The following is a 72,089-nucleotide window of genomic DNA, read 5'->3' as shown; positions in this document are numbered from 1 at the left end:
TGGGGGAGGTTACTAGGGATTGAACCCAGAGGTACTTAACCACTGAGCAATATATACCTTTCCCTTTTTAAAAATTTCTTTTTGTTTTAAGACAGGGTCTTGCTAAGTTGCTTAGGGCCACGCTAAATTGCTGAGGCTGGCTTTGAATTTGCAATCCTCCTATATCAGCTCCTCCAAGGCTGCTGAAATTATAGGCATGTGCCACCATGCCCCTGGCTATAGTATTAAAGAAAAGTAAAAATTATTGGTTGTGGTGTTTGGCAATTAATTTTTCAAGAAATGTCCTAGGATTAGATAAGTATGAACTTTCAGTGCATACAATCAAAAAATATTTTATAATTTCACTCTATTTTCAAATAAAAGCTTTTTGCAGTTTTATAGAAAATATTTTAAAGGTTAAATATAGTATGCATTAAATGTTTGACAAGCACACATGTGAGACATAAATATTTTGCTTTTACAAAACTTTTGGTTGGTGTCACATTTTGAAAAGAAACGAAAGATCCGGGAAATTTTCTCAAAAAGAGAATTTTTGCAATTTTCAGTGTGGAAAAATTAATGTTTTTTACACATGAGCCACTGTTGTTGCCAGTCTTTCAGGTCCCCTTTTGTCTCGTTTGCCAGATTTGGTACCTTGCTGTTTGGGTCTATAAAGAAGATGGTGCATTTATGCAAATTTTTTTTTTTTTTTCATTTTGGCTAAATGAGTTGCCTGAAGGTTGATCAGCCCGGGAAGTTATGTGTTGGAAGCCTCATGATGTTCCTGAGGACTCTGACCTCAGAATGTCACTTTCCTAGTTCTGAGGGCATGTTTCCATTAAGAGGATGAAATAATGATTTGTAGTAGAGATCTGTAGTTTCCAGTTCTGCCTTGTGCTTTGCAAGAAACTAACACCATATTTTGGTGACTTAATAAAGATGAAATGAGTACCTTTTATACATTTTAATACATTGCTTGCCCTGGACAATTAGATAGTACTTATCAAAATTTAACAGCCAAATACTATTTCCATATCTAGAAAAATATCCTAAGCGTATTGTCTTAGTCAGATTTTTTTGGCTGCTGTGACCAAAAGACCTGACAAGAACAATTTTAGAGGAGGAAATGTTTATGGGGGGCTCATGGATTCAGAAGTCTCAGTCCATAGAAGTCTGGCTCCATTCCTCAGGGCTGGACGTGAGGCAGAACAGCATGGTGAAGAGTGTGGCAGAGGGAAGTGCTCACATGACGACCTAGAAGCAGAGAGAAACTCCACGCTCCAGATACAAAATACATATCCCAAAGACACGCCTCCAATGTCCAATCCTCTAGCTACACCCTACCTGCCTTCAGTTACCATTCAGTGAATCCTCATCAGGATTAATTCCCTGATTGAGTTAAGCCTCTCATAACCCAATCATTTCACTTCTGAGTGTTCTTGCATTATCTCTTGTACATGAGCTTTCAGGGGACACCTGACATCCAAACAATAACATATTTTTACATGTGTATAGCAACTATGGTCACAGATAAGCATTATAGCAGTGTTAACAGAAGAAAGAAATTAGAATTGACCAAAAAAAACCCTAGTTTATTAATTTACAATATATATTTATCCAGTTGAGTACTATGTAATAATTGAAAATTAACTTCTCACATGTGTTAAAGGTAGGGATGGTATTCTTTGCTTCATTTATAGTTTCCATAAATAGTGAGATATCCTGCCTCCAAACAGTTGTGAGCTTTACTGATTCTTTACTCCTCTGCATTTAGTTGATGTCAACAACCTGATTGCTGAGAGATGAGAACTGATTCATACTTCTTAATTAGGTGGAACTATCTATCAGTTTGGTCTCTATTTGCCCTTTTGATGCCCTCAGCAGAAGTAATTTGCCAAGTGAGTGTCTGCTGGGGAAGAAGGAAACACCAGGCCTTTTTGATTCTCGTATTAAGATAACTCCTCTCACCTGTTTGTCAGTATCAGCGGTAGATTTTAGGTTCTCTCTCTGGCAACATGTGTCACACTTATGTTGGTTTGAAAGCCTGGGGAGAAATAGACAAGCTTTTTATTGGACTCTGTCAAAATTCCCAAAGCATTGATGTTCAGTGATCTCCAACATACAAAGTAGAAAAAGTAAGATGTACAACAATAAACAACATAATTTTTGTTTAAAATTATGTGTGTGTGTATGTATATATATATATATATATATATATATATATATATATATATATAGAGAGAGAGAGAGAGAGAGAGAGAGAGAGAGAGAGAGAGAGAAGAGAGAGAGAGAGACTTGACCAAAAAAATCAACTAGTTTAGCAATTTATGATATATATTTATATTCATAGACTATCTCTGGAAGTTTATGATTTTGGTGTCCCTGAGGAAAAGAAATTTTAGTCAATGGAGGAGGGATACTGGGTATCTTATTTTCCATCATATTCCCTATTATTTTGTATGTATTAATTTTTCAAAGGAAAGTAAATTTTAAAATGTCAAAATATAAATAATTGCATTGTAACTTATTTGAGAAAAGTCTGTTCTTAGATTGATTGAGCAGTGGTACTCTTAGAGGTTACTCCTGGAGCAATCTGCTGTGCCAGGCTCTTTGTTAATAAGCATCATGGTGGCTACCTCATTTCATGGGCCCAAAAATTCTATATAAAGTATATATAGTTTGTGCTTTGTCAAACGAAGACCTTGGGCCTTGAGAGGCAATTTACAGAAGGTCACACAGAATTTATTAGGGCCAGAGAGTAAATGCAGGATCTTGCAATTCTGAAGTCCATGCTTACTTCATTGTGTTATGCTGAGGTTCTGCCCTATAACCCATTATATAGTTATTTTTCCCAGAAAGCATTGATTTGATCCAATGAATGGCACTGGACAGGACGATTCCCATGTCATCAGGTGTCTGTGGTTTGTGTGATGTATGTGAGTGCTTCCTGTTAAGGCCTAGAAAACCTTTGTTTAACTTGCAGGTGGATTGAGTGTTGACTCTCAGAGCTGAGCTAACATTCCCTTTTCTGTTCAGGCAGCTAGTTCCTGGAGAAACCACCGTGAGATGGAGCACAGAACAGATAAATCAGTGCATCTGTCACTACTGAGCAGGTGTGTTTATGACATCACGTGGACACTGGTAGCCTTATTTGGGAAATTTTAACAGAATCATCAATATGGAGCCACCTCACTGACTGATACATTGCATTTATTTTATATTTTAAACTACATGTGTTTCTTTTGGTATATTCATGGATGCTAAGCTACCTGATGGCTTAGAATGTCTTTTTAAATAAAAATGATCAATTCTACTCTTGACTACCACTTTCTTGCTGGTGATTTCAGGCAACCTAACTTTCTATGGCTCAGTTTTTTCATCTTTTAAATAGAATAAAATCACTTACCTCGTAGCTTTCATGTGAAGATTAAATGAAAGAGTGGTCATAGAATGCTTAGAGTGCATACTAAGTGCTTAATGAGCTTTATTTATCATTCCTATCCTATCCTACAAACCAGTTTTTTATTTTCCTAAGACTTTAAATATGTAATATGCCTTCTACATAGGAAGGATAATATGAAAAGCAATAATTGGACAATTATGGCAAGGAGCTGAATATTGAGTAAAATATTTTTCATTTTCAGTTCCTTTGATGGAAATTTGATTACTGTAAACTCAAGCCAGGTTGAAATAAATTTTTCATGTACTTTTTTTCTCAATGACTCAGTTTGGTTATATCAAGAAAAAGCATAAAGCATTTACATTTTAGGTGTCTAGATTATAACTTAAGATATGTAATTTTCAAAGAATTGAGACACAGAATGAGTATTTAAATAAAAGTTTTACATTAATTTATTGTATAATTATAAGCATACACATTAGAAAGCTGAACTGCTCTCCAGATAGATTATAAGAATTTATTTTTTCTGATTCAGTAGTACACACTGCTTACATTTCTGAAGTGTGTGGGAGGGTAAATATGGCTGTTATTTTATCCTTAAAGATAGCATAATAGAAATACTTAAATATTAGGTGCCTGAAAAGTCTTCAGTTTCTCACTCTAAATATTGTTATATCTATAAACTTCATATTTACTTATTATATGCATGCATGACTCCTTTTAAAATTATTCATTGGCTATAATTTTCATGGAATCCAATGTTGTATCATTCACTTCATTTTTTAATGTTTATCATTTTGTTTTATTTTTAATTGTTATTCTGTCTGTCTACTATAATCTTAAAAAAGATATAATTTTGTTGATACTTTGTGGATATATCACTTTCATACAGTAAAGTGATAAATTTGGGGTATACAATTATTAAATTTTGTCAAATGTGTATACCTGTATAATTCTCTCCCAGATAAAATATAGAAATAGCAAGCATTTTGGAAGTCTTCCCTCTGCCCTGTGTAGGACAATGCCTCCCTGGAAAGATAAACATTATTCTAATTACTATACAGATTGCATTTATCTGTTTTAAAATTTCACATTAAATGAATCATACTATATATTATCTTTTTTGGGGGGTGGAGTGTGCCAGGGATTGATCTCAGGGGCACTCAACCACTGAGCCACATCCCCAGCTCTATTCTGTATTTTATTTAGAGACAGGGTCTCACTGAGTTGCTTAGCACCTCGATTTTGCTGAGGCTGGCTTTGAACTTGCCATCCTCCTGCCTTAGCCTTAATGTATGGTTTCTTTTGCTCAACATCAGATGTGTTAGATTTATTTAAGTTCTTGTGTCATACAGACGTATTCTTTTACAATAGTGGGCAGTTTTCCTTTTTATGAACACATAACAGTATTTACTGTTGAGGACTTTTCTCTAGTTTTTAGTTATGAACAAAGTGGCTATGCAAAAATTTTTAGTTTCTTTTAAAATGTTTTTTTGGTACAAATTTGCACTTACAAAATTACACTACCTACGTAGTGGTGTAATTACTGACTCACAGAGTGTGTTTGTTTTTGGTTTCATACACATTGCCAAGCAGTTTTTGGAAATAGTTTATATTCCTACTGAAGTGTATGAAGGTTTCATTTACTGCATGTCCTCAGAAATATTTAGTATTGTTTTGCAGAAGAATGTGTAGTGGCATCATATTTTCTTCTTCGGCTTCATCTTATTTTGCACTGTTTGCCATTATATTGAGGTTGAATTTCAATTCTGTACATTTATTCCACTGTAAGTGTATAGTTAATGGTTTTCAGTAAATCCATTCAGCCTTGCAACAATCTCAACAATTCAATTATAGAACACTTTCAGAGTTTCCAAAAAAATACCCATATGCCTGAATGTAATGTCATTTCTCTCGTCCCCAAATCAGAAAACCATGAATATGCTTTCTTCTTTATAATATGATCATTCTCAAAATCCCATGTAAAAATCACACATTATATAATCTTTTACATCTGCCTGTCACTTATCATAATACTTAGAGGTACAACCATAATGAATGTTGTTGATCACAACCTGTTTCTGTCATTACTAATAGTGTCTCAGTGTATGTTGGTACTACAATTTGCTTATACATTCCCCCAGTTGATAGGCATTTGGATTGTTTCCTACGTCTGTCAATTAAAAATAATGATGATCCAAGCTTACCCATATTACAGAATTCAGTTCCTTGTAGTTATTGCACCGGAGTGCCTATTTTCTCCTTTGAGCTGCTCTCAAGTTCTAGAGCTCACCAACAATCTTTGTCAGATATCCCTTCTATCTTCAAGCCAATAGTGGAATGACAAACTCTTTTCTTTCAGATATCTGGGAGTTTTCCACTTTCCTATCAGCTAGAGAAAACTCTGCTTTTAAAGTCTCAGGCAATTGCAATGGGCCCAAATACATAATCTTATCCCACAAAAGGGAGATTATTAACTTTAATAACATCTGTGAATCCCTTCTGATACAACCTAATAATCATAGGAACAGTATTTATTATATTCACAGTGCTGGAGATTTGGGACAAGAAATTGTGGGGCTCCAGTTTTGAATTTTCAATACTTCGTATGGCAGTGTATGTTTATATATTTTTTTAAAAACAACAAGGCTGGCCAGATGTGGTGGTGCACACCTGTAATCCCAGAAATTTGGGAGGCTGAGTTAGGAGGATTTCGAGTTCAAAGCCAGCCTCAGCAACTCAGTGAGGCCTTAAGCAACTCAGCCAGACCCTGTCTCTAAAAATGAAATACCAAAAAGGGCTGGGGATGTGGCTCAGTGGTTAAGCGTCCTAGGATTCAGTCCCCAGTACCAAAAACTAAACAAACAAACAAACACTATTTTCTATAGTAACTATAGTATTTTACTACAATTGTATCAACAATTTATGAGGTTTCCAGATTTTTCAGTTTTCACGAAACTTTACATTTTTATGTTTTTTAATTTCCATTTTATTGTTTAGTTGTATCTCATATTCTGATTTCACTTCACTAATAGCTATTGATGTTGAATTTCTTTTCATGTGCTTTATTAGCCATGGCTTCAGTGAAATGTCTATTTAAGTATTTTGCCCACTTATAAATGGATTTTCTTCTTATTTCTTTATTTGTATTTTACTTTGTAGTCATTGGTAATTGAATCCAGGACTTTGTGCATGCTAGGTAAATACTCACTGAGCTACATCTACAGGCCTTTTCCTTTAATTTTTATTTTGAGACAGAGTTTTGCTAAGTTTCCCAGGCTAGCCTTGAATTTGCAATCCTCCTGTCTCTGGTTATTTTTCTTCTTATTATTAAGTCATAAGAGTTTTATATTTTCTGGAGGGAGTTCATTATCAGAAAAGTAATTTACAGTTATATTCTGTGATTCTGTGGCTTGTATTTTTATGGCCTTGGGGCCTAGAGCCCACACATATTTCTTGCTTTTGTGGGTTTCTTCAAGCCAACAAGAGGAAGCTCTTACTCCAGTTTGCTGAGACAATATTTTTATATATATTTTTAAATTTATTCTGATTTGTTATACATTATGGCAGAATGTAATTTATTTCATATTACACATATAGAGCACAATTTTTCAAGACATTGATTACACACAAAGTATTTTCGTATCTTATACATGTACTTACTTGTAATGATGTCTAACTCATTCCACCATCATTCCTACCCCCTTGACCCCCTCCTTTCCCCTCCCTCCCCTTTGCCCTATCTAAAGTTCCTCCATTTCTCTCATGTTCCACTTCTAATCACCATTACAAGTCAACATCCTCATATCAAAGATAACATTTGGATTTGGTTTTTTGAGATTGGCTTGCTTTACTTAGCATTATATTCTCCAACTTCATCTGTGTACCTGCAAATGCCATGATTTTGTTGTCTTTTAATGCTGAGTAATGTTCCATTGTGCATATATACCAAAGTTTCCCTATTCATTCATCTACTGAAGGGCATCTAGGTTGGTTTCATAGTTTAGCTATTGTGAATTGTGCTGCTATAAACTATGGCTGTGTCCCTGTAGTATGCTGTTTTTAAGTACTTTGGGTATAAACCGAGGAATGGGATAGCTGGGTCAAATGGTGGTTCCATTCCCGGTTTTCCAAGGAATCTCCATACTGCTTTCCATATTGGCTGCACCAATTTGCAGTCCCACCAGCAATGTATGAGTATGCCTTTTTCCCCTCATCCTTGCCAACACTTATTGTTGTTTGTATTCTTAATAGCTGCCATTCTGACGGGAGTGAGATGAAATCTTAGAGTAGTTTTGATTTGCATTTCTCTGATTGCTTGAGATGTTGAACATTGTTTATTGATTGTATATTCTCTTCCAAGAAGTGTCTGTTCAGCTCCTTGGCCCATTTATTAATTGGATTATTTTATTTTATTTTAATTTTTGGTGTTAAGATTTTTGAGTGCTTTATATATTCTAGAGATCAGTGCTCTATCTGATGTGCTTGTGGTAAAGATTTGCTGCTAGGACAGATTTTATGTAATATCTTGTAGTTACAGACATGATTACCATGACTATGTTGTATAATATTACCTAAGTAAAGTAGTGACATCGGAACCTTTGACATTTTCTATTGGTTAGCCATAGGTGCTTCCACCCTTCAAAAGGAGAGTATTAAACGAAGGCATAGATATGAAGCGGCAGATATTGGGGGGTTACCCGAGGGTTTGTCTACCACATGTTCTAAGGTGATTTGGGAGGGGAGATGGTCATGTGCTTATCCACTGATTAAACACAATTTTATTAGAAAGGCTATCCTCCTTCCCCCCACCCCCCGATTTATTTATTTTACAGGCCTGAGCCATTGTGCTAGGATTACACTAGCTCTTAAATACAGATATTTTATTTTTTATTGGTTCTTTTCAGTCATACATGACAGTACTATCCATTTTGATAAAATTATACAAGCATGGAATATATCTTATTCTAATTAGGACTTCATTCTTGTGAGTATATACAATGGTAGAATTCACTTAGGGATATATATATATATATATATATATATATATAGCTTCATAGGTATATATATATATATATATATATACCTATGAAAATGATGTTAGATTTATTCAACTTCCCCCCCCCAATATTCCCTCCCTTCCTTTCATTCTCCTTTGTCTAATCTACTGAACTTTTCTCCCTCCCGTGCTTTAGCTTCCACATATCAGCAAAAACATTTGACCTTTGGGTTTGATGATTGTCTTATTTTACTTAGTATGATAGTCTCCAGATCCATCCATTTACTGGCAAAGGTCATAAAGTCATTCTTCTTTATGGCTGAATATATACACTGTGTATATACACCACAATGTCTTTATCCATTTGTTGAAGGGCACTTGGCTCCATAGCTTAGCTATTGTAAATTGTGTTGCTATAAACATTGATATGGCTGCACCACTGTAGTATGCTGATTTTAAATCCTTTGAATATATACCAAGGAGTGGAATAACTGAGTCAAATGGTGGTTCCATTCCTAATTTTTTGAGGAATCTCCATGCTGTTTTTAGGAGTGGTTGCAGCAACTTGTAGTCCCACCAATAATATAAAAGTGTACCTTTATCCCCACATCTTTTCTAACATTTATTGTTACTTATATCATTAATTGCCTTTCCAACTGGAATGAGATGAAATCTCAGTGTAGTTTAAATTTGCATTTCTCTAATTGCTAGAGATGTTGTGCTCAACATCCCCCCCGTGATTTGTCATGATAATTTTGTTCAGAACCACTTGGCCATTAATATGAGTGTTTATTTCTGGACTTTCCTGTTCTTTTGATCTTATATCTATTCTTATATCAACACCAAAGCATTAGTCTTCCAATTTTGTTATTCTTCTTTAACATATTTTTCTATTCTGAGTTCTCTTTATTTCCACATACACATTAGGATCAGTGTGCAAATTCCTTCAAGTTCTCCCCCAAAAAAGTATTCTGGGAATTTGATAGGTATTGCTTCAAATGTATAGATAAAGTTTGGGGTTAATAGCCATGTTAATATTTTAATTTTTCTATTCAGGATTATGGAATGTCTTTTCATTTCTCTAGATCTTTAATTTCTCTTAGCAATTCTTTGTACTTTTAAGTGTGTGGGTTCTGATTTTATTTTGTCAAATTTATCTCTAAGCATTTTATCTTTGATCCTATTGCAAATATATCTTTGTTTCAATTTTATTTCCATAGTTTTCATTGCTTATATATGGAAATATAGTTTTACATACTGACTTTATATTCTGTCGCCTTGCTAAGTTTGCTTATAAGTTCTAGTAGTGTTTGTGTTTCATATGCAAAATCATTTTGTTTGTGAATAAAGACAATGTTGCTTCTTTGTTTCTAATCTATATACTTTGATTTCATTTTCTTGCTTTATTACACTGGCCACAAGATCCAGTTACTCAGCTGTGATAAAAATGTACATCCTTCTTTTGTGCATGATCTTCAAGAAAAATCATTTGTTCCTCACCATTAGGTATAATCTTAAGTAAAGGTTTTTCATAAATACCCTTTATCAAGTTCCAAAGATTTCCATTTCATAGCTTTTGAGAGTTTTTCCTTGAATCTGTGCTGCATATTTTTTTTGAATACCTTTTTTATGAATTTATATATTAATATAATGATATAAATTTATTTCATATTCTGTGAATATGGAATATTACATAAATAATGTTGGGAAATCAAAAAACCTGATATTCCTGAGATAAACCCCACATTGTACCCTCTATGTATATTTCTGGATTTCTTTACTAATATTTTGTAAGTGTTTTTTTTCTTTCTTTCTTTCTTTCCTTCTTTCTCTCTCTCTCTCTCTCTCTCTCTCTCTCTCTCTCTCTCTCTCTCTTCTTTCTTTCTTTCTTTCTTTCTTTCTTTCTTTCTTCTTTCTTTTTTAATCTGGTTGGGAACAATGGTGCACAACTGTAATCCCAGTGACTCAGATGCTGAGGCAGGATGATTTCAAATTCAGGACAGTTTCAGCAATTAAGCAAGACCCGCAAAAACTTAGCAAGATCCTGTCTCAAAATAAAAAATCAAAAGGACTGTGCATATATCTCTGTGGTGAAATGCCTCTGGGCTCAAACCCTAGTACCCCCCTCATAAAAAAGACATTTCATTTCTGGGTTTATGAAAAATATTAGCTCATAGTCATTATTTTTAAACTTATAATATCCTTGTCTGAATTTGGTGACAAGGTAATACTGATCTTTAAATAATACTTGGAAAGTGTTTACTCCTGTATTCTAAAAGAATTTGTATAGAATCAGCTTTATTCTTAAATATTTGATGGAATTCACTTAGCTATAGACTTTTTCTGTGAGAAGATTCTCAATTACTAGTTATTATTATTTTACTCTATAAAGGTCAAATTTTTGTATCTTTGATGAAGATTTTTATTTGTTTATCCTTTTATTTGTTTGTCCTTAATATTCTCCCATAATCATTTTAATTGGTTTAAGGTCTATATGACTTCTATCCTGGGTTTTAGCAATTTGTGGTTCATCCTTCTCTTCTCAATCAGTTAAAAGAAAAGTTTGTCAAAATTTTTAGCTATGTTTATATAATCAACTCTTTGTTTTATTCTATTTTATTTTTTAGTTATAATTTTTTATCTTGTTAGCTTCTCATGACTTTTATTATTTCCTTCCTGATAGTTTGAAGTGATTCACTCTCTCAAGTTCCTGGAGTAGTATCTTAGATTATGGATTTTAGATCTTTCTTCATCCTTTTATGTAAGCATGAAAACATATTTAAAATATGAAAACTTTTCAATACAAACATATAGTAGAGAAATTAATAAGAATAAATATATTGAGGCTTGTTTTACATCCTAATACATGGTCTGTACTGAAGAGTCTTCTATGTACATTTATAAAACAAGTATTTTGTTCCTATTGGATCAAGCTGGTTGATAATGCTGTTCAAATATTCTATATCCTTTCTGATATTTGTCTAGCTATTTATGTATTTTAAATTTACCATTATATATTTAAATTGTATATTTCTCATTCTAATTTGGTCATGCTTTATATATTTTAGGGTTTATTTTATATGCGTGCACATTTATAGTTGTTATACATTCCATAACCTTGCATATTTATTTCAATCACCATTATATGCAATAGATCACTAAATCTTATTCTTCTCGTTTATCTGAAACTTTGCATTCTTAACCTTTATTTCTCTTTTCCCCACCTCTTCTCTGCTGAGAACTGAGCAAAGTATCTTAATTGTTAGCATTAAGGGTTTGCATTCAATATACACTTATGTGAGGTTTTTTGGAAAAGATTTGCAACAATTTATTTTAAAAACTCACAAACTGTATAGCATAGAAATGTTGAAACAATTAGTGAAAAGGTTAGGTATATCATGAATGCATGAAATATATGTAGATAATATCTATTTAATCATTTGTTACCATAAAACATATACAAATCTATTTTAAACTTTAAAATATATCAACACTTACACATACAAACTGGACATGTCACAATTTGCAGTAGAAAGAAATGCAAATAAATGTAAAGATGCAGTAATAAATCATACTGCATACAATTAATTATAATATACTTTGATTACTATAATAGTTTCCTAACCACCTACCCTTGGTATTGTCATGAGCTCAAGTGTTGTGAAGTACATAGAGATATTTAAAATGCTGTGTGCTGATCTAAGTGAACACTGCAGTAATTTAATTCCATATTTTTGGCATGTTTTCACTGTACATAAAACATAGTGTACAAAATATGTTTATTGATTGATAATGCTGTTGAAAAGTATTATTTGTCAACAGGAGGCTATTAGTAATGAAGTTTCTGAAGAGTCAAAATATTACACAGGTTTTCTTCTAAGGTAGGTGTATGGGTGCCCCTAACTCTAACATTATTCAAGGGTCAACAGAATAATACAAATTTATTAAAGCATTTAGAAAAGATCAATAATTCTTTATGCTTTAAACTTCAACTAACCAATGCCAATTTCTTTGGAATTATTAAGATAATGTGTTACTCAAAATGATAGAAAGAGACTAGGAAAAAACACACCAAGGTATGTTCCTTAGACTCTGGGGAGGAGAATCCAATGAGTTTAGAATTTTGCTTACATTAAAAGTAAATTATTAAGACACAGCATAAATTTATTTAAATATGAATAATTCATATAAAGAAGTCAATGAGATCATGCCTGTAAGCAAGGCCATTATATTCAAACATGATGCAAGAAGTTTTGTGTTTTCATTTAGACTATATCCCAGCTAACCAAAACTGTGTTTGACCATCAGTGGACTCACAATATGTATTTGTTGAATGAATGAGGTAGCCTTCAAAGGAGCCTTATAAAGAACAAACTATGGAAAGGTAACTATGAATAAATATTAGCAAGTTGTTAGGAGGATGCTTAGCCCTAGGGAACTGGTTCTTAGTAAAAATATGAGAGCTACAGAAAGATTTTCAATTTTCAGGACAAGGGAATAAAAATCACACTATATGAACCCTGTGTATTGATTACAGATTAAGCAGATATACTGGAACTATATCAGGTAAGTGTGTTCTAATTCTTGTTCATTTTTTCTTTATATTTTAGGCAAATCAATCTAATATTTCTTAGCTTATTTCCTCATTTGTCGAAATGGGGGGATTGAACATCAAGTTTATAGTTTTCCTTGCCTTTAACACTAAAATATTTTTAGGTTGTAAATTAATTCTGCCTTGTATACTGAAAATAATTCTTTTCAATGGGAATAAAGGTAGAATAAACATTTCTAAGTTCTCCAACTATCTTGTGCATGAAAGTCACTTTGGATGCAGTCTGCACATGTAGATATCTAAAACCACATCTCCATAGGATGATTTAGCAATTGATTTTCAAATGCTACCCAGAAATCTGCATTTTACCAATAGCACCAGTTATTCTGATGTAGGTATTCTGAACATTATGCTTTTACAAGTACTGACTAGTAGAAAAATTCAGCCAAGGGTTGGTGAAGAGACTATATATAAGGGCATGTATATTGCTCAGAGGATGACTTTTAATGAGGGATGGAGAAAAGGAAACCAGTAAAATATTACAACAATGTTTTTAGATAGTGATGCTGGATTTTGTACACTTAAAATTTTGAGAAGGTAGATTTTAAGTGTTCTAACCATAAACACATATACAAAGAAAAGAAAATGGTAAATATGTGAGATGATGGGGTTGCTAATTGCTTGAGTGTGGTGACTATTTCATTATATTTGTGTGTATAAACATTAAATTGTACATCTTTAATAATGTGACTTTTATTTGTCAATTATACCACCACGATAAGCCTGAGAAAAAGTGCTCAATGGAACTTTTATTATTATGGGATTTTCCTACTGTGTGTTGAACCCAGGGGTACTTTACCACTGAGCCACATCCCCAGCCCTTTTTATTTTTTATTTTGAAATGGGACTTACTGAGTTTCTTAGGGCCTTGGTAAATCCTTGAACTTGCAGTCCTTCTGCCTCAGCCTTCTGAGTCTCTGGTATTATAGGCAGGCACCACTGCACCTGGCAATTATGGGAATTTTTATTATTAATTTTATATTACCATAACATTACTTATTTTATATATTAAACATACTTTGCACAATTTTAAATTATTAATTTTATGATTAAATAATAGAAAAAGTAAGAGAGTTATCAAAGACTAGTGAACTTTTTTCAGAGCAAAATAATGACGACATAGCAAGAGAACATGGAAGAGGTGTTAAACTTCTATAACTCCATCAGTAGAATTAGGCCATTTGATCAAATTTATTAAGACAGAGATTTTTAACTTTGAAAATAGGGTCAACTGGATAATGCAAATTTATTGAAACATTTATAATATCAGAAAAGCTGAGTAATTCTTCATGCTTGAAACTTCAACTAACCAATGCCAATTTCAAACATCAAAACTTTAACTGAAAATTCAGGAATTGCTTTAACTTTAAGGAGATTTTCTGCTTTCTGGCAGTACACTCCCAAATTTTAAGTTCTGTTGTCAGCAGTATTATTTATTAGTTATAAAATGTAGGCATCATTATAATATTCTGAAATATTTATTATCTACTTTTCATCTACTAAACTTTCTTTCCTATGGACACTTTCTCCATTTGGCCAGCTAGTGCATATTATAGTCATTGCTGTCAGCAGGAACTGTAGAGCAGAGAAAACATACTGTTTCTTGTCTCTTAGGCATCAAAATTTAAATCATATAAAGCAATGAAGATTCTGGTAACAATAGTACATTGGTTCAAATACACGATGAAAGGACATAAATGCCTATATCTAAGACAAAAATTTTTTTAGGTGGAGAGGAAGGAGAACTGGATAGAACTAATGGGAAGGTTTTAGATGACAGTAGTTTGATCATAACTAGTTTCTATACCCTGAGCTTAGGTTTCACCATAATGAATGGATAGGAATTTGGCAGTAGGGAAATTGAGTTATTCAAAGCTGTTTCCTGAATAAAGTGGATGCCAATATTTAGGGTAGCTATGGCTTCCAGGTATCAGAACATTACTCACAGAGCTCATGAGTTCCACATGAGCAAGAGATCAGCAGCATGAGTGTTTGTGTCCAAAGAGTGTAGCATGGAACAGACCTGAAAGGGACTTTTGGAAAGTACAAGAACAAGAACAATAACAACAACAAAAGTTCAAGAATTACAAATAATAAGATCAAAGTCCAATGGTCATGAGAATAGCTTAGTAGATTCCAAAGTGGTCAGACATCAACCTGAGCATGTGTTCCCTTTGTTATCTACCTTGAAATTCTACCTTGAAATTCATGGGCATCATCCAAGTCTTCCTGGAATTTAAAAGAAGTTCTAGGTAAATGTCAAGTGTAAACTTAAATTTACAAAGACTAAGTATCTCCAAGTGAAGGAAAGGGGCCAGTTGAGTGAAAATTAAAGAGAATCATGTCCACCTATAGAGGCAAGTGAAGTTTAAGAAAAGAAGGAAGCAGTATGCCATGATAAATATGTGGCTGTTTTTTTCAGGATCTAAAAAATATTCGATAGTTAAAATGATGAGTCAAAGCTATCAAAGTGAAATGTGATAGGGATGAGATACGTGGGCATACTATTAAGTCTTTAAGCAAAGCTTTGGGTTTAGCTGCAGAACATATAAGCAGCTAAGGGTTTCTATAGACTTTGCAATGCTTTATTACTAATGACTGTAAGAAATATAATATTGACTGAAATAATATTTCTAATGACTGTAAGAAAAAAGGAGACAACTCTGATCAACAAGTGGTCAACAGGCTCTTGGATTGTGTATGTGTCTTTGTGTGTGTGTCTGTGTGTGTATGTTCACACGTGTATCCACATGTATGTGAGTGCAGCCATATGAGGATATGAGGTATTTTAATGTAACTTTCTATAAACTGAGTTGAGTTCAGAAAAATGTAACCATAAGGCAAAGAAATCTCTAACTGTATCCCATATTTATTCTATGAAAAATAAGACTAGATACTGTATATCTGATTGGCCCAAAGCAGTGACCAATTATCCCAGCAATATCCAAGTTGGAATCTAAGTTGTATAGTTATCATCGATATGGAGAGGACAGGGAAGGAGTGGAGGATCTGGGTGTTGTGAATATGTGTGTATTTCCTAGAAATAAGGATTAAGGAGATTGGAAGAAAGGAACTGATATGAGGTGACTTCACACCATAAGAGCTGTTATGTGGAAGAAGAACTTTAACTTCTTTATAACTTCAGTGAGTATAATGAAATCTACTTAAATAATATATACAAAGAGATAGTTTTTAACTTTTTATACATCAAAACTATTTGTAGACAGAGTAGGCTTCCCCAGATGGCAGTGACCTCCCTATGAATGGAAGAATGATTTAAGAAAAAAAATGTTTTTTTTCAGTGAGGGTATTGTAGGGAGAATTCCAGTACCAGGTGGGTAATGGGGTCAAATGAATTTTTGATCCTTCCTAAATCCTAGATTCTGTCATCTTATAATATTTAGATCTTGAACCACAAGAAGAAATGTAAAAGGCTTTGAAGGGCACAGAAAGAGTGATTGGAAGAAGTCATTTTAAATTACAAAGTGTACTTTTAGAACTGAAATATGTGAAAACCTTAAATTTTGTGTTTCTATTTGTTATTCTGCAAAATGTATTATTTAAATGTATGTTGCTTCCTTAACTAAATAATGTAAAAGTCTTTGCCAAATACATTTAGTATAAAATGAATAATCTGTAATGCAGAAATAATCTGTTGATTTGTTTGATCCAGTTGGTATCCTCTAGCAGAAACAGAGCCAACCTGTGTGATGCTGAACCTGATGGAGAGAGGGTCCCAGGTCCTGTCTGCCTGTGGATGGTGGAATGAGGACATGGACAATCTATGGCATTCTGTTGCCTTCACATCTGTATCCATTAGGATGCTTTCAAGAATAATTAACAGAAAATCCAAGTAAACAAGGACATTTACCTTGTTGCACATAAGAAGCCACAGGATTGGTGGATTAGTCAACTGGTGCTGCCAGGTATCTAGGTTGAGTCTCCCTGACTCTTCTTGATTTTTCCCTTCATTACTATAGCCTGATTGGAAAACATGAATAACCATGGGAGCTGGTGGAAGAAGCTACATGGATATTAGGTATTCTAACAGCAAATAAAAAGAGTGTTCAAAAACAAAATTGCAGGTAAACAAGATGGAATGGTCCTGAGAAATCTGTTAATCCATATTTGATCCTCTGTGTGGGGCCAGGTACACATTGGGCAAGTTAGTGTTCAACATCTGAACAAATCAGGGCTTTCCAACAGGGAAAAGAGTGATGGATTTTGGCTAGGTGGACAGCAGTGTCTGCCACAGTCTTCTTGTGCCAGGGTACAGTGTCTGGTTGAATATAAAAATACCTGCTGTGTTAGAATCCCAGAGATTCCATAACAAAACATCACAACTCATAAGGCTAAAACCAAAGGAAATTTACTATCTTATAATTCTGGAAGCTAGAATAATGAAGTCAAGTTGTTGGTAGGGCCCTGCTCCCTCTGAAATATGTAGGATAATCCTTCCTTGCCTCTTCCTAGACTGTTTTTTCTTTATTTTTTTGGCCAGAAATTTTTGACATTTCTTTGCTTATAGATGTTATCACTCCAATCTGTTTCCACCATCACATGATTGTCTGCTCTCCATGTCTCTATCTTCTCTTCTTATAAAGACATCCATCATATTGGATTAGTACCTCTTAGCTGAATTACTTCTGTAAAGCTCCTCTTTATAAATAAGCTCAAATCCACAGGTGCAGAAGATCAGGACTTTAAACATACCTTTGTGGAGATGCGCACAATTTAACGCAAAACACTTACATGATGATGTTCTTTTAGGTTTGCCAACCTTGCCTTTCAGAGTCTTCCTCTGTGAAGCAAGATCCAAGGTTTCCACCCCTACAAGGTAGGGTCAGGAAAACAACATGGTGTATTAGAAAAAGCATCAAACAGCATGGCATATTAGAAAGATCATGAAAACAAGGTTTGAAAACTTGAATATTATTTGGGTCATTCTCTGAACCTGATTCTGCACTGTTACTCTTCTAAGAATATCCCACAATAGATTCTCTGACCCAAGGGCATTAGTCTGGTTTCAGAGCTCTCTAGTCCCCTAGGGATATAACTATCTAGAAACCATGGCCCGACACCATTAAACAATCATTAAATATATTCCATTCTAATATAATGTTCATATACCCATCTGATCGCTAAGTTTATTCCATGTGAAATGCTTACAGAAGATGTGAGTTCTCTTTCCCCAGAGTGGTTTCATTTCTCAGTATAATTGGAACTCCTGGCCTTTAAATGTGGTGAACGATGAAGATCTCATTTTTTTTTCTTGCTAAATTCTCAGTTGTAGAACTTTATGATTTGTCCTCTGGTAAGGCAGGTTCTACAAGCCAATGAGACCTTACCATTTTCCTTAATATGTTATGTGTTTACTTACTTGGAAATCTGCAATTTCAGGTATTTTTAACTTACTGAGAAATTTATAATAACTGGCTGGAATTTTAAATTATGAAGAGAATAGGAGAAAATATAGAGTTAAATGAGATCAAGTTGTTAAATGTGGAGTACAGAAAAACACCTTGTCCATCCTTGTAAGACAAAATGGTTTAGAAGAGAAACAAATTTCTATAATTCTACAGTTTCCTTGAGCAGAGGCCAATGAGTCCAAATGTGCTAGTACACAAGCCCAACACAGATCTAGCTGAGCTGGAGTAGGTTTAGGGGAAGGGACCCTATCCATGAATGAGATCACTTTTTTGTCAACATTCTGGGATAGTCAGAAGGATGAAATGAGATTTAGTTCTAATTCTGGGTCAGAACGCACACTCAGGCTTTATTTAATATAGTTGTTAACATTTGTGTCTGCTTGATACCCTTTCTCTTCTTGTTCTAAGAGGAAGTAACTCCCTATCCACAGTGGGTCTATATCATAGATTGATACTGTTATGCCATTACTTTAGTATTGTGGGATATTTGTTCCTAATGTACTATTTCCTCTTCAGCAGAAAATAGGCCAATAAATTGGGATGTCCCCACAAAGGGCTCATATCACATGTACCTGCTTCAGTTTTGGCTAAGGAGCATAAGAGACTACTTCTAGAGGGTTGGGCTAAGAGTCATAGAAAACAATGAAAAGGACTTACTCCTCAGAAAGAAGAATTAGTATCTATTCAAAGTTCCATCTTTTCTGCTAGAAGATAACACATTCATAAAGTATATATACATAACTGTATTACACAAGTGATGTGATAAAAATGACAAGGCTTATGAGGAAAATCAGGTCAGAAACATGCAATGATTTGAAAGTTTCCCTCCAAAATTCAAGTGTTGCAAATATGAAGACAGAAAGAGTTGGGTTTTTTTAAGAGTGGATTAGACCCTGAGGACTCTTCTTTGTGAATAGGGTGTAGGCTTTTAAGAAAAAGGCTTTGCACAGCATCAAGCTACCTCTTGTCCTTCCATCATGTGAAGATAAAGCAAGAAGGCCTCACCAGATGCTGACACCTTGATCTTGTACTTCCAAGTCCCCAGAAATGTGGGTAATAAATTTCTACTCTTTATAAATTATCATCTTGAGTATTTGGGTATGGCAGCATGAAGTTGACTAAGAGCACAATGCTCAAAAACTTTGTCAGTGACATAAAAACATAAAAAGATAGGAACCTGCAAAAAATGGTAGCAGGGTTTTCCCTGTACTAAAAGTTTCCAAAGTATAAGAAGATACTGTAATAAATTCAGCATCTGATCTTGAAAAGACCTGAATTTACTAGTTTATATGAGTATTCAAAGACTTGTAGCTTGTGATAATCATGATGTGGTGGAGGGAAGGTTATTAGTTTGAAGTGTGTGTGTGTGTGTGTGCGCTCGTTTGTGTGTGTGTGTGTGTGTGTGTGTGTGTGTGCGCGCGCGCGTTTGTGTGTGTGTGTGTGTGTTTACACCCATCTTTATTCAGGTGGGTGCAGTTTTCTGTGTTTAACTGTTGGATAGCACTGTGCATTAGTACACACAAAATTAGTGTTATTATCCACTGGCTTTCTAATATATCACTCACACTGGGTGAAAGTTTCATTTTAAAAACACAAACTATAGCAGAAGAGACTTTATTTCTAGAATAAAACCTGGGCTAAAAGTAATTTAGCCCAAAGATGCTAAGGTATCTCTAGAATAATACCTGCTTTTTCTACATCTAACTAAAAGTGCTTCATGGAAATATATTTGAATACAACCTCTCCCATTTAATAATCTAATAATTTTAAAAAACAGATTTCTCCCTAGAATCCATAAAACTAGTGAATTAGAGAGCTATTCTGAGGTTCAATTTCATATGTTCTATGATATTGCTATGATATGCTTTTTGCTTCAGTAAAATTAGGGCTAGAAGCACTTGGTATATCATAGAGGCTAACTCAATCAAGGTTTATAATGCTTTTGCTACCTGTGTGTGCACACACAAGCTGTTTAGCATCATTGGGCTAAATTACTTTTTTTCTGAGAACAAATAAATTAATCACACAATGAAAGGGGTAAAAAAAATCAATTGTTAGCGTAGTGCAGATCAGTTCAGCATTTGCCTTACAATACTGATTTCCAATTCAATTAGAAAAGGGCTCGTTAGGGTGAACACTGCAAATACTGAAATTCAAAATGTTTTTTTATTTTACTTTTTTATTTGTTACCCTTTGTATATATCATTCTTTAAATAATTTCAAAAATGACTGGTTTTACTTTTTTATTCTGCTTTAGAAAGTATCAAATCTGAATAAAAACATGTTTAGATTAAATATATATTATTATATATATTTAGATTATATATAATATTGCATTTTGATTATACATACTTATTATATATAATTATATTTAGAATGAATATATATATATATGGCTGACCTTGGATTTGAAGAGCATAGTCCTAGTTTAGCTTATAAGGAGGAAATGTTTTTAGGCTCATGGTTTTAGCCGTTTCAGTCCATGTTTAGTAAGCCCTGCTGCTGTGGGGTCTATAGCAAGAAAGAACATCATACGGATGAGAGATGGGAGTGAGTGATGGAGGAAGCCACTCCTCATTGAAGGGACAGTCAGTGTAAACAATAAATAATTGGGTCAGATTGGGAAGATGGGGACTGATTCGAAAGGAAAGGAAATCAAATGCTGATACCCCAGAGCCCTTTCCCCTCCTCCTATACCTGTTGCCAAGGTTACTTGCCTCTAGGAAATGGTTCCTCCTAAGAAGTTGTTAATGAAGTATCTCATGGGTAGCTCCTTTCCTACCCATTTGGGAAGACATGTAAAGGCAACCCTGGAGGGCTTCCTTTCCTACATTTTGGCTCCCCATTTGATCACCAGTCACATAGACAGGATGCAGGGGAGGAGAAAACAAAGGAATTCTAAAATGTATCAAAGAGGCAGGACACCTCTACTTTCTCAGACACCCAGCTCTGGGGCCCCTTCTCTGCAAAGAAATCTATCTCTGTTCTATCCTTTTAATAAAACTTGCTTTTCTCCGGCATTCAGTCTTCACTCCTGGGGAAATGGGACCTGGCCCTGACTCATTCTCATCACTGGTATCATCATGATGGCCAGGAAGCAGAGAGAAGAGACTGGTGTCACACAATCCCTTTCAGGGGCACACCTCCAATATGCCTAGAGGTCTCCCATTGGGCCCCAATTCTTAAAGATTCTACCACTTCCCCACAGCTGGGAACAAGTCTTACGCACATGGGACTTAGGGGACATTCCAGGTCCAAGCCATACCAGTTGTTATCTGATGTTTCTCCAAGGTAGTCAACCTGGTGAATGAGAGTGTCCACTTCAGCACCTAGAAATCCATGAAAGAGCTCCCTCATTCTTGTTCTTTTTCCCAACCTGTTGTTTCTAGTCTTTGAAAAAACTCTCTGTGCAGAGAGAAGCAAATAAGGTTACTGGAAAGTTGAGAGAAAATTTAAAAGGGAATGACAACATAAAGAAAAAGAGATTAAAATTCTAATTTACTTGTACATTCTCTTAAATCTACATAAGAAAATCACCTAAAGACTTTTGTCCTTTCAAAGTAGGCTGTGTCTCATATGTAAGCACAAAATGATGGGTGCAGCCTTCAATAGATTCAGGGAAGCTGTTTATCGTGGACTCATTTTCTGGATGCAAAAATGGCCATCGGTTATAAAGAGGATTTTGGTTTCATAGGGTACAATTAGGTACATCCTTGGAACTTGTGGGTGTGCCGTTTGGCAATTAGGGGCAAGTTATGTAGGTTAAAACTTTTAACTCAGGAGGGCAGCTGTGAAAGGTTGAAACGCATTGTTACTTGGAGAGATAGGAGTCCAGATTGTGAGGGATGGGCATTTCTTTTTCTGGAATTGATTGTCTCCCAGAGTTTCAGTACATCAGGGCCCAATGTCACCATGAATAGATTTACTGGAAGGTTAATGCTTGGCTAGTTTCCCCTCCCTCCTCCTGAGCTATTTTCTTTGTGGCTGTTTTGTAGGATTATTATTTTCCATAACTCTTCATCATGACCTTCTTTCTTACTCTTGTCCTGACACCTCTGCCCTAAAGTCATGTTCTTTTCCCATGAACTCCATTCTGTTCTTATCTCAAGCTCTTTTACTATAAAATTCTAACTTTTCTCACAAGAGTGGATCGGTGCCACTTGCTCCAGTACAATCAAGAGCAACACAGCCTTTAATTACTCAGTCTTTAGACTTTGCAGGAAACTAAAGTTTAGTAGGGATAGTCATTGGGGGACAATTGTGAGAAGAGGATTTTTTCAGTCCCATGAGCAAAGACACACTTTATCTTCAAATCTAAATTTCCTTTTCAATAGTCTTGAGGAACTGGAGACTTCAAGGGCTCCATCTCTGTGCCCTGGAAGGGGTTCAGCTTTATATATATTTTAGAATTCAGTTTACTGTGATGGAAAGCAAGCACTTCAAATGTGCCACTTCTAGCTACTTAAGTTTTGCGTTACTTTTAGTTAATCCTAAAGCTATTCAGTGTTTCATGGTCAGCAAATTCTATTTTAGATTTTCAAGTGAGTATAGATATCTTTTTTTTATATCATTCAGATATTATCCTTCTCATAAATTTAGTGGGAGTTATTGCATTTCATGATAGAATATATTTAAATATGAAGTAAAAGGGGATAAAGTTAAAAGTCTATTCAATGCAAAAATGTAAATGTCTTGGGAGAAAATTAATAATATCCAAAGTTTTTTAAAAAAATTGTATCCTTTGTAAATTTCCAAGTGGAAAATATAAATTCTAATGATAAGAAAGATATGAGGGCTGGGGTTGTAGCTCAGTGGTAAAAAGCTTGACTCGCACAGGTGAGGCCCTGGGTTTGATCCTCAGCACCACATAAAAATAAATAAATTAAAATAAAGATATTGTATCCATCTACAACTAAAAAATAGTAAAAAAAAAAGAGATATGAGAGGCATTTCTTAATGAAAGGTCTTAATCCATTAGGTATTTATAACTTCTAATTTGTATACAACTAATAATTTGACCTTAAACTATAAGGCAAACTTTGACAAAACTAAGGGGGGAAATTGCATGTGAAAATTTGAATCTCAATGGAGATTTTAGCATATTTATCCCAGTTCCTTGTGGAATAAGGGGGGAGAAAAAGCAAGTCAGACAGAGAAGAGGTTTGTTTTTTGTTTGTTTGTTTCCCTAAAGTGAAAAATTATTACTAATCAGAAAAATAGCTAAATTTGGGGGTACAAAGGGAATTTGGGGTATTCTAGCAAATGTTGTCCGTATAACATGGATGGTGGCTGCATGAACATATTCACTCAGTGATAATTCATTGAATTGTATCCTTATAATAGGAAATGTATTTTGAATAGATGTTTAACTTTAATTAAAAATTGTCTTTGGAGAGTGTGGATGTAGCTCAGTGGTAAAGTACTTGCTTGTTATGCACAAGGCTCTGAGTTTGATCCCCAGAACTGCAAAAAAAAATTTTAAGAGAGTTTTTTTTACCTCCCAGATTCTCCTTTTCCTGCCTAAATATTCTTATGCAAATACATATTTTTCCTCCTTTCATATTCTGAAATAAATATTCATTGACTGTATACTGTACACCTGGATACATGTTATGGGTATTGTTTTTCTCTAATCAAGAGTATTTAGATTGCAAACATAAAATATGAAAGGGAAGAAAAATCCTTACTTGCAACTATTTCCTCCCCATTTGAGTTGTGAAAATAATTTTGAGGGAAAAAAAGTAGATGATAAATAGCACATCTGTTCAATAGAAACAAATGAAAAATTTAGAATGGAGAAACCACAACTGCAAAAGAATTGGTCAGAATAAGAAACACCATCTTCATTTGTCCACCAAATGTTCAAAATTAATTATTGTTAATTAAGTTTTCAACAATTTGCAATGATAGTCATAATAGTGACCATAATAGCTAATATATTTGAGCACTGACTCTATGTCGTATACAGTATTAATTCAGTAACTGCATAAAAACTTTACCACAGACAGAAACTTGTAAGAGCAAACTTGTATTATGTCAGTTTTAAAAGTCAAAGTCTGGGCCCAGCTTAATTTGAATTTTAGCATCAGGGTCTCTGAAAGCTTCAATCAAGATCATCAACAGGGTTGTGGTCTCATCTGAGCAGCAACTGGGAAAGTATTGCTTTGTAGCTCACAGGTTGTTGGCCTTACTCCATTCCTTATAGGCTGCAAAACCAAATTCTCAAATTCTTGCTGGCTGTTTTCCAAGGCCACCTTCTGTTCCTTGATGTGTAGGACTCCCCCAAACCTCTTCTCTTACCCTTCAAACCCAAGGGGGGTGAGGGTGGACAGAAAGCTGGGGGATGGGGAGAAGGAGGGGGAGGATATGAATATGTTCTCTGGAAGAATGTTCCACTCTTAGGTAATGCACTTATAGTAATACACACATCTCATTGCATTTGCTATACTCTGTTGGCCAGAAGCAGCTTAAAGGCCTTACATAACACTAAAAGGGAGTGTTCCTTCCACACGAGCCAGGAGTTTCACTGGTGGATTATGGAGGTTCCTTAAGAATTCATCCTTCAAGTGGCCAATATGTATTTACAGGTGTTATGGTTTGGATATGAGGCATCCCCCAAAAGCCTCCTGAGTTAATGCAGGAATATTCAAAGGCGAAATAATCTGATCATATTATTAGAGCTCTAAACTAGTCCATCCCTGTTTGAGTAGACTACCTGGTTGGTAACTCTAAGTAGGTGGGGTACTGCTGCAGGAGGTGGGTCACTGATGGTGTGCCCTGGAAGGGTTCATCATCTCTATAGTCCCTTGACCCTCCCTCTCTCTTTCCTGGCTACTATGAGCAGAGCAGCACACCTCTGCCAGGATGATCTGCCTTATGTTGGCCCTAAACAATGGAGTCAGCAGTTGTGGAATGAACCTCTGAAACTGTGAGCCCAAATAAACGTTTCCTCCTCTCATTTGTTCTTATCAGGTATAGCGTCAGTCAGCAGCACAAGGCTGACTAACACAATGTGTCTTTGAAGTAGATACCTTAAATTCTTCTCTTTTACAGATGAAGGGACTCTGGCTTTAGACAGTTTAAATTACTTATCAATCTCTACAGGTTTCAGGTGTGATTCAACCTCATCTATCTAGGAATTGAGGCTATTTACTTTAATTGGGTTAAGGTTTACTTTTCATAATTACTATAAATTTCATGATAGACTTTAAAAGGGGGAAATCTTTTTAAGTATTATAGGAAAAATATATTTAATATGTTATTCCATATTATTCCTATCTATTTAAACAGACAGTAAATCCTCTCAAGATTAAAAATAAAGTCAAGACTGAAATGATTTTTATTGAAGTATATTAATAAAAAATACAGATTTCCAGTATTTTACTCATATATTACTGTTGGTTATAAGGCTGAATATTTTAGTGGTATAATTCTACTTATCAAAGACATTTCTAAGCTCAGAGATGGAACTTAATTAAAATTTTAATTAACATGCTTCAACACATGATTTTGAATTAGTTTTACATTTTGAAAAGAAATTGAGAGGAAGAGAAAAAAATGAAATGACTTGATCCTAAATATTTTGATATGAAGTAGTGAGTTGTAGGTCAGCTGTTAAGCAATGTGGTGACACATTGGTCACTACAGTCATGAAGAGTGAATTCTTACCATGTATGGCATCGAAAAAAATATGATGAGGCTACAGAAATAAGTTCAGATAGGCAGTTCCAGAAATCTCTATAACTCATCAATTAAGCAGCTAGAACATGCCTGTTTGTTTTAAAGCACCATTATTGTTAAACCTGAACAGAATAACAGCTCTTCTCTATTACAGAGATCAGCCAGTAGAACAGGTATTTTCAACATATTTACCAAGCCATATTCTGTAGAGCACTGCCTTCTCAGAATTTTAACAGAGGTTACACAAAATCAAGGGTTTTAGAGTCAAATATGTTTGAGAGATATAAGAATCACTATAATTTGCACATTTTTACATGGGTTGCTCTGAGCTTCAATGCTGTTGTATACTGTAATATCAAGAATCTACTATGACAGCTTCTCACTGTTGTTTGATCATAGAATGTGGCCCATGTGTTTCAGAAAACACAGTAGGGGGAATTACTCTTGCAGTTAGAACTTCTTTATTATTGTTAATAAATATTTCATATTAGTTTTTCACATTCATTTGAACATTTTCTGTGTGTGTCTCTAGAGGAGAGATTTCAGAGAGGCGTGGTGTTGACTCAGCATTGGCAACTGTGCTGCATTGCCTAAGTGGCAAAGAGAATTATAATTAAAAAGAACATATTTATAGCTATCATGTACTGAGCACTTATGACAGATACTGTTTTAAGAAATTTACTTAGATTATCCCGTGTGACCATCATTTTGCATATAGGATACCAATGTGAAGAGACTTGTTCATATCACCTAATGATCAAACAGCATGTCCACCTTCAAGCCCACACTGTTTTCAAGCAGCAGCGCCACATCAATCCAACCCACCAGGTATATGTGGCTATTTAGCACCTAAAAAGTGCTTAGTTGGAGTTGAGATCTTTTGTAAGATTTCAATGGCTTTATATGAAAAAGAGAATCTCAATATCTCATTAATAATATTTCGTGTTTGTTACATATTTTGTGCACTTTTTATACTCTTACTAGTTTTGTTATCCATTATGAGTTCAATGAAATATAAAGTAAGTGGCAGAAAGTGAGGCCTCAACGGAGTAAAACTAAACAGTTACAAAAAAACTTAGTTTACCAAACACAGTACTCACTTTTCACAAATAACCAATAACAAAGATGATGACCACTGTCTCTAATGCTTGCTTTCCTGAGTGAACATATCTCATCATATTCAGAGCATGGAGATTATATACACATATGTATTTGTATGGTCCCTCCCATATACACATATGTCTTTATTTATATACACAGACACTCTCACACACACAAACACATACATATATGGACAGGGCATGGTGAAGAATCATGTATTTAAATATTTTAGGGAATATTTTATAAAACAATATTACAAAGCATCAACCTTATGCCGGGCAGTGAGTAATAAATGATGTCACAAAGCAACTTAATCTTGGCTTAATTAGATAACTTGCTCAAGTTCACACAGAAAGTGAAAAACAGAACCTGAATTCAAACCCGAGTATTGGGCCCACTGAAACATTCATCCAGTGCTTGTCAACACAGATGCACATTAGGATAATCTGGAGAGCTTCAAAAAGATATAAATATTTTAAAAATTCATTTAGCCACATAAATGACAATTTCAGGGGTTGGACCATAGATAGGCATGTACATATTTTTAAAACACTGCAGAAGATTCAAAAGTGCAACCAGGGTTGAGAAACATGGCTTTAATGCTATATATTGTCTCATACTGTGAAACTTTGATACAACACCAAATTCTCTTACCTATAGTCACTTTTCTCTTATTATCTTAGTTTTGGTTTAAGAGGACATAAAATGTTATATTTGGGAACCATCCATATTCATTTAGATTAAGCTACAAATACAAATTCCCATAGAAACCTATCAAGTGTAAACAGGCAATGGAAGATGCTTTTTCCCTCGAATTGTTATAATTTAGCTTTGATTTCCTTTCTCTTTAGGTCTAAATTTATGTCAGTAAACATGAATATTTTCCTAATGTCAGTGTGCATGTACTTTTCTAAATGTTTTAATGCTTCAATAAGTAGGTATTTAAACTGTCTTCATCATTCTGGGATTAAATTCAGGTTAATAATTTTCTTGAAGTCAGCACAAGTTTTAATACTTAGACAGCTCTAGGTGGCTCATTTATGTTACCTCTGAGCATTAGATAAGAGAATTTTCCTGACCTTTGGTAGGAGTCACATTCATCTTTATCCAAAATTGTTTCTATTTTATGGGTGAGAAAACAGAGTTCCCCTAGCTAGTGAGTGTGACATAGCTCATATTTCTGAACTGGGAGATTTGCAATATTATATATACACACACACACACACACACACACACATATATATATATATATATATATATATAATATTATATAGGTAGATAGATGTATTACACACACACACACACACACACACACACACACACACACACACACATATGTATTTTAAATCCCCACGTTTTAATCTGTTTTAAGGCTTTGAATCAATACATATTACTTTAAGTACACAATTTGAGAAGAATAATTATACCATATAAAGCACAAAGGAAGATGCATGTGTGTACACACACACACACACACACACACAAACACATATGCAAATCCCTATATATATTTTTGGGTACTGATGCTATACTGACCTGATGTATAAAGAGTCCCTTCGTTCCTAATAACTCTGAGACATAGCCATAATGGAGAAAGATCTTAAGAACAAGTGCAGGAAGTCTAAGAGGCTGTTTAAGGAAATATAATTTAGAAAGTTCAAGAGAACTTTCTGATATTCAGATGATTTAACTTTCAGATATTCTCTGATGATTCAAATAATTACTTATGATAACGTGGAAATTATCCCACAATACTAAATTTGGACATGACTGATTTTATTCATTATGACTATTTTATTACAAGGACGTGAAATTGCACATAATAAAACTGAATTATTCTGAAACTATTCTGTAATAGAAAAATTTTTAAATCTTTAAAAAAGGATTTGGATCTTAATCTTCTACATGAAAGGGAAGAGATAATTCATTTTGAAGCATCAGGCCCTGCCTTGCTCATCTATTATAATTTTTCATAGTTAGCTTGAGAGAGTCTTGTGCAAAATATAACTGAAATGTGAAACAGCAATTTTAGCATTTCATTAAGGCATATTTGGTAAACTAAGTATGATTTGCAGAAAAACAAAGTTTGTTTTTCACATTATGATCCCAAGGAGTATGAAGAAAAAAAAAACGATGCTAAGTTAGGTATAACTTCCCCCAAGTATTTGCTAATACTATACAGAGGAAATGCAATAAGTGAAAACTGAATGCATTTACATTTTTAAAAGCAGAAGATAAAATAAGGTTGACCTGTATGAATACCAACAAAATCCAATGAAGAAAAAAGCTTTAACTGTACTATCTGCATACAAACCATCCTTACTTCTACTATCCAGTCTTGCCTTTCAATCTTCAAATGCTTTTTTAAATTAATTTTTGAAAATTTTAACTGACACTTAAAAAATGTACATGTTTGGGTAGTACAATATGATATTACCATAAAAGTTTATATTATTTCATATTCAGAGTCTTCCTGTCTACAGAGTTAGAACCACATGGATGCCACCAAGCTTTACAGACTGTACCTTTTGGAACAGCGACTTTAGCTGTATCTGAGTTTGCTTGACCAACAGCTGGGTTGCCAAGGAGTATTGCACTAGAATTCTGGGAGGAGAGACTTGAGGCAGCCTTGGGAGGGAGAGTGTTCTGAGGTTCTGCAGGTGTCCTGGGCCCCAGTTTTGAAACCATTCTGCCTTGAAAGTCTTCATAACTCTGGGCCTATGTTGGAAGTTGCAGCTTGAAAGATCTCTGAAATGCTTTCATGGTCATTCTTCCATCATTTCTATGAATAGAAATATATTCTTCTATATATACTAATCAAAAGGTCACCTGGCAACACCCTTGGTTTTCCTTCCAAAACATAAATTTTTTCTATTTGGCCAGGCTGAGAATTTTCTGGATTTTCATGTTCAGTTTTCCTTTTGATGATAATTTCCTTCTTCAACTCATTTCTCTCTTGCATTTTACTCTGAGCATTTAAGGGGAACTATGCAGAACACTGAATATTTTCTTTAGAGAATTTTCCCACCAAATATCCCTAGTTCATTGTTCCTATCTTCTGCCTTCTATAAAAGTTCTAGGGCAAGTTCTTCACCAGCTCATAGTGAGTATGACCTTTCATCTAGTTTCCAATAAGATACTCATTATTTCCATCTGAGATGTCATCAGAGTGTCCTTTCTTGCTCATATTTCTACCAACATTCTGTTCATTACCTCTTAGATAACCTCTTCTTGTTCTAAGCCTACACCACAATCACCTTTAATGTTCCATTCATGGAAATCTAACCTTTTCCCAGCATCCGCTTCCAAATTTTTCAACATTTATTTCCAAGTTCTAAAACTGCTTCCACATTTTTAGGTATTTGTTGTATCCATGTCTCATTTTCTTTGGAACCAAATTCTGTCATACTCTATTCAGGCTGTTATAACAAAAGATTTTAGATTGGTTAGTTTCTAAACAACAAAAATTTATTTCTTACGATTCTGGAGGCTGGGAAATCCAAGATCAAGGTGCCAGCAGGTCTGGTGTCTCATCAAGAGCCTGATCTCTCATTTCAAGATGGCATCTTGTTGATATATCATTATATAACTCATATATTATAGAAATGAGTTATTATATCGCTGTGTCAGAATTCCTGATAGTAGAAACTCTGTGTCTTCACAAGGGAGAAGGCATTGGAATAAAATAATAATAATAATAAAGCTGAAGCCTGTGTGAGGCTTTTTCTGTAAGGCAGTAATCCATTCATGTCCTCATGACTTGGTCATTTTTCTCAAATCCCCACCTCTTATTACCACCACAGTGCCGATCAAGTCTCAACTGGAAATTTAGATGAGACACAAAATTCCAACCACAACACCTTGCGTGTAAATTAAATCCCTGAAGCTTTCCTGCTCACTCTGAAGTTGGAAGCCATTCTACTTTGTGTAGAATATTTAGTTCCAAGAATGTGTCTATTCTGAGTTATTTGCATTCATCTTTTATATATATATATATTCTATTGTGTTGTTTGCTTTAGTCTTCTTTTATATATTCTATTTCTCCTTCACTTCCACCAAACTAAGGCTAGATGCTAATAGCTGTTTGTTTCCAAAGAAAGTAGTGATAGTGTCTGCTCTTTTTCCTCATTCACATTTTTTTCCTTGTATGTTAACTACTGTTTCAAAACCACCTTCAGATGAATGTGAGGCTATGGAAGAGAGGTAGGGAAGTGGGAAAGCTTACTATGCTGGGAATTTTCATATGTTCTGTGTATGGTAGGAAGTTAAAGCTAATTCTTTTGTTTTTGAGGTGTTTCCAAACATTATTTGGAGTAGTCCATTGCTGAGGAACACTGCAATTTATTTAACCTGATGGATGTGTTTAATTTTTAGGTAGCTGCTTATCAAATCCACTGATAACCCCTAGGGATACAATATTCACATCTCCTTTTTAGCTGCGATGCTCTCCCTTTCTAGGAAATCATGTTGGACTTAACCTAAAATAACTTTGAATGATCTTCATTATCTCTTTTGTGGTCTGTTTTGGTCTATAAGAGACTCTCGGAGATATTATGCCTCTTGGAAGTCCAGATGATCCCCATGCAACATCCTCTGTTCTTTTAGTGCAGGCTGCGTTAGCTACCTGGGTGTGACTCAGGGTCAGTCCTGAGTCTCCAGTTGTAGAAGTCCATTTCAAACTCTCTGAGAGGACCCACAGAAGTTTCCTTCCCTCCTTTACCCAGGTCTCAAGCTTTTCTCCCTTTGGACATAGAGGTTCACAGGATGGCAACAGTCTTCTCCAAAAAAATTAAATTGCAATATCTTAGTTCTCTCAATACTCCTCAAACTATAAACTTCATCTGGTGAAGGGTCAAAAGAGTTGTTTGCACTTCATATGTGGGTAATTTTCTTTGTATAATAACATAATTTGGGCTTTCACATCTCATTTGTCTTAGCATCTTAGGGGAAATTTCACTTAAACATTCAGTCACACTAGGGAGCTTGGAAAGTATGCAATCCTTTTTCTGTACATGTGCACATGGACCAATATAAAAAGATTCTGCTTGATCTTGCAAATTATATCACCAAGATGAACCCAGATAGATAGACTAATTTCATTGGTCAATCTAGGTCATGCACCTACTTTTGTGTTGGTGATATAATTTGGACCTACAATGTCCCCCAAATGTCTTGTGTTAAATGCTTGTTCCCTCATTTGGTGACATTAGGTAGCGATGGAATGTTTTAGATGTGGGGCCTAGAAGGAAAAACTAGGTCACAAAGGGGATACCCTCAAAAGTGATTATGGGACCACTGTCACTTCCACTCATTCTTTTTTTCCACTCACCAGCACCATCATATGTTGTCTTGCCACAGACCCCAAATCACTGGAGCCAACCAACCATGGACTGAAACCACCCAAACTATGAACCAAAACAAATCTTTCTTCTTTTAAGTTGATTATCTCAGGTATTTTGTTATAGTAAAGCAAGTTTACTAGCACAGTTGTGGGAGATGGATCTGTGTAAGAGTTCTCCTAAAAGAGGCAGTACACAAAAGTGTGTTTCAAGACAGCAAAAAAAAAAAAAAAAAAAAAAAAAGAGAGAAATTAGGTCTACATTTACCTGTTTTCAAATTTGATTTTTTTGAGGCTATAGGAGGAATGGAGGAACTTTGTATAAGGCAAAGGGAAGGGAAGGAAAGGGAAGGGGCATGGGGGTAGGAAATATGGTAGAATGAGATGGACAGCATTACCCTAGGTACATGTATAAAGACACGATTGGTGTGACTCTACTTTGTGTACAACCAGAGAAATGAAAAATTGTGCTCCACTGTGTACTATGAACTGAAATGCATTTTGCTGTCATGTATAACAAATTAGAACAAACAAATAAATTAATTAATTTTTAAAAATTTCATTTCATTTTTTCTAAAATTATTTTAGTTATTTTGAATAATTACTTTAAATTCTTTTATTGACCAGTGTGTATGAGAGATAACTTGATGCATATTCTATGTGCTCTTAATTATATTATATATATGTATATATATATATATATGTATGTATTTGTTTATTTGAAATTGTGGAGTAAGTTTTTCTATAAATATTAATAAGGATAAGTTAGCTGATATTACTATTTATGTCTTACATTATATTGGATTTCTGTTGAATTTTTCTATAAGTATTGAAAGACGGTTGAAATAGGCAATTATAATTCTTTCAGTTTTTGCTTCATATATGAAAACATATGAAGTATATTAAGTACACATGCAATTGGGATTGTCGTGCCATCTTGGTAAATATAACCATTTTTGTATGCTAATATTCCCTGTTATTTTGTCAATAAAGTCCATTTTGTCTGATATTCATTTTCACTGGATTTAGAAAAAGTTTAGACATGATTTCTTCAAATACTTTAATGATTTCTCCCTTTCAGTGTTCCCATTAAATGCAAGACACTAGATATTCCCTCAGGTCACTGATTCACCATGAATGTTTAGTTTTTTTCTCTATATTCTTTATTTTCACTAGTGTTTGTTGCTTTGCATTCAAACTCACTGTTGTTTTCTTTTGTTTCAGATTCCAGTTTGCTGGTAATTTCATCTGGTGAAAATTTGATTTCTTTTTCTAAAATATTTGCTTTAGTTGTAGATGGATATAATACTTTTATTTTATTGTTTATTTTATTTTATTTTTTTATGTGGTGCTAGAGATCAAACACAGTGCCTCACTTATGCTAGGCAAGAGCTCTACCACTAAGCCACAACCCTGGCCCCGAAAATTTGATTTCTAATATGATATTTTGCATATATATAAATTGCCTTTTTAATATATGCAATTACCCTTTTAATTGTGAATGTTATTAACATGTTCTTATTTACAACCATAGAAATATTCCTAATTATAGTAACTGTCTTACTATTCTTTACTGTGAACTCTATTACATCTATATTTTCTGTGTCTTATGTCTATTATCTGAGACTTTTCTGGTTATATCCCACATTTTACTCTCATTTTATGACTCTTTGTTTATGACTAGATGTCTGATATTATTGAATTTTTCATTGAATGCCAGATTTTGTTGTATTTAATTTTTTAGGCAAACATTTAAGTTACTCATAGAACAATTTGACACATTTGATGCTTTCTTTTAAGGCTTTTAAAAAGGCTCTGTCGATTACATTTGGGTTTATTAGCTTTAATTCTATGACATGAGCATTTTAAGAATTCTACTGGCTGCTCCTTATATTCAGTAAGTCCTTTCAATTCTGGTTAGTGGTAATTCAAAAAATTCAAATGATTCATAGAACTTGTTCTTTCCAAGGACTTTATTCTTTGTTGTCTCATGAGGTCTCACTCTCTGCCTGTACAGAGTGATTTTTGGTCAAAGCCTATGCAAATTTTATAGTTCTTTCACTATAGTTTCCTCCTACATGATATTTTATACTACAAATGCTAGACTCCTTGGTCTCCCCAAACTATTCTACCTTAGGAGCCACAGTGTAGTGCTTTCTGTTGTCTAATAAATGAACTTAATTTTTTCCTGTATTTTGTTCAGTTCTAGTTATTTACAGCAGAACTATGATTCTAGATACATGAGTGGTACTGTCCAATAGGCTGGGGGTCTGGATAGAAAAAAGGTAGAAGAAGGAGAAAGAAGATGCACATGCAAGCTGGATTTCTCTTCTCAAGTGGGTTTAGATACTGTTACTTCCACATGGAAGCAGAAATGCTACTGTCAGTAATTTTGAAAATAACATTGTCTTTATGAGTTGTTTTATTCCTTATAAATATAACATATGCAATTAGGGGGATTTCTTCCTCATAATATAAAGGTATTCATATCCACTTGTCATGAAAATTTGCTTGAATGCAGATGATTTTCTACAGCTTTCCTCATCTTGAAACAATATAATTGCTCAATGAAGTAGATGAAATTATTTTATTTGGATTTGCTTTCATCAGTATATTCTTAAACATCTGGCAAGATTAGTCTATATCAAATTACGTGTCTTAAAAATATACAATCCTGTTATTTTATAAGAAACAATGAATCCTATATCCTTCCTATTACATTTTTTTTAATTCCAGAGGAAAGTTGGGTTTTTTAAAGTCTTTCCTTAATCCAAACAAAATAAGCAGTTTAATAGTGTTGTGGTTAATCTGGATTGTCAACTTGGTTGGAATAAGGGATGTCTAAAAGTAAGAGATTTCTGGGTTTGTGGATGAGGGTGTTTCCAGAAGTGAATGACGTGTAAAACAGCAATCTGAGGGGGCAGATCTACCATGAACATGAGTGGCACAGTCCAAAAGCTGGGGGTCTGGATGAAAAAAGGTAGAAGAAGGAGAAAGAAGGTGCATATGCAAGCTGGATTTCTCTTCTCAAGTGGGTCTTGATTGCTCCTGTGATTGCCCAAGGACGTTAGACTCCAGCTCCTTCATTCTTTCAAAGTGGACTCTGACCAGTGATTCTCCAGGGATTTTCCAGGCATTCAGTTCAACCTGGGGTTGTATCATTGCTATTTCTTCTTCTGAGGCTATAGCTTCTTAAACTGAGCAGTTACTGGTTCCTCTGGCTCTCTAGCCTACAGATAGCCCTGTGGAACTATTCATCTTCTGGTCAATCCAATAATTTTCTTTTTTATAATTATTTAAGTGTTACCTCCAATAATATGAAATAATATTCAAAGAGGGAGTACTAAATGTTGTCATGAATTTGGAATATGCCAACCCTTCATTTAACCCCTTTAAATGTCTTCCCTAAAAGAACATTAACAACAATTTCCTTGCTAACTTGAACATTTGTATCCTCTACAAATTCGTAGGTTGAAATCATAATCGCCCAAGGTGATGGTATCAAGAAGTGAAAATTTTGAAAGATGATCAGAGAGTGAGGGCAGAGCCTCATGAATGTAACTAGTGCTCTTACAAGGGACCCCAGAGAGCTGCTTGTTTGCTCTATCTGCTATGTGAAGTCTCTCCTAGAAGGCATTGTCTGTGAACCAGGGAATGGGCCCTCACTAGACATACTTTTCTGTCACCTTGATCTTGGGCTTTGGGCCTCCAGGGCTATGAGAAATTCATTTCTCTTGTTTCCAGGCTTCCCAGTCTATGGTATTTTGTTATAGCCCCCTTACCTGACTAAGACAGTTCTCCCTAAGATTTTGAAAAATGTCCTGGTGAGAGCAGCGCAAACTTCCTCGACAAACATGGTAGAACCTTGTTGAGCAGAAATGGACATGGAGGAGTTGCCATTAAAATTGGTTTCCTGATTTCAAAAAGATCATGAAATCTCCAATGGAAGAAAAAAGAAAAAAAAAAAACAGAACTTGATAGTCAGAGGCAAGGAGGGTGTGGCTTGCACATTAGAGAATAGAGCTAGAGGGATAAGCAAAATGGTTTACTCCACAGAGAACTAATTACTGATCCAGGATAGTCACTAAGACCAAAAGAGTGAGGACCTCTTTAAGTTATTACCTAAATTAAATCACATAACTTCTTGGCTCTCACCTATTGCTTAACTTTACTCTCTTTAGCCCCTCAAAATAAGAAAAATAATAATAATACTGGGGAGTAATTAAGTCACTATGTTTTTGGAGTCCAATGGTTTTCGTTACATAGGGGAATGGCCTCTACAGAATGTAAGATAAATTATAATAATTATCCCACAAGTGATACATATCCATCATTTGGTGGGTACCTTTGGATTTTAGAGATAACGAAAAGCTGTATTTGGTCAACTCATTAACTGATAATCTAGAAAATGTTGAATTTGAATGCGGCCCATGCAAAGAGAAGGATTTCTTTTTTTGGTGTTTTATTTTATTTTATTTTTGGTTTTTCCTATCTGGATCACAGAGAAGCATAAGAGGATGTCATTTAGTTCTTTTGGTCTAATGGATATCAGTATGTTTTAAGTGTCTGTGCTAGAGAATCTCTTTCCAGACCCTGATGAGAGAATCATAATTAAGGTCATTTGTGTTTTAAAGTTTTTTTAAAAATATATCTTAGTGAAAAAATAATTTGAATTAGAACTTCTGGTTTTGAGGAGTGACCATCTGACCATGAGACACAAAAGAACATGTATCTGAAAAGTATGAGTATTGTGCACTGCTCAATTTTTATAATTCACTAAAACCACAAATCTGGATATTCCTACTAGCACTCTATTGTCAAATAATGTGCTAAAAACGATTCTGTAGTCCTACCAAATAATGAATATACAGTTACATAAACAATTAGCTCACACAATCTGTGTTCTATGCCTACTTTACTGATGTCTCTCTTTCAGCATGTATTTATGGCCTTGTGGGAGAGTTCTCTATGACCAGATGACTGAGGAGGAAAAATATGAGTTTGATTTCCAATTTATTCTGCATAGTAAACTGGTTCCATCCAGAAATGAAAGGTTCTACTTCTCACCAGTTAAGTGGGGGCTTTGAGAAACAACCAGCAGGGAAATTCTCTCAATTGAGCATATTTTCAAGTAGAATATTTGGTTTGCACCACTCTCTCTGGAAGCAAAGATGACCAGAGGCATGGATCTACAAAAATTTATGGGCAATTTCTAATGATTTTGTCAAAAGGATTAGAGAAATTGGGATAAGGAGAAATGCAGTAAGAAAGTGTCATTGTATCTAACAAAGGTCCTAAAGTGTGAAGAAATTTGTGAACCAAGCAAAAATTTGCTCAGATAGAAAACGTTCAGTAATCAAGTGGACAAAATAACCAGCTCTATAAAATGCTTACTTCCTGGCTTCATGGACAATATGTCACTAGTGTTAGGGATTATACACAAACTCAATATCATAAAGTAATTTGTATAACATTTTAAAATAGTCACCCTTTTATAAGGGGGATACCTTCAAGACCCCTAGTGGATTCCTGAAACAGTGTGTAATACCAAACCTTATATATAAGCTCTGTGATACTGCAGCAGTCAATCTGAACCAACAGAACTACTGAGAGGCTAATGGGCCAGTAGTGTATACAGCATGGTGGCCGGAGACCCTGGAGGTTTGGCACAGCCTAAATATATATGTATATGTGTATATATGTATATATATATATATATATATATATATATATATGCATATATATATATATATAGTAGCCTGTTCTCTTTCCTGGCCTTTCACAGTTAAAATTATTAAAGTACTTGTGTAAATACTATATAATTTTCTTATCTTGTAGATTGTTGGCTCCATGTCATCTGATATTGTAATCTTCCTTTATCACTGTATTGTATCCTTAGGATTTAGTGCAAAACCCAGATAACAGTAGATGCTCAGTAAATATTAATTACATGTTCAATAAATAAGTGAATTTATTTTTTTAAGAGTGTCTGTTACAGTCTTCTCCTGAAGGCTCCAAACCTGTTGTTGGCTAAAGACAAACATTCTGATCTGAGTTTATAGCAGAAGAGATAATCTGGTGTGGTTAATTTATTGCTATAACCAAGAATATTGGAATGGGAATGAGGATACTCTATTGGGTGCAGCAAACAATTTGTTGTAGCAATTTCATTAGTTTCACAAAAACTAAGGACATATTACGATTATCAAGGGCAATGAAACACCCCAAGGTCTTCCATTCCATTCTGTACTCTCTGAAAATTTATAGTAATAACATTTTTTTCCTGTACTAAATTAACCTTTGATTTAACACCATGGAGGGCTTACAATGCAGGTAATTAAATAACATGGAGATTTAATAGAAATAGAGCAACAAATAAAACAAAAACCCCACACAATTATTTCTAGATCCCTCTTTTCATAATGTGAGTAAATAAATGAAATTTTAAAAAATTTCTGGGCTTTTATGAGAATTTTCAAAGTTAGTTTTAAATATTTTTAAAAATCCCATTTTTTTCTAAATTAAAAATCTAATCTTGGAATGTCAAATGTGAAATGTCAATTTTTCTCTTTTGTCATTTGGTTAGGAGAAGATCACACATATCAGGTAAGTAGTAACTAGCTATGCAATAAGTGTGAATTACAATACTTTAAATAAGTGCAGAAGACAATAACACTGTTGATTGTAAAATTCGAGTTTTTTCAGAGGTAAAATGTGTTTGTTCTTCTTTTGTGTTTTATATAACCAATGGCACAACATAATCAATCTGAGGACCAAAAATATTTCAGTGATCTAAATAATATTGACAATATGAGCAAATTATGCCAGGTATGGTAGTGCATGCCTATAATCCCAGTGTCTAGGGAATCTGAGGCAGGAGGATCATGAGTTCAAAGCCAGTCTTAGCAACTTAGCAAGGCCCTAAACAACTCAGCGAGACCCTGTCTCTAAATAAAATATAAAAAAAGATTGAGGATATGGATCAGTGGTAAAGTGCCCCTGGGTTGGAGCCCTAGTTAAAAAAAAAAAAAAAAAAAAAAAAGCACAAATTACATGGGAGTTAAAAAACACAAGCAATTTATACCTTGTTAAGGTCAGACTAAAGGCTCTAAAACAAAATTATCTCACCACAAAGAAAACTATGTTCCAGGTACTATAATATATTAGGTAATAAAATATTTAGGACCTTTTGAAGAAAATCATCAGCGTGAATGAATTATGACAAAATTTTAACATGCTCAATAATTCTTTTATGGGCCAAGTAATGTAAATCAAGGCCAATAAATTTCATTCTCCCCAAACTTTATTCAACTTGTGGTTCAAAATCAAATTTTGCACTTTACAATGTTCCCTTATATTTTGGCATAATTTCACACTTTATTTTAGAACAACACTTCTCCCTTTGAAAACAACACAAGACCTCATTATATTTCAAACACAATTGCATTTCACACATGTATGTGCTCCTACCATAGGCTCAATTACCAATAGGTATTATATCATTCAACTGAGATGTAATCCTTTCTGTGGGCACCAAATGATTTCTCAATTGATTTGTGTGCACAAGTAGATAAATCAGCACAAAACAATAGGGAAGTGAATTTTTGATTATTTATTATGCAACAGAGAATAGATCCCCATCATCTTGGTGTAGGGGTCATCAAAAAGACATGCCATAAAACTATTTTTTCTGGTCATTGTCACCTTTATTGAAGAACTATATAGTCTATATGCAAACTGGAACCAGAATCAGAGAAAGACAAGAACCAGAAATAAAAAATAAAGAAAGAAAAAATAGAGAAAAACAGCACAGTAGAAGTGAAACGTAGAGAATCAGAGTCAAGTAAGGTAAAGTTTAATTGCCAGTTAAAATAACTTTAGGAGCAAAAGAAATAGAGAGAGAACATAGAGACAGGCCTCCTGGGCAGTGCAGTTTAATTGGTTTCATTAAATGAGTTTACTTGGACATCCTGACAGTACTTCCAAAACCTCTAAAGGATAATTTTCAAAAATGAAAATAAAATTTAAAACATGACTCATACAAATATACTCACGCATGCAATAATTTATTCAACTGATTAAATAATGAAAAGGTATGATGGCAAGCTCAGTTCAGAGATAGTGCTTAAGGATCTGGTCATTCGTAGTCAGTTTGAAGAATCCCTTGCTAATTTAGTTGAACAAATGTTTAATTTTCTAAAGCAAAAACTCCAAATTTTCAGTCATCTTTTCCACTGGAAAGAAGTTATTTGTAAATTTAGTGAACAATAGGTAATATATACTATACAGGTTAACAGGTAACTAAGTCTAAGATCTTTAATCAGTTTTATAAACAGTGAGCTGAACCAAGAACATTCTCCTAGGTAATAAAATAGACCTTAAGTGAGTCTGATAAACAATGCTACTATACAGCATTAAAAAGACACACAGTTAATTCACTTTTTCTTTTCTTTTTGCCTTATTTCAGTGTTGTAAATGCTTTATCATAACACACCTAATTCCAATAAATGTAAAATTAAATCCACCATCATTTTTTCAAAACATATTTCTCCTTTATTTCCTGTTTAGGCTAACCGCATCACTGTACACTCAATAAATAACCAAGTCCAATGCTTGATAATCATGCTTTCCTTTCCTAATCCTACCCATCCCCCATTATAAAAATCATCTACTCTCTCTATATTATTTTTTCAAAGATATTGACATCTGTCCTCTAAGCTTCCTCCTTGATGTTTTTCTGCACCCTGAAGTCTCCAAACTTACATGGGCATTAGAGCCACATGAGGTATGAGTTGGCAGACTCTAAAAAGGTCCCTAACTTTCACTGTATCCTGTATGGAGCCCTCCTGTAGTCCCCTACCTTGTGTGTGGGCACCGTAGGAATCATTCATACGTGGCAGAAGATGGCAAAATCATAGGAAGTCTTTTCCATTATGATGTTGCAAAAGAATGAACTTCCTCTTGATAGCTGTCTCCTGGCTGACTCAGATGAGGTAAACTTCCCTGTAGAGAACACGCATGATGGGACAGAGGGCAGCTTCCAGGCAACGTCTGGCAAGGAGTTGAGGTTCTCAGTCTGAACACTCACAAAGAAATAAATCCTGCGAATAGCATCTTAGCTTAGAAGCAGACCCTCCTCCAGTTGAGTCGAAGAAGAGACCCCAGCCCTGGCTAACACCTGGAATGTAGCTTTGTGAAACACTCTGGAGCAGAGGACCTGGTTAAACCAAGTCCAAATTCTTGACCTAAAGACACTCCAAAATAATAAACGCTTGTATTTCTGGCTATAAAGTTTATGGTAATGTGTTATACATCAATATATAACTAATTAAGGAACTTAAAATATGTATAGTTTCTCAGGACATGACCCCACATTGTTCTTTGAGTTTAGGGGAGGGATCAGAAATCAATGGAGTTTTTTGGGGATTTTGTTTGTTTTGTACTGAGATTTAACCCAGGGGCACTTTACCACTGAGCCATATTGCAGGCCATTTTTTATTTTTTATTTTGAGATAGGGTCTCACTAAATTGCTTGGGGACTTGCTAATTTGCTGAGGCTGACCTCAAACTTGAGATGCTCCTGCCTCAGCTTCCAGAGTCGCTGGAATTACAGGTGTGCACCACCATACCCAGCATCTATGAGGTTAAAAAACTAAAATCTTTCCAGGTAGTTCTTATATTGCAATCTGCCTGGATTGTGAATGACTATTCTTGATCATATCCTTGCTCATAAAACTTTTACATTGTTACCAGAGTGTTTTTATAGAAACTCAAAAATGATCACATTTTTGTGCTTTCAAAATCTCAATGACTACATATTGATCCATACAATAAAATGCAACTGGTTAGCATGGAATCCAATACCTTTCATTATCTGCCTACTGTGTATTTCTCCGTCTAATTTCCCATCATTCTACAGAAGGTGACCTAAGCAAATGTAGCACATCCTTTGTGTCAGAACTTATCATATCTTCATGCATTTGCTTCTGTTTCTACTTATAATTCCTCTTCTCTATTGCAGCCCCCATAAAATCGCAAACTTCTAAGCTACCAAATACAAAAGAAATGTCATCTTCTCTATGAATCGCATACCTATTATTATAGGACCATCAACTTTGTGACATAATTAATTTTTCAAATTCAACTGTTGCCAATTAGACTGTAAGATTTTGCATGGACCACATTCAATCTTATTCATCTTTGTTTAGAGCAACATTGTTAGAAGTAAGATACCTGTCATATACATAAAGCAAATTCATACCACAAACTTGTTCAATAAAATATAGAATGGATCAAAAAAATTTTGCTCAGCCACAGTTGCTTAAAGAATGTCATGCATACCATCTTGCTTTTATCTTTAATACACACATATACATAACACACACACACACGTTTCCTGCTAATTTCATTTTCTTTTTTTTTTTTTTGAGAGAGAGAGAGAGAGAGAGAGAGAGAGAGAGAGAGAGAGAGAGAGAGAGAGAGAGAGAGAGATTTTTTAAAAATATTTATTCTTTTTAGTTTTCGGCAGACACAACATCTTTGTTTGTATGTGGTGCTGAGGATCGAACCCAGGCTGCACGCATGCCAGGCGAGCGTGCTACCGCTTGAGCCACATCCCCAGCCCCTAATTTCATTTTCATTATTTAAAGGAATCTTCAGTACGTTTTTTGTAAAGCAAGGAGTCCTTTTTAGAGTACCATGTTATTTTTGCATATCCTTACTCTTTCTCACCCTTCCATTATACTGGGTTATTTGTCTTTAAAGTAGAACTCATCTATATTTATTCCAATCAAATGTTCTTGTTTTCTTTACACCAGTCTTTGAATATGCATCAGGGCTAATATTCAGATTTTTAAGTCCCTAGAATCATGCTCATATATAAATGGACACTTCCAGGTTTTTTGAAAGCAGTACAGCCTAAGCAAGAATTGTATGGCTAACATTTGAATTAAAGAAAAAAAATCTAAGTTTCAAGTTATAGGAAAAATGCACCTAGAAGGTGCTACTTACTGGTAAAAAAGTGCTAAGAAGATTAAAGAATGACTATAGTAGTTAATGGTAGGTTAGATGTAATACTTTTTTTCAGGTATTATTTCCTTAAAAGGGTCAAGAACATGGCTATTCAGTTTCTAGCTTTTATGAGCAATGTATCTAAAACCTATTTTGTAATATAAAAAAGATTGAATGAATGAGTGACCACTTCAGAACAAACAGGCAACACACACACTTCCCTTCACTTTTGCCTGTAGCCTGCCTCCACTTACCACACTGTACAGGTGCGGATGGGACAGATAGGCAAATCATATGTTGTCACACATTCCTGCCCTTTCTTGGGACCTGCCATGTGTGTGTGTGTGTTTTTTTAAGTACATATTTGAAATCATACACACAAATGTAAGTGAAACTAGAAAAATGTTTAAAAGTTCCATGCATAATGAACCCTAGAATTTATTCAATAACATAAACCAGGTTTGCAAAACATCAACGTCAATTTACTTGGAATTTACCTGCATGCTCTTTCAGAACTTTAACATATGAAGTTATATCTATATTGGTGAAGTGAAAAGGCAGGTAGATCAATATTCAAGCCTCTTACTGGTGGGGAAAGAATCAAATTGGCTGTTTCCTTTCTTATATGGACTCTCATTATTACACAAAAACATTAAAATAATTATTATTTTCAATTCACAAATTTTATTACATTTGTAGAATGTAAATTTTGTTTGTAAAAAAGAACACTTGTCTCCTAATTTTCGCAGAACTTCTTTGCTGGAAAGGAGTTTTAAAGTTATGTATTTTATTGCTTCCTAACTAGATAACTATCTGCTATGGTTTGAATAAGTGTCTCTCCCTCAAAGGCCCATGCATTGAAGGTTTGGTGACCAGTATGGTGCTATTGGAAAGTGGTAGAACCTTTAAGAGGAAGTTAGCCAATCCCCGAAAAACAAACACCAAATGTTTTCTTTGATATGAGGAGGCTCATTCATAGCAGGATAGGGAGCCAGAGCGTGGGAGGAATAAACGAACTCTAGGTAGGGCAGAGGGGTTGGAGGGGAAGGGTGGGGGCATGGGGTAATTAATGATGGTGGAATGTGATGATCATTACTATGCAAAGTACATGTATGAAGACACAAATTGGCGTGAATATACTATGTATACAACCAGAGATATGAAAAATTGTGTTCTATATATGTAATAAGAATTGTAATGCATTCTGCTGTCCTATATAAATAAATTTTTTAAAAGATATTAGTAGGTTTTATATGAATATATACATTTATAAATATTTTAATAAATCAATATATCTACCTTAAAAAAATTTTTAAAAAGAGGTGGGTCCTCATGTTAGGGTAGGTGATGGAGGGTGTGATCTTAAAGGGGACTATGGGACTCTAATCTCATTCTCTATTTCTATTTGTTTCCAAGCCTCCACGAAGAGAGCATCTTCCTCATTTCTGCCATGATATGCTGCCCTGCCAGCAGTCCAAAAGCAATGGGGCCAACCAATCATGGTTTAAAACTTCCAAAACTGGAAGCAAAAATTAACTTTTTTCTTTTAAAGTTTATTACTTCAGGTATCTTGTTACAGTAACAGAAAGATAACTAATGCACTATATATTCAACTGGGAAAGATGGAGCTTCTTTGTGTTTATGGAAACATAGCATGAGAGAACAGAGAAGAGGAAAGAAAAGAAATAAATGAAGATGTATTTCCCCAGAAAAGGTGTTGGAGGAGAGGAAAATGTCGGCTTTTAATACTTTCCAAGTAAATTTTTGTTTGTTTAATATAGATCCAGCACTGCATCTCATTTTCAGTTAAAGAAATGAAAGAGGACCATAAGATATCACATCATTTGTCCAAAAGTATAAAAATGTCTTCTGAAGAAGAGGTATGGAGGTATGAATCCCCTAGTCAAGCAAAGTTTGCAGCTTTCTACCTAAACTTAACTCCAATTACATCTTGGAAAAGTCTGCTTGGAAGACTTTTCATTCTCTTTGTACTTCTTCAAACTAACATTTCCAACATTTTTTGATAAATAAATAGAAAAATTTAAGTACCATAAATCTAGGTGAAAGATACATTTCACAATCACATTGTCTACTCTCAATTCTATATTCTGAAGAAAACAAAATTCAGTAGAGTTTTATGCCTGCATTTTATCCTCCTGTGACTAACTGGCTAACTCTTTTCAACCTCCAAATTATTGCTTGGATATCATCTCTAGTTCTCAACTTTCCTAGAGAAAATTAACCCTGCACTTCACTTCTCTGGACTATATCTGTGTGGCTTGCACATTTATTTACACTTGTAACATCACAGCTTAATTATTTTTCACATGTCTGTTCTTTAACCAGATTTTAAGTGTGGACTGTAATTCTTACTTCAATGACTGGTGAAAAATAACTTCACATAGAATATACCATAAACATTTGCTAAGAAAAAGATTGATTGGTTATTTTTAGGGCAATATTCCAGTAATTGGATATATATGATAAATTTTAAAGTCACCAGTATATACATAATTAATTTATGCAAAACATCATTCCGTGAATGTATATTCTGGTGACATTTATTAACTTTCATCTCATATTTAAGTGTACTGATATTACACCATTTTTCCTGTAAGTTAAGGACATCAGGTCTATTTTCTCTTAATTATAAAATTGTAATTTGGGATCACAAGTACTGTTTTTCAAAACAGGGTTATTATGGTATTCAAGACAGCTGCTGGAGATGAATACACTGTCTTTGCTTGGTAATTAATATGACCTGTTGATGAAAATTGTGATTCTATATTTAAGAAGCCACAGAGAGTTTGATATTTTGTATCTTTTAAAACCTTTTAAAGCTCTAAGAAGCTGGCAGTTCTAAATTATAGAAGAAAGGTATAAAACTACCATCTGTCTGATTTCAGATGAATACACAGTGATGAAGATATTGTAAAATAAATACTAGAAACTTGCTTATGGTCATTCTAATTCTCATGTAGGATGATTTGTAGTACTGATTGAATACTCTTGATCTTTGTATTTCTGATAATTTTCTGAAACAAATAATCTATTTATAGTCTGCATTGAATGTACTTTTTGTGTTATTTTCTCTTAAAAATAATAGATTTACTATCTCACATATATTAAAGAAAGAATATTAAAAAGTAGCTTTTACACTGTTTCTAAGTTTGTATTCTATCATTGTTCTAAATGCACATCTGTGAATAACCAAGAATCTAGGAAACGTAATTTGCAGTTCTATCAGGCACAAATTTTCAGACTAAAGTTAGTGTAAGCATAAATGATTTCAACTCCTAACTCCAGGCCAATGGGTATTTTCTAGATCTGAAATTGGAGAAAAGATGTAGGGTGTAGGTTAAGTAAGAAAAGTGTAGGTTAGAAAGGTGTAGTATGTGTAGCTTAGAAAAGAGAGAGGCCCAGTGTTTGTCTATAGTGGATAATAATACACTGTAGAAGTAGAAACACCTGGAATATTTTTTCAGATATTGGTGTCCACTTTCAGTAGGTAAGAGTGAATTAGAGTGAGTCATAAATAATGAATTTGATGCTTGAGAGTAAAGATGTAATGGGAAGGGACTACAAGTTCAGGTGTTACCTGAGATCTGACATGTGGAAGAAGGCAAGACATCTATTTGACAATAATAACTGATATTTGTTCTGAGCTTACTCAGAGCCAAGTATTTTTAGTCCTAGCCTCTTTCTATACATTATTTCACAAAAACTTTATAGATTTTATTAACCCTGTTCCACAGATGAGAATATAAGGCCCAGAGAACTTGCACAAGTAATTTGCTCAGAACTGAATGGCTAATGAGTGGCTTGAGAAATATTTAAATCCAGGTAGCCTAACCATAGTCTATTCACACCTAACCACTAGGCCACAGCTGCTTCTGTTAGATGTATGAGCCATTATAAAAAGATTGACTTAGCTGAGGAATAGAATCCAAGAAGGTATGAAAGAATTTGTATCCTTGAGTCATAGAGGCATCTACTTTCCTTAGCAGCTGGAACAGATGTCTTGTACTTTTAAAAGGAGGTGAAGAAAGGAAGAAAGCAAGACCTGTGTGGTATTCTAAGAGAAGTGACAACCAACTGGGTAAAGTAATAATGAAACTAAGAGTAGGAAATTGAAGAGAAATGGCTAGGAATAAAGAAAATAGTTTTTGATAGTTTGTGCATCCAGAGGTTAACCAATTGATAATAAAAATACTCTGAAGATGAACTATCTTTTCCTAAACTTTTCAGTACATACAAATGTATAAGAAACACTTCTTAAAGTTTATATGTAAGAGACATTATGCCAGATGTTAGTGCTACAGTGATGTGGGAAACAAACATTGAGCCTATCCTCGTGGTTCAAGGTCTATTTGGGGAGATAGGTGCTCAGCAAGACATAAAATAATCACATAAACATGTAACATTGAAGTGTCAAAGACAGACACAAGGGGCTAACAACTTTCTGATAGGGACATTTGACCTGCTTATCATGGTAAGTGAATATTTCATAGAGGAAATAAGACTCTGACTTGTAACTCTAAGTTAATTAAACTAAGAATTATATCCTCAGGAATTTTCATTGGATAATACAATAGTTTGAATATGTCCCCCAAAGTTAGTGTGTCAGAAATTTAATCCCCAGTTTTATATGTTCATGGTGTTCAGTAGTAGTTACTAATGAGCAATAGAATGTAATCCAATAACATGGCAGGGTCAGAGTTTTCTTTAATTACTTTTCAGGCAAATGAATAATCAAATAACTTACAGAGAGTTCCGCCCACACCGACTTGCACAGAACCCAGGCTCACAGTAGGCCCTGGTCCATCTCACCACCAGGAGACACTGGCTGGAGCTCAGGCTCCAGCACAGGATCATCTTTTCTGACTAGCAGACCACTGCAGGAGCTCAGGCCTGGCTCAGATCCACCAACACCAACATATGTGGGACCCAGGGCCAGGGTAGTTCCGAGTTTGCCACCCCCACACACACACCTAGGAGCCTGAGCCTAAACCATTTTCATCTTGGTACACTGCAGACATTACTATAGACTTCCCCACATAATAGCCCCTACCTTTTTGACAATAGATAGGGCCTAGAAGCAGCTGCATCTCAGAGCAGGCATCCCAAAGACAGTGTAAGGCCCACCCTTTCAGCCTCATCTCTGTAAGACATTGCACCCATCTTGGGGCACCTCCACTGCTATCTTGAGTTACCTCAGCTATTGCTGCCACCACCTTTAGTTGCAGTAGCATACATTGAGGGTCACCAGCAGGGTATGGAAGCCCAACATCAAGGTGAGGTACAGAAAATCTGCATAAGAATATAGGGTAGAAACTATAATATCTCAGATCCACACTGCAAGAAAGGAAAACACATAGACAACATGAAAAAAACAAGGGTGGAAAGTGCTCCAAACAAACCAGGATACTACAATAACAGAACCCATGGACAACACAGTTGATGAAATGTCAGAGAAGGAGTTCAATAGGTTCATAATTAAAACAATCTGTGAATTAAAGAATGACCTAAATGAGCAAATACAGGCAAAAACTGATCACTCCAACAAAGAGATAAGAGAACAAATACAGGTAGCAAATGATTACTTCAAGAAAGAGATAGAGACTCTAAGAAAAAAAAACAGTAAGAAATCCTTGAAATTAAGGAAACAATAAATCAAATAAAAAAACTCGTTAGAAAGCATAAACAACAGACTAGATCACTTGGAAGAAAGAACGTCAGATAATGAAGACAAAGAATACAATCTGGAAAATAAAGTTGATCACACAGTGAATATAGTAAGAAACCATGAACAGAACATCCAAGAATTATGGGACAGCATCAAAAGACCAAATATAAGAGTTATTGGGATAGAGGAAGGCACAGAGTTTCAAACCAAAGGAATGCACAATCCCTTCAATGAGATAATAGCAGAAAATTTCTCAAGCATGAAGAATGAATTGAAAACCAAATACAAGAGACTTACAAGACACCAAACGTATAAAATTACAACAGATCTACGCCAAGTCACACTATAATGAAAATGCCTAGCATACAGAATAAGGATAGAATCTTAAAAGCCGCAAGAGAGAGAAATCAGATTACAGATAGCGGGAGAGCAATTTGTATCTCAGCAGATTTTTTCAACCCAGATCCTCAAAGCCAGGAGATTGTGGAACAAAATGTACCAAGCTCTGAAAGAAAATGGATGCCAACCAAGACTCTTATATCCAGCAAAATTAAGCTTTAGATTTTATGATGAAATCAAAGCCTTCCATGATAAACAAAAGTTAAAAGAATTTGCAAATAGAAAGCATGCACTACAGAACATTCTCAACAAAACATTCCACGAAGAGGAAATGAAAAACAATGATGAAAATCAGCAGAAGGAGTTATTACACTAAAGGAAAAACTAATCAGAGGAGGAACTAAGTCAACTTAAATACCAAAAATAAACAAAAATTGTTGGGAATACAAATCATGTCTCAATAATAACCCTGAATGTTAATGACCAAAAATACCAATCAAAAGACATAGACTAACAGATTGGATTTTAAAAAAAAGATCCATATTTGCTGCCTCCAAGAGACTCATCTCATAGGAAAAGATATCCACAGATTGAAGGTGAAAGGTTGGGAAAAATTATACCACTCACTTGAACTGAAGAAACAAGCAGGGGTTTCCATATTCATATCAAATAAAGCAGACTTCAAGCTAAAGTTAATCAAAAGAGAAAAGAAGAACACTACATTCCACTCAAAGGAACCATACACCAACTAGACTTAACAATTTTAAATATATATGCCCCAAACAATGGAGCATCTACATTCATCAAACAAACTCATCTCAAGTTCAAGAGTCAAATAGATCCACAACACAATAATTCTGGGTGACTTTAACACACCTTTTTCACCACTGGATAGATTGTCCAAACAAAATCAGAACAAAGAAACTAAACAACTCAGTAATACAATCAAAAACTTAGACTTAACTGACATATATAGAATATTTTATCCTTCGAAGAACAAAGACACTTTCTTCTCAGCAGCACATGGATCCTTATCCAAAATAGACCATATATTATGCCATAAAGAAACTCTTAGCAAATATAAAAAAGTAGAGATACTACCAACCAAGAATCTTATATTCAGCAAAATTAAGCTGGATATAATCATATCATAATGGAATGAAATTTTAAATCAATAATAAAATACAAAATAAAAACTACTCCAACAACTGGAGACTAAATACTATGCAATTGATGAATAATGGGTTGCAGAAGACATCAAGGAGAAGATTTAAAAAATTTTAGAGATGAATGAGAACACAAATAACAACATATCACAATCTCTGAGACACTGTGAAGGCAGTTCTAGGAGGAATGTTCATTGCATGGAGTTCATTCCTTAAATGAGGGAAATGTCAACAAATAAATGACTTAACATTACATCTCAAAGCCATAGAAAAACAAAATAAATCAACATCAAAAGCAGTAGAAAACAGGAAATAATTAAATTCAGAGCTGAAGTCAATGAAATTGAAAGAAAATAAATAATTGAAAACATTGACAAAACAAGAAGTTTGTTCTTTGGAAGAATAAATAAAATTGGCAAACTCTTAGCCATACTAACAAAGAGAAGGAGAGAGAAAACTCAAATTACTAACATAAGTGATGAAAAAGGAAATATCAAGACAGACACTACAGAAATACAGGAGATAATTAGAAAGTAGTTTGAAAACTTGTACTCTAATAAAACAGAAAATATTGAGGCATCAACAAATTTCTAGAGTCATATGATTTGCCCAAACTGAATCAGGATGATATACACAATTTAAACAGACCAATTTCAAGCAACAAAATAGAAGACACCATCAGAAGTCTACCAACCAAGAAAGGCCCAGGACTTGATGGATACACAGCTGAGTTCTACAAGACATTTTAAAAAAGAACTAATACCAATACTCATCAATTTATTTCAGGAAATAGAGAAAGAGGGAGCATTTACGAACTCAGTTTATGAGGCCAATATCACCCTGATTCCAAAACCAGGCAAAGACACATCAAAAAAAGAAAACTTCAGACCAATATCTCTAATGAACATGGATGCAAACATTCTCAATAAAATTCTGGCAAATTGAATATAAAAACATATCAAAAGATAGTGCACCACAATCAAGTGGAGCTCATCCCAGGGATGCAAGTTTTGTTCAGTATATGGAAATCAATAACTGTAATTCATCACATCAATAGACTTAAAGATAAGAACCATATGGTCATCTCAATAGATGCCAGAAAAGCATTCGATGAAATGCAGCACTGCTGAATGTTCAAAACACTAGAAAAACTAGGGATAACAGGAATATATCTCAACATCATAAAAGCTATCTATGCTAAGCCCCAGGCCAATATCATTCTAAATGGAGACAAATTGAAAGCATTCCTTCTAAAAACAGGAACCAGACAGGGATGCCCTCTTTCACTACTTCTATTTAACATAGTTCTTGAAACACTGGCCAGAGCAATTATACAGACAAAAGAAATTAAGGGATATGGATAGGTAAAAAAGAGCTCAACTTAGCACTATTTGCCAATGGTATGATTCTATAATTAGAAGACACAAAAAATTCCACCAGAAAAATTCTAGAACTAATAAAATGAATTCAGGAAAACAGTAGGATACATAGTCAACACCCATAAATCAAAGGCATTTCTATCTATATATCAGTGACAAATCCTCTGAAAGGGAAATGAGGAAAACTACTCAATTTACAATAACATCAAAAAAAATATAAAACACTTGGGAATCAGCTTAATGAAAGAGGTGAAATACTCTATAATGAAAACTAAAGAATACTAAAGAAAGAAATTAAAGAAGACCTTAGAAGATAGAAAAATCTACCTTGTTCTTGGTAGGCAGAATTAATATTGTCAAAATGACCATTCTACCAAAAGCATGATACAGATTTAATACAATTCCAATCAAAATCCCAATGACATTCTTTATAGAAATAGAAAAAGCAATCATGAAATTCATCTGGAAAACTAAGAGACCCAGAATAGATAAACAATCCTTAGCAAAAAGAGTGAAGCAAGTGGCATCCCTATACCAGACTTTAAACTATACTACAGAGCAAGAGTAACAGAACATCATGGTACTGGCACCAAAATAGACTTGTAGACCAATGGTACAGAATAGAGGACACAAAGAATAACCCACATTATTACACTTATTTTATATTTGACAAAGGTGCCAAAAATGTATATTGGAGAAAAGATAGCCTCTTCAACAAATAGTGCTGGGAAAACTGAGAATCCATATGCAACAAAATGAAATTCAACCTATATCTCTCACACACACAAAACTCAACTCAAAGTGGATCAAGGACTTAGGAATTAAACCAGAGACACTGTGCGTATTAGAAGAAAAAGTAGGCTCAAATCTCCATCATGTTGGATTAGGCCCCAACTTCCTTAATGAGACTCCAATAGCACAAGAATTAATATCAAGAATCAATAAATGGGATGGATTCAAACTAAAAAGCTTCTTCTCAGCAAAGGAAACAATCAGTGAGGTGAATAGAGAGTCTACTAATTGGGAATAAATCCTTATCACATAGAGCACTAATCTCTAGAATATATAAAGAACTCAAAAATGTTAACACAAAACAAGTAACCCAATCAGTAAATGGGCCAAGGAACTGAACAGACACTTCTCAGAGGGAGATATACAATCAACCAAAAAATAGATGAAAAAATGTTCAACACCTTTATCAATAAGAGAAATGCAAATCAAAACTACTCTAAGATTTCATCTCACTCTAGTCAGAATGGCAACTGTTAAGAATACAAACAACAATAAGTGTTGGCAAGGATGTGGGGAAAAGGGTACATTCATACATTGCTGGTAGGACTGCAAATTGCTGCAACCAATATGGAAAGCAGTGTGGAGAATCCTTGGAAATGGGAATGGAACCACCATTTGACCCAGCTATCCTATTCCTCAGTTTATACCCAAAGTACTTAAAAACAGCATACTATAGGGACATAGCTATATCAATGTTTATAGCAGCACAATTCACAATAGCTAATTATGGAACCAACCTAGATGCCCTTCAGTAGATGAATGAATAGGGAAACTTTGGTATATATACACAATGGAACATTACTCAGCATTAAAAGAGAACTAAATCATGGCATTTGCAGGTAAATGGATGGAGCTGGAGAATATAAAGCTAGGTGAAATTAGCCAATCCCCCCCAAAACAAATGCCAAATGATTTCTCTGATTTAGGGATGCTGATTCATAATATTCTTCAGGGGTGGGGGGTGGAAGGATTAAATAAACTTTAGATAGGGCAAAGGAGAAAAGGGGAGGGAGGGGAAGGGAGGGAGAAGAGGGGTAGGAAAGACAGTGGAATGTGATGGTCATCTTTACCCTAAGTATGTGTATGAAGACATGAAGGATGTGACTCTACTTTCTGTACAACCAAAGATATGAACACTTGTACTCTCTATGTGTAATATGAATTGTAAGTTGTCATATATAACAAATTAAAATTTTAAAAAATTAAAGTAGCTTATAGAAAAATAACAGATATAATATCCTTAAGGATAAACAGGTGGAAACAAAGGGAAGCAATTAAGAAATATGTCAAGAAAGAAAGATCAATAGGATTATCTCTTGTCAGGGTCTGTTGGGGTCAATGTAAAGTTAGGCATTATGGATATAGGCTTCTCAATGTATTTTAGAAGGGAAATTTCTTTAGTAGCTCAGGTGCGTTAAGGTAAATTGTGTCTGGCCACTGACATCAATACTCACATCAACACAGGGTTATTTTGTATATGAAGTGCCCCTGTATAGGATGGCCACCATGACAGTTCCAGAGAGGACCAACTAGGATCAAAAACTCCACTACCTGTGTGAAGGAGGAGTTGAACACCTGATTGGTGAAGAGTGCAGAACATGAACCCCAGTTCTCAAGGCAAACATCAAGCAGCAATAAATTTGGAACCAGCCACTGTTTTCTTTGTTGTTCTCTGCTTGGAGATGACCCACTCTCTCAAAAGTGTTCTTTGCTTGAAGCTAACTTTACTTTCAGACATAATAAAATTCTTTTCTTTGGGTTTTCATGCCTGACTTTAAATTTTTTTCATGGGAACACAAGAACCAAGTCTTGGAGCCTCAGTTCCTCAATGTCCTGTGAAAATGGTATTTTGAGGCGAGACCTTTGGGAGATAATTATGACACTGAGGGAGGCCCTGTGATAGCATTATTGGCTTTAAAAGGAAAAAAAGACCTGATCTATCTTAATTTGAAAAATCCCCCTTTGCAATTAGAAGCAACTTTCTGATAATTGCTTTTCTCCACCTCTACTTCCTAAAACTGAGAATGGAGGTTGGGAACCTCTTTTTCCAAACAGATGTCAGGGACTGACAGCTTTCTGAATAAGGTGGCTTAGCTAAGTCTGTACTCATATATTTCCTCCTTTTCTTTTATCAAAACTTTTGGTGTTCCTAAGTTCCTGAAGATGGAGATTTGAGAAAGCAAAAGGTCTTCTTTATATTACTCAAACATAGCTTTGAATAAACCTGTTTTTTCCGGCCAACTGTCTCCTGAATTTTAGTGGAACATGACAGCTGGTAAAGTTTCTCCTCCCCAGTTTCAGTTTTGAAGAGTCATGTCAGGAGCATGAGTCCTTCCCTTGAGCAACACGGCACAAACTGGCAGTGATCTCTAAGAAAGAGGGGCCTCTGTGGGACAAGAGATGGGAGATGTGTGCATGTGGATTTATCTAGCTTTTGTTAATCCTAATCTGAGAGCTTTCTGCCTCAGCCTCCTGAATCACTGGGATTACAGGTATGCACCACCTCACCTGGCTTTAATCAGAAGCAAGTCAGTCTCAGGTTCTCTTGTGCCTCATCAGGCCAGGGGCCAGATCCTTAGCCTCCATTTTCAGTATGAGGAAGTAATGGATGCAAAAAAGCAGTTATCAGGAACCTGCTTCTAATTTCACAGGGAGTCTGTTTCAAATCCTCCCATTTTTCTCTGTCACACAATGTAGTATCCTCTGCTATAATATGGTACAGCAAGAATCCCCTCCCCAGGTGCCTAGTAGATGTCTGCAACATGTTCTTGTCCTTTTCAGTTTCCAGAATCATAAGCTAAATAGATCTCTATTCTTTATTCATAATCTAGTCCTATGTATGTGTGTGTGTGTGTGTGTGTGTGTGTATAACAGAAAATGGACTAAGACAAAATTATGAGGAACATAAAATGTCCATCTGGATAATTCTGATGAAATTTTTCTCTCATTCTTATTAATCCCTCCATTTATTGACATGTTAATAAGATATCCACCTATATAAATGCTAACTGAGTGGAGGTATATATGCAATTACTTGGGGGAGTTTTTAATTGCAGATCACATATCTTACCCTAGGAGAGTCTTTGGCCTTAGTGTTTGGGGTGAAGTCCTGAAATAAGCATTGTTATGGAGACCTCAGATGACTCAAAGGAGGGATTCCTAGTATTATGGTTTGGAAAACACAGCCCTAGATTATACAATCACATTATATTTCTATCCTTTCCACTATTATTTAACTACAGTCTTAACATTATATTTATTAATATTAGCCTATTAGTGATATGTGTAGTTTACTTAATAGAAGACAATATTTAGATTTGCTGTAGGCAGGAAAACTTTCAGGGAAACTTAATTAACTAAATAGTTGGCATCTTCACACATAACAATTTCTTTATCAGATTTGGATGTGCTAGCAAAACCAAGACCAAGATGAATGAACAAGTCAAAAGCCTTATTACAGCTATTTTTTATACTGCCACAAAATAGAGTAAATCACAAAAAGATTCTAGAGGACAGAGTTGCTAAAAGATTATAAAATTCTATGAGATTTGCTCATAGTTATTAGTGTTCAGAAAATAACTGAGTGATGGTAAAGTGTGGAATGAATCCCAGCAAATGAAATTTTTATTCAAGCATGAGCTAGATGTTAAATGATTAAATTGAAGTTTGTAGTAATTGTTTCTAAGAATTCATCAAAAAAGTCATAAATGCATTACCCATGCATGATAGTGTGGTTTTCCAAAGCTTAAGAGATTCTGCTGCTGAAATCCAAAAACAGAAACTACAACAAAAGTATGCCTCTGTAAACACTGGCTGGTGCTTGGCTTTCCATAGTTAGAACATTTTTCTCTCTACTTCACTTTTTCTGCTTCAAATTTTCTTCACTGTTGACTACTGACATCCCTCTATGAATTACCTCTGAAGCTTTCCTGAGAGTAGGTTAAAGTGAGTGCAGAGAGAGGATAAAACACAAGAGAAAATGCATATAATTTACCTTTTAAACTTTTAAAAGTCATGGATAGTAGAAAGAAAGGAAGTGAAGAGAATGGATATATGCTAACATAACTGTGTCTCTCTATCGTTTTCTAGTGCTGGGGGTATAATATGCTTTGGATGTGAGGTTTCCCCCCCCCATAAAACTCCTATATTTATGCAGAAATGTTCTGAGATGAAATAATTAGATTATGAGAGCTATAAACTAATTAGTCTATCCTAATTTGAATGAACTTTCTGGGTGGTAACAGTAGGTAAGTGGGGCATGGCTGGAGGAGGTGGGTAACTGGGGTTGTCCCTATGAAAGGTACATTTTCCCTGTGGTCCATTCGCCCTTCTCTCTGCTTCCTGACCTTGCCATCATCTGAATAACTTTCCTCCACCCGGCCCTATTTTATGATGTTTTGCCTCACCTTGAGCCCACAGCAATAGATTTGGCCACCTATGGACTGAGATTTCTGAAAGAGTTAGCCCTGGATAAGCTTTTTCTCATCTAAATTATTCTTTTGAGGTATTTAGTCTCAGTGACACAAAAGCTAAGTAAAACAATAGGGTTCTACAACTAGTCACACCCCTAACATAATGAAATGGCTTAATCATGGATTTGGTGACACCAGAATTGAGATGGTTGACTGAATTCAAGGAAATATGAAATGGCAGGAGGGACTGAAAGTAAAGAGTTAAAAAATTTTGTCTCTATTCTTTTGAGTATATGATTTGACTTTTGTGTGGAGTTGTTTTGAATAGTAGTTAGAATTAGGGAGGAGACAAAGGTAACCAAAAGTACTCCAATATTGGTAGAGAAAAGGGGTATAGACTTTGGAAAGAGAGGATCTTAGATAGACTTGATGAGAAAAAAGTACAGACTCACTTATGAGTAACTGAGTTCCATCTAGATCTACTGAAGAAGAATCGCTGGGGGCAGGGGTAATTCTATCATCTGAATATTTATAAAGCACCACATGTGATTCTAACATGAACCTTAATTGAAAAGAGCTAATTTAGGTTACAGAATTTGTGAACGGCACTGTAAAATTCCAATTTTTTTCTCTCTCTTATTTTTTAGAGATATGAATTATGTGGATAATGAATTGAGTTCCAGAATCACTCCTGCTAAAACAAATTATTTATGATACGTATTTTCATTTCTTAAAATACTAATGTTCATTTAAGAAAATTCAGGGGGGAGTCAAAAAAAAGATGTCAGAAAGGAACTAGGCAGTGAGTCCTGATCAATAAATGCTCTAAGACTCAATATTACAGAGTCTGAGACCTGGAGAGACTTGAAGATAGGTTACCAGAGTAGAAAATAAGTGCAGACTCCCCTAACCCTGAACCTGAACTAGGGTAAGAGGAGGAGGAGGGAGGTGAAACACAGAGAGAAAGAGAGAGCAGAAAAACTCCTAAGCTCACCCACTTAAAAAATATTTGGAAAGGAAGACAAAATTTAAAGCACAACAGGAACATCAGGGTCCTTAAAGAAGAAATGATACCAATCCTCCTCAAATTATTCCATGAAATAGAAAAAAGAGGGAACATTGCCAAACTCATTCTATAAAGCCAGAATCACCCTAATACTAAAGCTGGACAAAGACATACCAAGGAAAGTAAATGAGAACAATAACTTTGATGAAAACAGATGCAAAATTCTTAATAAAATATTGGAAAACCACATTAAAAAAACACATTAAAAAGATAATACATCATGACCAAGTGGCTTTTATCTCATAGATGCTAGGTTGGTTCAACATAAAGAAATCAACAATTTCTGTGTGTAATTCACCACATAAATAGACTTAAGGATAAGAATCACCCGATTATCTCAATAGACGCATAAAAAGCATTTGACAAGGTACAGTGCCCACTTATGTTTAAAGCACTAGAGAAACTAGGGAAAGGAGAAACTTATCTCAACATTTTAAAGATTATATATGACAAAGCCAAGACCAATCTCATTTTATTTTATTTTATTTTTATTTTTTTATTGGTTGGTTGTTCAAAACATTACAAATATTGCAGAATCACATTGGTTACACATCCACATTTTTACCAATCTCATTTTAAATGGGGAGAAATTGAAAGCATTTCCTCTAAAAATTGAAACAACTCTCATCACTCCTAGTCAATATAGTCCTTGAAACTCTAGCCAGAGCAATCAAGCAAGAGAATACAATTACAGGGATACAAATAGAAAAAGAAGAGTTCAAATTATCTCTATTTGCCATTATAGGTATGATTCTATATTTAGAAGACCGCCAAAAACTCCACCAGAAGACTTCTAAAGCTCACAAATAAATTCAGCAAAACAGCCTGATACAAGATGAACATTCATAAATCAAACATGTTCCTCTACTCCAGTGATGAATCTGCTGAAGAAGAAATTAAGAAAACTATCACATTCACAATAGCCTCAAAAATAAATAAATAAATAAATGAAACAAGCAAAACATGGGAGTCAATCTAACAAAAGAAGAACCTCTACAACAAAACACTGCAGAACACTGAAGAAAGAAATGGAAGATGACCTTAGAAGATGGAAAGGCCTCCCATGTTCTTGGGTAGGCAGAATTAATATTGTCAAATGGTTATATTGCCAAAAGTGATATACAGATTTGATGCAATTCTTATTAAAATTATAATTACATTCTTCACAAAACTAGAAAAATTCATTAAATTTGTTTGAAAAAATAAGACACCCAGAATTTCCAAAGCAATCATTAGTAGGAAAAGCAAAGCGAGAGACATCACAATACTGGACCTCAATTGTACTGCAGAGCTACAGTAATAAAAACAGTATTGTACTGGCATTAAAACCCAGGCATGAAAATCAATGAAAGAGAATATAAAACAGAGACAAACCCACATAAATATAGGTTATCTGATACTAGAGAAAGGTGCCAAAAACATATGTTAGATAGTCTTTTTTAATATTTATATTTTTAGTTGTAGTTGGAAATAATACCTTTATTTTATTGATTGATTGATAGATGGATGGATGGATGTGGTGCTGAGGATAGAACCCAGGGCCTTGAACATGGTAGGCAGGTGCTCTACTGCTGAGCCACAACCCCACCCCCTAGATAGCCTTTTTAACATATAGTGTTGGGAAACCTGGAAACCCATAGGTAGAAGAATGAAATTTAACATTTTCTCTCACTCTGAACAAAATTCAACTCAAAGTGGATCAAAGACCTATAGAAATTAGACCAGAAACCCTGCAACAGCTAGAAGAAAATGTAGGCCCAACACTCCAACATGGTGGCACAGAACTGACTTTCTTAACAATACTGCTAAAGCACAAGAAATAAAATAAAAAATTAATAAGTAGGATGGCATCAAATTAAAAATCTTCTTCACGGCAAAGGAAACAATTAAAAGCATGAAGAAAGAGCCTACAGAATGAGAGGAAAATCTGCCACATGCTCCTGTATTAATATCCAGAATATGCTAAGAATATCCAGATAAGAATAATCCAGGTTATTGATATCCAGAATATGCTAAGAAATCAAAAAATTAACACCAAAACCCAAGTAACTCAATCAATAAATGGGCAAAAAAAAAAATAGCACACCAAATATACTTTTCAAGAAAAAAAAGAAAGAAATACAAATGGTCAACAAATGTATGAAAAAATGTTCAACATCTCTAGCAATTAGAGAAATGCACATTAAAACCACATTGAGATTTTATCGCACTCCAGTCAGAATGGCAATTATGAAGGATAAAAATAACAATAACTATTGGAAAGGATGTGGGAAAAAAAGATACACTCAGTATATCTCAGTGGGACTGAAAATTAGTGCAACCATTCTATAATGCAATAAAGAAATTCCTCCAAAAAAACTATGATTGGAGCTATCACACAACACAGCTATTCTACTCCTTGGTATATATTCAGAAGACTTAAAATCAGCATACTACAGTGATGCAGAAATATCAATTCACAATATCCAAGCTATGGAACAAACCTAGGTGCCATCAACAGATGAACGGGTAAAGAAAATGTGATACACACACACACACACACACACACACACACACACACACACACACTGGATTCAGCCATAAAGAAAAATAATATTGTGGCATTTTCTGGTAAATGGAGGGAACTGGAGATTATCAGGTTAAGTGAAATAAGCCAGTCCCCAGAATTCTTTGATAAGAGGACTCTAATCCAAAATAAGGAAGGGAGATAAAAAGAAAATTGAAATATCAGTGGAAAAGATGAAGGGAATAGAAAGGGAAGGAGGAGGAATGGGATAAGGAAAGAACAAGGAATGAATCTGATCTAACTTTTCTGTGTACATGTATAAATCTACTCGGTTAATCTAATCATCATGTATAGACACTATTTAAAAAAAAAAAAAGAAAAAGAAAAAAGCCTATAAGTAATAGCAGAAAGATCGGGGACGGAATGGAACATGAGGAGGAAGTAGGTGAAGAAAAGGGGAGGAGAAGGGGAAGTACTGGAAACTGAATCGGAACAAACTATATGCCCTGGTTTTATCATTTTGTCAAAATGAAACCAATGTTATGTATAACTAAAAAGACCAGTAAAAAGAAAAAAAAGAAGAAAATTCAAAGAGAAAAATGAAGGAAGAGTGTCAATATAGTTTGCCTGGCATACATACTGTTAATTTGGGGGTATACTTGCAGTCTTTTTTCATTGTCATGTATAGAAATATGTGCTTAAAATAGCTTCATATCTTGAATTTCAATGAATATTTTCCATACTAAACATTTTCTATTTTATTGTATAGTTTTTCTAATAATGATTTTACTAGTGATATTTCAATTATTATTCCATTGTTTATAGCTGTCGTATTTCCATGACCTGGGGCCTCAAACGGGGGTTTAAGTATTACATATAATTTCTGCTATTGTGTGCCTTCTTTACTTTCCTTTATGTGCCTTTCCTTCCTTTCTACCTTCCTTTCTCATTTTTTTTTCTGGCTTTGAACTCACTGTCCTTTTGTCTTGACCTCCCAATTTATTCTTAAATAAACAACTCCATGCATGCTGTATGGCTGCCTTTTGGATCTTGTGTAACTTCTTACACAAGAAGTTGCTTAGTGCCTCACTGTTGCTGAGGCTGGCTTTGAACTCACAATCCTCCTGCCTCAGCCTCCAGAGCTGCTGGGATCATAGGCATGCGCCACTGAGTCTGGCTAGCAGACAGACTTTATTAAGCCCTCTTTTTGTGAATATATAAATAGTGTCTCAGTAGTAACTTACTAGAAAAAAATCTCTTTCTGGAGTAGTCACATATTAAGAAATTAATACAAATAATTAAATCAAATGAATCTTTTCACATGAACAAAACATTATGTTCACATGGACTGAGGCTGAGAACAGAAATTTAACAATGACTTCTAGGCCAAAAGAAGCAACTGTCAGTGCCATGTATCAAGTAGCCCTAACAATGTAATAATTATTCATTTCCTAAAAGTTAAGCCACATCCCCAGCCCTGCTTTGTATTTTGTTTAGAAACAGGGTCTCACTAAGTTGCTTAGCACCTCACTTTTGCTGAGGCTGGCTTTGAACTCACCATCCTCCTGTCTTGGCTTCCCAATTCATTCTTAAATAAACAACTTCATGCATGCTTTATGGCTGCCTTTTGGATCTTGTATAACTTCTTATTTCTTGCCATCTATTTGAACACTATCACTCTTATTTCCTGTTCCTCACTAACTTTTAACATGGTGAGTGTTTTCATCATAGCAACCATTGTGAATCAAGTTTTTGAAAGGATACAATGTTATAGAAAGGCGTATAACACAATTTAATGCTGACATTGAATTAATTTAATTTCTACTTTATGTCTTATGTAACAGATGTCAGGTATTGATATACAACAGGTATTGAGCATGGCTTCAGTTTTCTTTAAAGTTTCAAATATCCCACAAACACTAGTGAATTTGTTAGGGTGCCTTGTAAAAATTTGGGAACCATGGGTTTTGCACCATCCGAAAATTTTAATTTTTGCTATACATTTTGTAGTATATACCTAATGCATTAAATAGCATGAATATGTGTAAATAACCTTTTTATAATGGGATGGTCAAATTAAACACCAAATTAATAAACTTTATTAGTGATATATACTTTTTAAAAGTAAGTAATGTCTCTACAGTATAAAGTACAATATGTAATTTTATCTTTCAGTTAAGGAAAGCTAAGTGTTTTCACTGACTTTCAGTGTCAGATGTCCTTAACAATTTTAACATGTATCTTTTATTTTATAGTTGAGGAAACAAGCTTGGAGAGATTAAATGATACTTGCAAATCACATAGTGAATGAAGCACAGATGGAAGATAATGCTGCAGTTATTCTGAGACCAACTTCTATGAATTACTCAGAAATGAATCCCTGTATAGAATGCAGGTATCCAATGTTCCTCCTGTGCAATACTGTCAATGAAAGTAGTGTTGAGAAAGTAGTAGTTATATATTGGAACTGGCTACCAGGGAAACTTATGATGTCTTCTTACCTAGGATTTTAAAGAACAACTTTAAGTACTATTCATTTAAAGTAAATTATGATATAACTTAAAACTTATGCTCTGTAAGTAGAAATTTCATCCTGGTGTGACTCTTCCTTCTTTCAAAGTTGTTCATGTATACAATCACCATGTTCACCCAAGTGAACATGTTGGAAACACTCCTTCAATTTTCACAGTGTGATTTTGCCACAGGTTTCCATTGACAGACTAGATCTTTGGTTTTTCAAAGGTACCCTCTTAGAAGAGAATACTGTAGCTCTGCTACCTGCAACCCCAGCTCTCCAGTTGATGCCATGTGGATCATAGATGAACCATCTTGCTAAGCCTTTCCTGAATTTCTGACCCACAATGAGCAACATAAAATAATTGTCACTAAATTCTGAGGTGGTTTGTTGGACAGTAAAAAGAAAGCAGAATAGAATAGTCTTATATTCTCAATATCACAGTAGAGCACAATCACAAAAGCCTAAAGATCATTTGACTTCCAGGGAAAGCAATGTATTTTATTAAACTTATTATTTACTTTGAATTACAATCTAGTCTCTATACTGCTTGATGCAAATTTATTGACAATTAAGTTTGATTTTTGTAGAACAGAAATGCAAATGATTTCTGTTTGGTAGAAAGCGTGAGTTCGTATTATGGCTTTATTCCACAAGAGGATACCTACCAGTTTTACATATGCTGGTATTATCCAGGATTCTTTGACTGACAGTATTTGCATCCACCATTGAGATCCTTCTTTTTTCTTTCTTTTTTTTTTTTGCTGTATTGTTCATTCCCTTATTTGCTGTGCTGTTAATTCTCTTATAATCAATTAAAGAACTCTTTGACATACACTTACTGTATGCTTTGGTTGAGATTAACATCTTTAATATCAAAAATTATACCTTGATACACGCAATCATTCCTCCCCAGTAGTTTCTACATCACCTCACTACCACATATCTTGGGTAACCACAATGGAAAAGTGTATTTCAAACTGGAAATAGCATCAAGTGGTGGGTAAAGCCCAGAAGGTCTTCTATCTGGGCTTACATTTTAGGAGCGTTATCTTTGCTATAAACCATTTCCCTGATTCTCCATCAACATCACTCTCATTAAATACAACAAACAAACAAAAACCCAGCCAACCAAACAACAACAAAAAAGACCATTCCTTCTTGGGGCACCAAATCTATGTCAATAGAATCTTGAAACAGAATCTTGATCTGTTTATGTACTTCTTTATTTAAAAATCTCTTGGCATGTTTTGGGTTTTAAATGTCTCATATAATAAAATGGCTTGCCACTAGCCTGTGACACTATTGGTAAGTTGTGAAACCTTAAGTGGGACTTAGTGAGAGAAAGTTTGGTCATTAGGAGTGTGCTCTTAACAGGAATTCTGGGACCCTTTCCTCTCTCCTATCTCCCCTCTCCTCTCTTTCACTATTCCCTCCCTCCTCTCTCCTTTTCCTCCCCACTCCCCTTTCTCCTCTCTCCTCTCCCTCTCCCTCCTCTTTCTCTCTCTCTTCCCCATCCATCATAAGGTAAGCAGCTTTGCTCTACCACGTACTCCCTGCCATGATGTTCTGTTTCACTACAGACCCAAAGCAACGTGGCCAAGTGACCATGCACTGAAACTATGAGCCAAAACAAACATTTCTTCTTTTAAGTTGTTTATCTTAGGTGTTTTATCACAGTGATGGAAAACTAACTATATATATATCTATATACCTTTAATGACAATTGATGGTTTAATAGATTTATGACAACGGCAGGTCTATATAACTTCTTCTTTAAAATAACCATGTCTAATAGTGCCTGTAATAAATTAAATACTCAATAAAGGTTTGTTTGCAGAAGTTATGTATAATAAAATATTTATATACATTTTATATGATATTATTGTACAGTAAAAGAATGATGAGTCATTAAGTCAGTTCTATTTGTATTCTTCATTTCACATTCTGAAAGTTTTACTTTGAATAAGTCATTTCACCAGTTCCAAAATAATCTGCAAAATTTATACTTAAATTTTTCACCTTCCATCTATTAGGAGATATCAATAGTAAGTTAGTATGAATGAGACAGCTTTGATTTTACTTGTACTCTTTGAGAAAAATTAAAAATTAAGTTTGTTTTGAGTGTATGATTCAAAAAATATATATCAAATTATGTCTCTATATGCTACAAGGATAAACACTTATTAAATAAAATTGAAATTTCTGAAAGGGTGCATGTTTCATCTTTAGCCATTGGTCTTCTATGCATGTTCAAATAATCAAATGAAAAATTGCATTGATTAAATTCTAAATTCTACATAAAAATGTCCCATCCTTTGTTCTTCCTTAAAATTTGAACCATGAATAATTTGCATTTAAATACCTTTTTAGATTTGGTTCCTTACCAGTCTCAATAACCATTTGGATGATCACTGAAAGATAAAAATCTCAGCAAATTGTGCATATGTTGCTTACAATCTTGCCTAATTACTTTGAATCTGCAATTAAAAATTCAAAACGAAAATAAAAAAATCCCAAATCCATAGAAATAAAAATCATAGCAAAAATTATATTTATGCCCATTTTAGGATTTAGCATACATTTGACTTTGAATGACTAATTTATTTTCTTGAATGAGACACCTGTCTTCATAACATTCTGCAAAAACAGATTTTAAGAAAATCTAGCCTATTGGCCTTGTGAAATTCACAATTTGGTGACTATTTCTTGCCCATTCACACTTTACTCATCCACTCACTACCAAAAGAAACAAGGTTAGGTCAGAAAAGGTAATAAACTTCAGAACCAACTTGATAAGATTGGAGTTTAGAAAATTGAATTTTTTAAATAAAAAGATTATTTAAAAATATTCCATTCATATAAGCTGGTCTCATTATGTCTATTTGATGCAAGTCCAATCCTACCTGCTCAGGTGTTAAATCTACTGCTCCTCTTCCTGGGTGGATAGAAAAGTGGGCCACAGATCCAGTCAGGAATATGTCTAGGACATTTTGAGAATCTATATTTTTACTGAATGGTCATTAGGAGAGCTAGGTTTTATAATTTTTGCTACAAGGGCGTATTTTTGAAACTTTAAAATTAATTTCTCTAAGGACCAATAAATAATCATCACATGTATTAAACATTTAAATATAATAATACAGAATCAATTTTATACATATTAAACACCATAACTTAGTGTTTAGCTAGTTTGATTATCAATATTTCCTAACCAGAGACTTGTTATTAGACCTTCTTTTGTATGCTTGTTTAGCCTAAGAACTAAAGGAGTACACATCATTTTATTAGCTTCTTTGAGCTTTTATATTACTTTTATATTATAGTCCCAAAGAACTGCTCCATTTGAGCCTGGTGCCCTCTTCCTCTGGTCCTATGTCCTTCCACCCTTCCTCAAATTTCTTCCTTTCAGCTAGTGTCCTGACTTAGGGGTTTAGTGCTTTCTCCCTCTGGAATCAGCTTCCACGTTCCACTTGAACTATACTGCTTTGTTCTATTCGTGATTTAAGTCAGGTTGGCATGGCTTGAAGGTTATTTAATAATCTCTCTGGAAACTTGACCTTAAAGTAAAAAGAAAAAAAAAATCTAAAACCTTATTTTTCTTGCAGAGTGAAACCAAAAGGACTTTCCCTCAGGAATCCACAGGAATCCAAATAAACTCACTCTCTCTTTTTTTTTTTCTTCTCTTATTTTAATTTCCCTGGAGCCACAACCCCCACCCACCCACACACACACACACAAATCACCACTTCAATCCACCTTGCCTGGGCCACTGAAATCATATACTGAACTTCATGTTGACTCTGATAGCCCACAATCTCTGAGATATGAATTTGGTGTAAGGAAACATTTGAAAGTCCTCTCTCATTCCCTGTTGGAATTTATATATAAAAAAAAGAGATAACTGGGCAAGTATCCTGGAAACATACATGAGAATATTTATCGCAGTTTTGTCTATAATAAAGATAACTAGTGAGAATATATGTATCCAGTTTAGGCTTAGCGACCATTAAAGGAATTAAATATTTACTAAAGGAAATGAAAAGATGACTCTGAAATATTAAGTGGAAAATGTAGGGTAGTTAAAAATATTGGGATTTTATACCAATAAGCTGATGATGGTTATTCTGGGTAACACAATTTTAGATCTACATTGTCCACAATTTACTGTTGTTTAATGGCTATTCGGTTTTATATATAAATTAATTAAGATTAAATAAAATTCCAGATTCAGTCCTTACTTGCACTCATCATATTAAGTACCCCAAAGCCATATGTGTCTGGTGGCTACTGTGTTGGAAAGCACAGATAGGGAACATTTCCATCACTGAGAAAGCTATATTGGACAGAATTGTTTAAGATAATGTATGTTTCTAGTTTGCTCTTGATTTTTGGTCTCCTTTAGCTTTTTGTAATTACTTCTATAATTGAAACAGCAATGAAACTACTTATTCCTGGGGGAAGTTTCTTTGCTCTCAAAATGAATTTAGACTGAAGGAAAACCATATCATGATCTACTGTATCTAATTAATATGCATCATAATTGATCCTCTATACCAAAGTTGTTGAACTTTTTCTTTTTTAATGAAGTGCTTCCCAGAAATTTACTCACTCTAGCTATTTAAAATCTTGGAATTATTCAGTTATTCAAAATATACTTTACTGTAGTCTCATTGGGAACAACAGTTCAATCAGAAATAGGAAGAAAATTACTTACTTGATGCTATAGTTTGTATCTCAAATGTGCTCTCAAAGTCTCATGTGGTAGAGCCTTAGTTTCCAGCTTCGCATCACTGGGAAATGGAAGAAATTTGAAGAGGTGGAACCTAGAGGGAGATCTTCTGGTCACTGGGGGCATGTCCTTGAGAGGGAACTAGAGACACTTCCATCACAGGCCCAAAAGCAAAAAGGCCAATATATCATGGATTGGAACCTCCAAAATTGTGAGTCAGAATAAATCTTCTCACTTCATATGAAAAGCTAACACATTTGGCAACCAATTTTTGGCTGTATTCATTTTATATTTCTGTACTGTAAAGAGTGGTCAATGGCAAAGGAAATAGTAGTAGAACCCATGTTTTAGGTATTTTAGGAGATTAACCAAACTTTAAAAACTAATACCAGAGGCTAAAATATTGGCAGTCTATTGGGTAGACTACAGATTTTGTTTTTCTTTCTTTCATCCCTCTATCTACAGTGGTCTCCTATTCATCTGAGATCTTTATTTTCTGCAAATTTTAGTAACCCATCCATTAAATGGAAAATCCAGGAAATACAACAATTTATAAGTTTTATTTATTTTGTTCTGTTTTGTTTATAGACAGGGTTTGCTGTTTTTGCCCAGACTGGCCTCAAACCAGTAATTCTCCTGCCTCAGCCTCCTGAGTATCTGGAATTGCAGATATGTGCCCCCATGCTCAGCTAATTCATGTATTTTATATTGCATGTCATTCTGAGCAACATGAACCCTTGAATTGTCATGCTTAGCCTGTCCGGCAGGGGACCCAACCCTTTGTCCAGTGTATCTGTGATGTTCACCAATCCGTTAATCACTTGGTAGCCATCTCAATTACCAAACTGGAGCATCACAATGCTTGTTTTCAAGTAACCCATATTTTTTTTTACTTAATAATGATCACAAAATGATAGTGATTGATGCTAGCAACTCAGATTTCAAAGAGAAGCTCCAAAGTGCTTCCTTTAAGTGACACTTCACATATTTTGTGCAATCGGTGTTAGAGAAATTAGTTGAATCCTCTAAAGCAATTACTCTACAAGACAATACTCATCTGCTTCCTGGATGTTTGCTTTTGTGGTTGTTGTTGTTTCAACCCACTGCTGCTCTTCAAAAGTTATGATTTTATTGGTCATAGTTTATTCTGCACCCATGCAAATATCAAGAAGCATGGAACTTCTTGCATAATACACTTATGTGAACAAGGAATATTCCCATAGGTAAAAAAATATTAAATCTATTAAAATACTTTAAGTGGTACCATGTAGAACATCTTGGATATTTCCAGTTCTCTTTATTTTTGTTTCTTGGGTGGTTGAAAAAGCCCAAGCTGTTTTGTTTTATAAACAACTCCTATACTACTATGGGCATAATATTAATTGAAGATTATTTCAGATTGCACTGTGTAAAGATTTCTTACAAATGAAATATGATCAGGGTGTTGGAAAACCCTCAGAGGATTGAAAACCCTATCTTTCTGAGGGCAGTCTTTAGTTAGTATTTTGGAGAATATTATCTCTAATAGAAATCAAAGCATTTTTTTAATATTTCAGAGAAACTCCAAGCAAACTGATATGGTCATCCTCATTTCAGAAGAGAAAAACAAACAAACAAACAGAACCCCAAATCCTGAGGCAGAGTAGTAAGTGATTTATGCCAAGCCCCAGCACAGGATGGTTGAGGAAAGAGTGTTCTGCAGTTACAAGCTTTTGGTTTTCAAACTTGGTAGGCTCTGCTGCCCCCTCTAAAACTGAACAAGGGAAAGAGGCTGGCTGTAAACTTCGGAGTCTGAGGGAAGAATCTCAAGGAAACAGACCTTGCAGCTTTGTTGATTTCCTGTCCTGTCTATACTGTTTGGCTCCTACGCACAAACTCAGTCCTGTCAGCTTTAGCTGAGCACTTGGAAACCAGACATAGGCTCACATCTCATCGTGGCTCCAGTGGCTTGGGTCTGAAAGGAGTCAAGAGGAAAGGATCCGGAAATCAGCTAACTAGAGAAAGATACTGATTTTTATTTGAGATCAACTGCTTTCCTTTCTTTTCCTGTTCCAGCTTTTTGCAGAGCGCACCTTCCAAGCTTTCAATCTGAATCTGCGCTACTCAACTTTGAAACAGTCCGCAGACACCTGTTAAGGGAATTGCGGATCCTGGGCAGCAAGGATCTGAACTTTGCTTTTCCTTGGTGCTGGAGCGCAGCGACCACCCAGTTATAGGAACGCCAGCGCCCTGCTTTCAAGCCAAGGGCCAGCGTGCGGAGGATTTGTCCTCGGTGCAATCGAACTGCGCTTTTCCCCGGTTGTGCACCGGTGCAGCTCTCCACTTTTGCTCCTACACGCGAAAATAGGAAGCAACCCCGATTAGGGAGTCTTGGGATTTTCTCAGCTTCGCAAAGGTGCGAAGATTGTCTCTCCCGCCCGCCTCCCTCCTGCCCGCGGTCTCTGCTCGCCCTCCGCGCAGGGGACCACAGCTCCCTGGGCTGCAGCTGAGTGTCTCCGCCACGCCTTTGCCTTTGCTTTTTCCCTGCGAATCTGGTGAGCCCGGGCTCCAGACCAGTGTATGTCCTCTTGGAGCCGTCTCTAGCGGAATTGGGGGCGGAGAGTAAAAGGAGGGGTTCGTGGAAGTGAAAGAAGGTAGGCGTGGTGCAAACGCCCAGAGGATCAAACTTGGGGGTGTTCAGGGGAGTAAGAGTGGCAGCTGCAGGTAGTAGTAGGACCTGCGATGGGGCGCCTCGCTGAGTAAGGTTGGCAGCTGCGTTGCGCGGTCTCCCTAGACCAGGACGCAACCAAGAAAAAGCGAACCTCGCCCCCAGTTCCCTGGCCACGGAAACTTCCTATCCAGCTCCCTCCGCTGCAGGGCCATCTCAGCCTCCGAACCTGTTTCTTTTTCTTCAAGGGAGCAGTTCGCCTCTCCCGCCCCCAATCCTACCTCCACCCCCTCCCCCTGCCGCCCCATCCTCTACGCCCACCCGAGACTGTGCAGCGCAGTGCGGTGCCCAAGCGCCCACGGCAGAGACAGCAGCCAGGCTTCAGGGAGCTCCAGCTGCTCCCGCTGCTCGCCCGCGCAGTCCACTGCCCAGGACCGTCGGAGCAAACACAACTGGGTCAGCTTTGGAGGCCTCCCAGGGCCCTCTCCGGATAATCATCGGACTGACTGGCTGCACACTTCTTGTTTTACAGTCTCAGCAGAAACGCGAGGGCCAGGTCAGTAAGTCCAACCTCTGATTCCCCTTCTGGGAACTTGAACATCCCCAAAGAAGCCCAGGGTCCTAAGAAATAGGCACTGGGGTGGTGTTTCCAAGCGTAACCCCCCACTTCCCAGCCACATTTAGGTGGGTAGTGGGGATGGGGGAGTTTTTGCCGTTCTCCTTTTCTCCTTGTGCTAGAATTTTCCTTTCCTGAAGATTCTTGACTTTTTCCTTGTGCCTTCTTAGAAATAGGCAGGTTGTTCCTGTTTACCTTCTCTTTAAAAATCAAACGCCTGCCTAAAGTGCAAGATCATATTGGATTCTCCAAAGCTGATCAAGAATACATTTATTTAAGCATTCACTCATTTTTTTTTCTTTTTTTAAAAAAAAACCAGGGCTCACTCACCAGTAGGAACATATGGTGAAGGGAAAGGAGGTGAGATGAAAAGCTTTAAAGATGTTTCTCAATAGGAACATATTATTTAAAAACCTAGGAACATGAAACAGAAAACGCTGATTTCACGTAAAGGTCAGGAGCTCAAACATGTGAAAGAGACACAATCCCAGATTCATTGGTTTATATACTTAATGTTGGACTTAGACACACAGTCGTGCCTTGCATGTATCATTCTGGAAAGTTTCTTCTCTCCACATCCCGGAATTAACAATTGAAGGCAACCTAAGGTCTGTGGCATGATTTCTGAGATTTTTCTCTAAGAAAAGATTACTGTACGATGCTGTGCTTGGTAAGATGACAGGCT

At 35.1% G+C, this 72,089-nt stretch overlaps 1 protein-coding gene across 1 annotated transcript in view; it reads left to right on the top strand.

Moving 5' to 3' along the window:
- The first annotated feature begins 69,947 nt into the window (after positions 1–69,947).
- Npy2r (neuropeptide Y receptor Y2) overlaps positions 69,948–72,089 on the top strand; it is an 8,914-nt gene continuing 6,772 nt past the window's right edge. Inside the window, exon 1 of the mRNA XM_005330915.5 lies at positions 69,948–71,344. The gene's annotated coding sequence lies outside the window, so the exon portion shown is untranslated. The remainder of the gene's footprint in view (positions 71,345–72,089) is intronic.

This window comes from Ictidomys tridecemlineatus, chromosome 9 (genome assembly GCF_052094955.1).
Source record: "Ictidomys tridecemlineatus isolate mIctTri1 chromosome 9, mIctTri1.hap1, whole genome shotgun sequence".
NCBI lineage: Eukaryota > Metazoa > Chordata > Mammalia > Rodentia > Sciuridae > Ictidomys > Ictidomys tridecemlineatus.
This window is presented reverse-complemented; position numbering and strand designations above follow the sequence as displayed.